Source organism: Aethalodelphis obliquidens, unplaced genomic scaffold (genome assembly GCF_003676395.1).
Source record: "Aethalodelphis obliquidens isolate GAN/ISIS:26980383/991018 unplaced genomic scaffold, ASM367639v1 scaffold11, whole genome shotgun sequence".
NCBI classification, from domain to species: Eukaryota; Metazoa; Chordata; class Mammalia; order Artiodactyla; family Delphinidae; genus Aethalodelphis; species Aethalodelphis obliquidens.
Genome location: NW_020837955.1, coordinates 17,938,815 through 18,010,903, shown reverse-complemented (window position 1 = coordinate 18,010,903; position 72,089 = coordinate 17,938,815). Strand labels below are relative to the sequence as shown.

The 72,089-nt window shown below is 39.2% G+C and overlaps 1 long non-coding RNA gene across 2 annotated transcripts; it reads left to right on the top strand.

Annotated features, from left to right (window-relative positions):
• Nucleotides 1-17,099: 17,099 nt before the first annotated feature.
• On the top strand, nucleotides 17,100-28,758 carry LOC113623318 (uncharacterized). Of its 2 annotated transcripts, none has more exons than XR_003433888.1 (3): nucleotides 17,100-17,151; nucleotides 26,032-26,108; nucleotides 28,618-28,758. It is a non-coding gene; the product is annotated as an uncharacterized LOC113623318 (long non-coding RNA). The 2 variants fall into 2 exon arrangements; XR_003433889.1 differs by lacking the exon at nucleotides 17,100-17,151 and adding an exon at nucleotides 24,428-24,480.
• The last annotated feature ends 43,331 nt before the right edge of the window (nucleotides 28,759-72,089 follow it).

The window sequence follows — 72,089 nt, the reverse complement described above, 5'->3', positions numbered from 1 at the left end:
GGCAAAGAATTTTGTTTTGTTTTATGATCTTGTAACGTTGGTCCCTGTAGTGCAGCCTTTAGAAAATATTCATGTTCTCAGTTGCATTGGTGGATCAGTCAATCAGTTTATATCAGGATCAAGAAGGGAGGTATGCATGGTAACTATAAAAATTATCCTACAACACAACTAGGTGACCAGTTCAAGGCAGGAAAATTGACAGGCGTTGGCACTTTGGTACCATTTTCATTACTTAATGGAACAAAATCCAAATGGATGGTAAAATTTTCTTTCCTCAATCTGACCCATTTATCAATTTCTGTTGCCTTTGCTAACCAGCCACAGCTCAAATAGAAATAAATTCAAATAATTTTTGAATAAATTTTCTCTTTTTACTCATTTGTTTTCTTGATTTTTCCCCCAAGGGCAGTCATATCTGTATGATGTTCCCCAAGATTCACTCTAATTACTGGCTCAAGATCTCTCAGACACAAGATTTCTTTTCCTATCATTCTTTTTCCTATTTTGAACCATGGTAGTATTTGGAAGATTCAAACAAAGAGAAATATATGCAGTTGACAATGTTACAAGAAAGTATAGATGAAGCAAGAGGAGCTTGCAGTTGATAACTGTTGAAGCTGAGCTATGGGGTTTCATTATATATGCTGTTCCCAGCTTTGTAAGAAAATGAAAATGTTCATAATATAAAGTTAAACAACAGAGTGAATAATCCAAACAGAACCAATCATCTATGCAGTCTAGGCTCTACCAGATGCCTTGGATTCACATGAAGAAATGCCAGACATAAAATGGTGCACTATCACTATTTATTATCTTGGGTAGTATGGAAAGGAACCTTCAAAGTCTGATATGGAGAGCCTGAGTAAAGCAAAAGGACTGTGATTTATGGTAGCAAGAGAGAATTACAGTCTTAAATGAAGGGGAATTTTTCCTCACGCAGGATGTTTTAAGCTTGACCTAGTAAACATAAGAATTTCATCTATGGAGTTGCATAGAAAGATTCAACTGTTGGCTCACTTACAGGATCCTATTGAAACTACTGGCACATAGCCTCGTACTGTGCTGGTACTGCAGGATGCTGAAGTTGGAAAAACATCCTATTAAGAAGAGTGAGTTTGAACTGGTCAGATAAAGGTAAGTTTAAATGATACCCCTATGGTCTGATTTCTCTTGGCCTGGAGAAAGCTCTGACCTTAGAAGCATACAGTGAAATGATATGATCAATAACAAGAGCCGACAATAAAGATTGAGAAAAACAAACCATAAAAGTTTGGCTTATAATAAGGCTAGAGAGTCTGTCCAAAGTGGATGGTAGTTTCTTTCAAGAGGCCCTCCGAGTGTAGGTATATTTCAAATGGGAGGCAGTGGGAAACGTTATTTATGTGAACCAAGCTCAGAGTTCCCCCAACTGTTAACCCAGCATGATCTTTTACCTAGGAAGAAAAATCTGCTTTCTGAAAAATGAGGGTTTATCCTAAGAAAAATTGTACTGACCTCTCTCTCTAAGCCCTATGAATTCTCTTCTGCCTTTCTGATGGAAATAGGGAAGAGGTTTTCTTTCTGTTTGGGTTTTTTTTTTTTTTTTTTTTTTTAAGATCAACACTATACATTTATTCTACACATCTCCCCATCATGTGCTTGAATTAGGGATATTGGGAAATTTGTTTTTACCATTGGCTAGTTACTTTGATAATCAAAAGGCGAAAGAGCTCTAAAGATTCCAAGTGTTTATTTAAAAGCTGTTAGGAAATGAAATGAAATTAAAAATGATGAAATGAAGGACACCCACAATAATTCTTGAACTCCTGGAAATCCTAACAGATGCTGCAAATATAGGTCTTTATTCTTAGGAAAATATAGTCAGAGCTAGCTTCCTTATGCTATACATAAACTTTTAACATCAGAGGCAGTACAGATAGTACAGAAGTTTTTGAACTGATCTCCAAACAAACACAAACCCACTATGTTGAAAAGAACAAGTAATTTGAGGTTTAGGGCAAAAGCCAGTACTTCACACATCTAATCCAAATCAAAGAGACTGCAGATAGTTTTTGGTGGGATGAAAGGAGTGAAATAAAAATAAATTCTATGGGTAAATAAATGTAAGAGACAATTTAAATAAGCTAACAAAAGAAATACATTAAAAAATAAAAATACTAGCCAGGTACAAGCTTTTGTTTCTCAATGCCAGACTTCTGCATCTTTGTCAGACTAAACTGTTAGTATCATTACAAACTCCCAGAAGAATTGGAATTCCAGACAGAGAAAGAAGTCCGGCCACAGAATGAAGGAGCATGGTCCAGTATTCTGGCTACTGAGCTACAAATCATGGGCAGAGGAAACAAACCAGAGTCTTGTCTGACACAGGATAGTTTAGTGGCGGCTCAGTGTAGCAAGTGGTGTAGAGTCAAATTCCTGTCTCACTACTGACAAGCTGTGTGTCTTTGGCCAAGTTACATAGTGAACGCTCACTAAATGTTGGTTCACAATATTATTATTCCTGAGTATAGATTGTGTCCCAGGATATGGGGCAGAGCCAAAGCTAATCATAACTTACCCTTTCTCAGGAGTCTATAGCTATATAGCAGTAAGAACTTCAGTAAACCAGGCAACTTTCTACTTTTAAGCTACAAAATGTGAAAAAGGGGAGCAGAGAACAGAGGTAGCTAATTTAACCTGGGAAGACTTCCTGGAGGAGGGACTACCTGAACTAAGTCTTTAAGGATGAGCAGATGGCAAAGTTCTGGTGGAATCTTTGGACTCTTTTAGCCAAAAAACCATTTCACCCAAATATGAGCAAATAAAATCCTTTGCAAATGTCCTGATTTATAATAATAATAATAATAAAATCAGCCAGCAGATTAAGAGAATTTGATCATATCAATTGGATAAAAAAAGAAAAGAATAAATGGAGCCCAGGAAAAAGGGATTTTATTAATAGTCCCAGAGAGAATTAGCATTACCCAATATAGAGCAGCATTAAACCAATTGTCCCAGCTGGGAAAAAGAAAAAAAAAAAAAGTAAATCCTTTCCATGGAAGAGAGAGGATTTGGAACGAAACTCCTTTTCTTCTAGCCTTTTAAAAAATACTCCCATTTTTCTCTATATAATATCACAAGAAGGAGATCTTTCTTTGTGTCATATTATCATCTACGCACACAGAAATGAAGATGCACCACGGAGCGTCCTCCTCATCATTTATACAAACTGGTTTTGTAAGAAAAGCTGTAATGAAGTGTCTCCTCCCAGACCTCACAGCCTTTGTAAATGATAATAATAATTATTGTATTAATATTATTATCTATGGCAAGAGATATAGAGACACTGAAAGGAAAAATGCAGGGCTCCACTATTGAGAAATCAATGACAAAATGGGAATTAAATTTCAGTGATCATGTCTCAAGCCCTTAGAGGGACTTCCTACAGTGCAGCTACCAACCTAATCTACCTCCGAGTTACTCCACGAATACCAAGCCTTTTTTTACGGACTATAAACTTTTTTTTATTGAGAAGGGAAGCGATTAGGTATGTGAATCTTTTATATTGGCATATTATTTTCCTAATTTCAAAGCAATTTCACACACCTTCCTTTTTATTTCCCCAACTTTGCAGATTCCCAACCTCTATGAGGATGAGAATCCCTTTTTAATCTGACAAAGTTTAGTGGATTCTCACCTGTTCTTTTTTTATCTGTCAGTGGGAAGAACTCAACAAAAACTTAATATAAAAACAAATTACCATGAATTCAATAATTTTTAAATGAGTGTGTATTTTATTGTTCATAATATATGTGAAAAATAGTTTCACATATATACAGACAATAATAAACTATAGATGATGCTTGGTGAGAACATGGACTCAACGCCCCCCCCCCCAACCACACACACATGGTAATTGAAGTGCTTGCTAATCAGGGGTTCTGCATGTCATTATCAGATGAAATTTCAAGAACCATAGAAAGGTTACCCTAAAAATGTACCTGGAGAGAACCAAGGAATTATGTATATCAAAAGCTGCCTTAAAACGCAGAGATTTCAGATAAATTCTTGCTCTACTGCAGAAAAGAGAATGACCCTATTTAACTCCTTTGGAAAGAAGGAGAGGCAGTGATCTCTGTTAAAGAATGAGGACAGAGCCAGCGTTAACCTCTGTGTCCCAGTGCATCTTTCTGATTTGGTGATTGAGTGGAGCAGAGAGAGAGAGAAATGGATAGAACTGAGCAAGACCCAGTATCATTGTGAGACATCATTGGGAGTAAAATAAAGGTAAGAGTTAAGGAAAAACATGTTCTAGGCCTGTTCATGCCAGATAAGAAAGTATATTGGAAGTGAAAAGTCAAATTGGTTTATCTCTGGCCACCATTACAACTGTCTCCATCTGCTTGACTGTATCATGCATTCATGCGTTCCCATTCTCTCTCTCGTTTTTTGTTGTTGTTGTTGTTTGTTTTGTTTGTTGGAGCCATTAGGATTAAGAAAAACAAATTCAAAGGAAAGATTTTTCCCAAGTTACTAAAGGAAATTATCCTCAGAAGTATCCCAACAAGAAGAAACTGTGGAGAATGCTTCCCCCCCACCAACTCCCACCCAATTATCTTGTACTGAGATACCTAGTAAAACTGCATGTTGTAGGTGAATGTCATCTTTATTCTCTCCTTTTCAAGCCCAGGAATTTCTGTTGATGGACTCTTTTAGACAGTAACTTCGGGAAAGCCTACAATTGAACAGCCAAGCAGAAATTGTGGTTCTATATTTGTTAAATGCTTTTGAGGTCCTCACATAAAAGGTTGATAATGAAGTATTAAGAGAAACTCTGAAAGGCTGCGGTTGGTCAAATTTCTCTGCATGGCACAAAGGGGAGGATGACCTTATGCAAAACCCTGATAGTTCCATTATAAGAATAACCAAGATTTAATGTGAAGTTTAAAAATCACTTTCAAATGCTACCCAAACCAGACTCTTGGCAAAGTATAAATGTTTCATTCAAATTGGGGCTTATAGGGAAAAAGCAATTAAAATCTAATTGCATTATACAGGAGATTTGTACATTTTCTCCTCAAAGTCAGGCAAGGAGAGAAGGGGTTCTTAAACCCTGTTTTTAAATTAGAACTTTCTTTCACATCTCTTTTTTTCTTGTCTCCTTTTGAATCCAGACACTTGAATTTGGACAGACAAGCAACCCAGCCACCTTTCAGTGTGGCTGTGTCAGTATCGGAATGAAATGAACATGACCCCCTCCAGCAGGGAAGGAACACACAGTAAAGGTATTTTTTATAGAACAATTCTTCACACTGCCCTGGTGACTGGGGAAAGGAGTCTCGTGTTTCTCTTTTGCTGATACTGAATCAGCTGAAGAATACCATGAACGTCAGTAGAAATGCTCTGAAATAGTCTGCTCTCCCTTTTGTCTTTTTGTTCTCATGAAGGAGAGAGAAGACAGATTTTTTTTAAACATGAAATATTTAATTAAAATGCCAATTAAAAATTGACCAGTTATTCGGTGGTTCAGTTTATAATCAGCGATGTTGCAAATTATTGCGTTAACTTGCAAACTGTATTAATTTGGCATACTTCTGTTCGACTGTCTAATAAAGATGGCTATACTCACTAAAGATAAGAATACATTCTTAACTAGCATAGGAAGCTGATTTCAGCAAAGAAATTCCTGTTCTTGTTTTCTCAATAGTTAATGTAGCAATTGGATTTATATCTTGGTTACACAGATGGGCAAAATTAGAACTGATAGAGAAACTGAGTTTATATCTTAATTGGAGAGAAATTCCAAACACCTTAGCAACATGCATCTCCCAGGTCTTACTTCTGTATGTTATTGCATACTTACTTATTAACATTTCCATATATAGACCCTTATACGGTTTCCAAGAGCTAAATGAAAATGATGATAATATCATCTATCATTTGTACAATGGTTTATAGCTTACAAAGCACTTTCACACACATTTTCTCAGCAATTTAGAAATTTGTGTAAATGGAATAAATTAAATACATTTGTAGAGAAGTTTAGATTTCTAAAACAGTTTATTTCAAACACGTTTATTAACCCACTAGCAACTCGGTAGCTCGAGCAAATTTTTAGTCTCTAGGAAGTGTCAATATGGGCAGTTACTTAGAATATTCTGAAAAAAATTAAAGTCAGAAAGTGCAAAATAAGATCCAATTGAATTTTGTCTCCAGCCTTCACCTCAAAGATCAGATTCAGCAGACGGTAGAACTTGCTTTGAACCACCACCTTCTTCTCCACAATGCGGACATCAGGATTTAGTAAAAAGGAGTACTGTCCATTTCCCCCAAAAAGACTTCGAATATTTGTGGTCCAGCAACTTATAAAAGTAAGAATCCCTCCCCTCATCTGATCATCCATTCCTTTATTACCTGGGGTCCTAAAGATTTACTAAAACCGGCCATAAATTTAGGAAGAGCCCTACTCCACGGAACAATTTTTTTCCTAGGAGAGATCCCAAGGCTTCCAACAGTTCTGGAAATGAAAATAAGCTCTCTCCAATAGATTACATACATTTACCTATTCCCAGTTCCAGGTAAGAGTCCAGGTTACTTACCAGGTGTGGCTGAGTTGGAGGACACAGGTGAAAAGAAAGATGCACACAGAAGGCTTCGTAAGCAACATAATCCTCTGGAGTGACAAGGATAGAAAATTCTAAAAACTTGGGAGACAGAGAGGTAAGATGGGAAAGTATTCTCCTCAGTGGTAGTGGGGTGGAATTCTCCTCAAGCCCCAACTTCCTTGGTGTGTAAGCGATCCCAAACAGAGTTAAGGGGAGGTGAAATGGAGCTGCCAAACTTCCAAAGAAGAGATTATCTACTTAATTAAAGTTTTTTTCCCCCCTCTAAGTCCTTCAGCCAATCAGAACTCAAGTGCCAGAGAAAGATTGAGTCGATCAAAAGAACACTCCAGGATCCTCCCAGACAAATGCAGAAGAAGGGGACGAGGAAAAGGGGACAAAGAGAGGAACACGGAGAAAGAGGACAAAGAAAGAAGGTGGGGGGAGGAAGAAAGGGACATAGCAAATCCCCTCCACATAATCGCTGCATGGAGTCTCTCTCCTCCCTCCCGCCTCTGCCCTCACCCCCACCCCCAGCCTCCCTCACCCATGCACACTCACCACAGACACAGACACACCGAGAGGGAAGCCTGGTCCCCAAGGGGATTTAGAAGGGACTGTGCTTTCCCGGTTGTCCTTTGTAGGGCTTTGAGGCTTAATCTGCATTCAGGGTAGCTTTCTTCAGAGAAAAATATACCGTGTACTGGGTGAACCTCAGCCCTCTAATCTGAGAATGCAGGGATATGGCCTAACCATCTCCAGTATTCTTTAAGTTAGAAAGAAGCTTAGGAAACTTTAGGGAGCCTGATGGTTTCTTCCTTTCAACTTTTCCATTGAACGCTTACTTGTTGAACACCTATTACATTCTCAACCCTACACTAGACATTGTGGACATTTTTTAAAACCAAAACAGGATTTCTGCCCTAGAGACATTTACAACCTAGTAAGGTGATAATATAAGAATGTAATTTAGTAAGGTATTAAATTGCTACAAACTGACTGTAAATCATATAGGCTTATTTGGGGAAGGTTTTCTGAAGAAGGTAGAATTTCAGCTTCGAAGAAGGGATGAAATTTCAATAGGCAGCCACCTCCCTATGGTGAAGCCAGGAGGGTGCCCAAGTTTCTTGCTCTCACATCTTGGAGCTGCTGTCCCTTCTGTTCTGCTAAGAAGGAAGGGTCACCTGAGTCACAATGCAGGAAACCAAAGGGCCCCCAACATACTTCCACATGGTCACATCTGCTTTAGCATCTGCATCACCTTTCCTCAGGGCTCCCCAGAGACAATGGTCTGTCTTCATTTCCTTCCTTTTATCTTTATTTCTCTTGCTTCAGAACCCTCTCTGGCCAGATCTACACTGGCAAAGGGAACTGGAAAACAAAGAATTATTAGATTAATTCATTACTGGATTATTCAGGCCAGAAGATTTAGGGCTCTTGACTTGAATATTTTGACCGTTAACCTTATTGTCCATTTTGAATCTTCCAGATCTTTATTTGAGATTCCTAAGTGTGAGATGAGCTCAGTCAGTTTTGACCCCCATACAAACAACTTTAGGTCCTTTACTCACTCTTTGTTTCCCCTCAGCTTTGAGGTGTAATTAACAAATGAAAATTGTATATATTTAAGGTGTCCAATGTGACGGTTTGATATATGTCTCTATTGTGAAATGATTACCACAGTTAAGTTAATTCATACATTCATCACCTCACATGGTAACAGGGTGTGTGTGTGTGTGTGTGTGTGTGTGTGTGTGTGTGTGTGTGTGTATGGTGAGAACACTTAAGATCTACTCTCTTAGCAAATTTCAAGTGTCCAATACAGTATTGTTAATTACAGTCAACATGCTGTACATTAGAATTTGTTCATCTTATAACTGAAACTTTGTACCCTTTGCAGGTCCTTCTCTCTTTTGTCATTCAGAAAGGGAGCTGCAGAGTCTATTTAAGACCCAGAGTCAAGTCCTAGGAAACCAAGGCATGATGACTCATGAATTTCAATCTTGACTTCTTCCCTGAGATGAGGACAGGGTTCTCTCCATTTACTTGACTAGGGAATTCTGAGGGGATGGAAAACTTGTAGGAGGTAGAACAGACTTGGGTGATTTTTCTGTGAAAAGGGAGAGCTAATTTAAAACAAGTTTCTTGATGCACTTTCCCATGCCATCAGAATTTTTTCCCACAAAGGAAAGATTTAATACCCTCATTGTTTTGTATAAGGTTAATGCCTTCTCATTGTGAAAACTTAAACATGACAGAAATATATGAAGTAGAGAGCTCACGTCCCCTTGATGACCCACCTCCTTCTCCCCACTCCAGGAGAACAACTAAGTTTTGGATGGTCTTTTGGGTTTTTAACTATACATATATGAATATAAATATGTATATTAACATTTTTCACAAAAATGAGATTATATAGATTATATTTTGCAAGTTGCTTTTCTCATTTAATAATATGTTGTACTGCTTTCTATGTTAGGGCCTAAAGATCTCTCTCTTCTTTTAAGAGTGTGATAGTATAAATTATCAGGTGTATAAATTGTCAGCACTTTGCTGAATATTTGGGTTGTTTTCAGTCTAGCAAAGGAATTGGAAACTTTTAAATTTATTTCAATTTGGAGTTAAGTATTGCTGTTTTAATCACTTTGATACTGGAGAATAGATTTATCTCAATGTCTGAGGTACAAAGGATTATACATAAAGTTATGATTTCCACAGTACTTTTGTGTTTGTTCTTAAATTATTGATAATCTTTTTCCAATTGAAATATTATTGCCATACAACATTGTGTAAGTTTAAGGTATACAATGTGTTGATTTGATACATTGCAATATGGTTGCCATTGTAGTGTTAGTTAACACTTTTATCATGTCACATAATTATTATTTCTTTTTTATTGTGAGAACAGATCTTGGTCTCTTAGCAACTTTGAAGTTTATATAACCTTCTTAATCTCCTCCCATCTTCTCCAAATCCTAGGTCGGGAGTTTCCTCTTAGTTTCCTCAAATCAAGGGTCCCATGTAAAAATGAACTACATTTACATTATTCCTCTAAAAATGAACTGTATTACATTATTGAATAACTTTCAATTTATAGATATTTGAAAATAAGATGCTCTTATGTTTCCTGGAATTTTATACCAGCATCTAATGTATCAAAGCAAAGCATTTTATAACCAGATTTCTTAATCTTCTTCTATCCTAGTTTATCTTCTGAAGATGTTTGCTTGATAGTATTCTTTTAGACCTAAAAATGTAGAAATTAAGGCACAGGGCAGAAAAGCAATGTACTGAATATTCTAAATGATACCACCTTTAAAAATGATTGCTATTAATGTCCTGACATTCTGCTATATTGTTTAATCCCTGTTTAAGACTTTGACAGTGGCATATTTGCTTTGGGTAAGACCCTGCATTATGGTGAGAGAGGAGGCTGTTACTACATTTATAGTCTTCCGGGAGAAACAGACTAGCAAATGCTCAAAAGTGCTTAAGGGAGAGATAGGCATGGAATGCTGTGGAAGCATAGAGGCCGTCTACCTAAAGGAACAGGGGAGAGAGGCTGAAAGGCTTCCTAGAGCGTACAAAGACTTGGTTGAGTCTTAAAACAGTGAATAAGAGTTAATCAATAGTGACTGAGGGTTCCATGTAGATGGAATAACAGAAGGTATTACAGATCTGTGAAGCAAGAGGGTACTTTTGGAGAACTGTAATTAGTCCATTGTGGCTGGATTGAATGTGACATGAAGATAGAAGGAAGGCCAGAGAAATTCGGTAGGACGCAGATGAAGAAGGACCTTGTGCTAAGAGTTTGGATTTTATCATGAAGGCAATTGGAACCAATCAAAGGGGGTTAAGCGGATGTGTGATATAAAATGTGTATATCAGAGGGATTATTTGGGGGCAGTGATGAAAGATGGCTTTGATGAGACTAGAGGCAGAGACAATTTAGGGCCAGTTACAGAAATCCAGGTGAGAAGAGACAAGGGCTGAAATATTGTAGTGAATAAAAGAGGATGGAATTATATCGCTATTAATATAACAGAGGCTGCTATGATTGCATAATTGTTTGGTACTTCATACTCATTAAGTATTCAAGATTCATTTGTTAATATTTAATCTATTCTTCTCCATAGTATTTTTAAAAAATCTACTATTAAAGTTGATCTGCAGACAATTCATATTTAGGTAAAAGCATCTTTTTAGACTTAACCAGGCATCCAAAAAAAAAAAAAAACCACTCTATAAGCAAAATAAAAATACTAATAGAAATAGAAATATTTTCAACATAGATCTTAAAAAGTAAGTTTCATACATATGTAAAGAGCTATTTAAAATTGGCTAATTCATATGATTAGACTCTTTAAAAACACAGAAGTAAAAATATCCAAAAAGCAGATTAAAATATTGAGCTTTCTTGATTATAAGAGAAAAGACAGATAAAAACGAGACATCACCTTCATTTATCACATTGTCAAAAGGTTAAAAAAAATGAGACCTAGTATTGACAAAGGGATTGTGTTTTATCAAATGGTCATTTATATACTGCTGGTAGGAGTGTGAATTAATCCAATGCTTTGGAAAGCAATTTGATAATATGAATTTAAAACTTTAATCATATTAATACACTTGACCCAATAATTCCCCCTTTAGGAATTTATCATAAGGAAGTAATCAGATGATGTTTATCAGGATATATCTACAAGGATATTTATTGAATTATTATAAATAATAGTTTTAGTAGAAACCTTTTGGACTGTCTACCTAGGTCATAGTGACTGATTTTATGGATTGTCTTACTTCCAACGGAGGGGCCTCCAGCAGTGATTTTGTACCACGTGGCAGCCTTCCTCCACCTCCACCACAGTGATCATAACTAAGCTGGTACTCACCCCAGCTGAGCCAGTCAGGTTTCCTTCCCTGGGAATTTAGACGACAGAGAGAATGACAGAGAGGAAATAGTACCTCTGTCAAATTGCACTTCTCAGTGTCTCCTGAATAGTCCATGTATTCTTTTTTCAAAAGGAGAAGAATGCTGAGAGCAGAAAGGAGAAGCATGGGATAGCAAAATGCTTTCTAAAGTAGATGACTTAGGGAATCTATACAGTAATAGCTTGTAGACGCATCACTCCAATCTCTGCCTCTGTCCTCCTATGGTGCTCTCCCTATGTGTCTGTGTCTCTTTTCCTCTTCTTATAAGGACACCAGCCATTAGATTAAGAGCCCACTCTACCCCAGTATGACCTCATCTTAACTAACTACATCGGCAATGACCTTATTTCCAAATAGGGTCACATTCTGAGGTACTGGGGGTTATGACTTCAAAATATCTTTTAGGGATCACAGTTGAGCCTATTACACATGACTCCAACAAACCTTGAACTCTTACTCAGATGTTATATAATCTCATATTTGACTCTCTGGACCCTTTCACTTAGGTGGTCAAATCCCACACATCAGATGTTGGAAAGTTCTGTGATTCTAGAGCCTGCATTTTTCATAATGAGCCCTTTCTCATTGTGCCATTATTTTTACTTTGAGAACTCTTTTATTTATTTGCCAGAGGGATAGATGCTTGGCTGATGGAGGGAGAGTGGAGTTGATGACTTGTCTGTTGTGTAAATAGACTTTTAATTAATAAGCATCACATCCCACTTATTCCCTCTGTTGTACCTGGCGTTTCCCAGCTAAAAGCTTCTCCGGTATTCTGAGGAACTGATTAGTGCCCTCGGCTGTATCACTCACCATGTTCTCTGGGCAGTAGCTTCCTCTTACTGGCTTCATTCATTACCCTTTCTTTATCCATTCTCTAACTTCCAAATATTGGTTGAAATCTTTCATTTGCTTATGGGCTCCCTCATTATTTTCACCATCTTAAGTTTTATTTATGTGGATGTTATTTCTCTGTCATCATTTTTTTTCTTCTGTCATCATTTTAACGGGAGGTGGTTCCAATAGGGAATGGGGAAAACTGTGTGTTCATAGCCATCTAAAAATGTGTATATACGTACTTAGTTCTTTGATAGATATTACCAAATTAGTTTTCCTTTTATATTTCTCAATTCTTTTTCTTAGTTCTTGCATTAAAACTTGAATATAATGTTGTTAGTGGTCATCCTTATCTTATCCTATTGAGGTGGAAATGCTGCTAATATTTCATCATTAAATATGATTTTTGTTGTAGATTAGTATCCTTTGTGAGACTGAGAAATTTTCTTAATATTTCTGCTGAGTTTTTAAAAATCTGTGGTGGGTTTTGACCTTATTCAGTTATCTTGGTATCTGTTGAGCTGATGGAGCTTCCTCCTTTAATATGTTAATGTAGTGAATTATATTAACATAGTTCCTAATTCAGAATCATTCATGGATTCCTGGGATGAACGTTTCTTGCTCAAGATGTATTGCTGGATTGATTTGCTAACATGTCATTTCAGATATTTCATCTGTGAGCATAAGTAAATTTGGCCTACCCTCCCCCCCTTTTTTTAGATACCAAATGCCATCCTAGTTTGGTGTTGGTAGCAGGATTATGCTAGATTTTTGGAACAAACTGGAGGAGTTTCGTCCTTTTCTAAATGCTGATACAAATTATATAGCATAAAAATGATCATTTCTTTGAGATTTGTTAGGACTCAGACAAAATTATCTGAATCAGATGCTGTTGTTTTGAGGAGTAGAACTTTTCCATTTCTTTTGTAAATATCAGTCTCTTCAGGTTTTCTACATATTCTTGAGTCATTTAAAAGTATTTAAAATATTATAAAATATATCATTCAGAACTAAAACATAACAAATATATGTATCCATCCTACCTCCATCAAATCCAAACCTTTTTTTACTTGCTTAATTTTTTAAAAAGAAATAAAGGATTAGAGATGTATTTGAAATCCCTAACGTTCTTCCTCCCAATTCTATTCCTTTCATTCTCTCCCCACACATATCATTATTCTGAATTTGGTGCTTATAATTCCCATGCATGTTTTATACTTTACATACATATGTATTCTTAAATAACATATAGCATTGTTTTGAATGTTTTCAAAATTTATACAAATACAATTATATGCCATGTATTGTTCTGTATCTTCCTTGTTTTCCTCGTCTTTAGTTTTAACCTAGTTTCTTCATTTAAACCACCGTGTAACATTTCTTTCATGAATGTACCAAATTTTTTTATCCATTCTTTCCTGGTGAATATTTAGGAATTTTTTACACAGATATTCATGTCTCCTGGAACTCCTGGCACAGATATTCATGTCTCCTGGAACTCCTGTATCAGAGTTTCTATAAAATACGTAACTATAAATGTAATTGTTGGTACCCCAAAAAAGTGCTCTTCAACTTTGCCAGATTCTGCCAAAAATTCTTCCACAGTATTTATACAAATTTATATTCCCTTAAGCAATATGAGGTTTCTTGTTTCTTCACATCTTTATCCACATTTGGTATTTTCACATTTTTTTCTTTTTTTTATTGAATAGAAGATTCTTTAGAGTCTATAAAGGTTATTTTCACATTTTTAATTTTTTCAATCTAGTGAATGTGAAATGGTATCACATTTTAATTTGCATTTTATTGATCACCAGTTATTCAGATTGTTATTCTATGAGTTGCTTCTTCCCATCATTTATTTTCTATTTCATTTTGGCTTTTATCTTTACTAATTTCATCTACTTCAATTGGATTTATTTAATAAATTTATTTATTTGTTTTTTAATTAATTAATTAATTATTTTTGGCTGTGTTGGGTCTTTGTTGCTGCGCATGGGCTTTCTTCAGTTGCGGCGAGTGGGGGCTGCTCTTCAGTGTGGTGCGCGGGCTTCTCATTGCAGTGGCTTCTCTTGTTGCGGAGCACGGGCTCTAGGTGCACGGGCTTCAGTAGTTGTGGCACACGGGCTCAGTAGTTGTGGCTCACGGGCTCTAGAGCGCAGGCTCAGTAGTTGTGGTGCACGGGCTTAGCTGCTCCACAGCATGTAGGATCTTCCTGGACCAGGGCTCGAACCCATGTGCCCTGCATTGGCAGGCGGATTCTTAACCACTGTGCCACCCAACGCAGCCAAAAATAAATAAATAAATTTATTTAAAAAAAATTGTTAGTCTTTAATTTTATTGCATTGTGATTAGGATAAATCATTACTTTTTGAAACTCCTTGGGATTTTCTTTCAATATATATGACTATTTCATTTGTGTTTGAAAAGTAGGTATAAGCCTTACATGTACTATTATATCAGCTTTTTAAAATTGCTTTTAGATATTAATTAATTTGAAAATAAATTTTATAAATATACATTAAAAATAAAGAAACAAGATACACTGCACACCTATGTAGCTTAATACAAATAATAGAATAATTCTATTATGTTTGAAATATACTTTATACCTCATCCCAATCTCATCTCCTTTACTCCCCCTTCAGAAATAAATAATATCTTGAATTTTTTTCTTTAGCATGCCTTTGCCATTCACATGTTTTATTCCTAAACAATGTTGGTTTTGTGTTTTTGGACTTACACTAGTGAAATCATACTGTATATATTCTTCTGCAGTTTGCTTTCTTTTCACTTAACATTACATTCCTGAGATTATCCATGCAGCTATGCATAGCTGTAATGGATTTATTTTCACTGTGATAGAGTATTTAATTGTATAAATAGTTTATAATTTATCCATGTTACTGTTGATAGTATTTGGATTGTGTCAGATCTTTTGCTAGTCCATAACAGTGGTGCTGTGAATGTTCTTATACATGTCTTTTGGTACACGTGCACAGCGGTTTCTTTAGAATATATACCTAAAGTGGAATTCCATGATCATAGGGTTAGTGCATCTTTCACTTTCCAAGATGATGTTAAATTGTTTTCCAAAACAATTATAATAATTTACATTCCAACTAACATTTTATACTCTACTGGGCTCTTTATGATGTGTACTTTCAAGTCTTCACCTATTTTTTCTATTGGATTATTTGTCTTTCCTCTTTTAATGAAATATATAAATTCTTTATATATATTGGACTTTAAACTTTTTTCAATTATATGCATAGCAATACCTTCTCCAATTTTGTGGTATGTTTACTTCTCTTTCTTTATAGTAGCTTTTGATTAATAGAAATTCTTAATTATAATTAATAAAACTTAGTATTATTACTGATAGTAATTTATTTATATTACTATTATCATCATCACTAATGGCTTGTGCCTTTTATATCTTATTTAAGAACTTCTTCCCTAACCCTAGGTGGTAAAGATAGTCTTTTATATGTGTTGAATTTAACAAATAAGTAAATATATGTGAAGCTCATAGAACAGTACCTGTCATATTAAAGTGTTCCATAAATTAGCTATATTAATATTATCAATTTTATCTTATTTTGTCAATTCTTAGATGCACATTTTTCACATTTTTGCATCTGTGGTAGGCTGAATAGTGCTCCCCCCACTCCCCAGCAAAGATATACAGGTCCTAACCTGGAACTAAGGTTACTTTGCAAATGTGATTAAATTAAGGATTTTGAGATGGTGAGATTACCCTGGGTTATCTGGGTGGGCCCTAAATTAGCAAGTGTCTTTATAAGAGAGAGGCAGAGGGAGGTTTGACTGCAGTGACAGAAGGGAGAAGGCAATGTGACAATGGAAGTAGAGAGAAATTTGAAAATGCTATGCTGTTGGCTTTGAAGATGAAGGAAAAGGCCACGAGCTAAGGAATACAGCTCTAGAAGATGGAAAAGGCAAGGAAATATGTTCTCCCCTAGAACCTCTGGAGGGAACATGGCCCTGACCACACTTTGGTTTTGGCCCGTTGAAACTGATTTCAGACTTCTAGCCTCCAGAAATATAAGAGGATAAATGCATGTTGTTTTAAGCACCATGTTTGTGGTAATTTGTTACAGCAGCCATAGGAGATATACTGATAACATGGAATACTCTTTAAGAAATGCTTTGATCACCTTTGTTCCTGATGGCAGTGTGCAGACAATAGGGTTGGAGGTCAAGGATGAAGCCAAAAACTCTTTGTAAGATTCAGGCTCTGAGTATGAAAACATTTTAGGAATATTTTAATCAGCTTATTTCTCTCAAATTTTCTTCCTTATGCATGAACATGAAATCTGTGTTTAAGTAAGTTTATAATAGTATAAGATTAAAAATGCTAATTAGTAAGAAAACATTGTCCTATAGTTTAATTAGCATGTTTTTCCTGTCTTAAGGTAGTGGTGCATCATAGAATTGTTGGCATCTGAGATTCTCTGAAATTTAGTGTTGTTGTTGTTGTTATTATTAATAACTTGTACCTTTTATGTCTTGTTTAAGGAATTCTTTCCTACCCATAGGTTATAAAGATAATCTCTGGGACTTCCCTGGTGGCACAGTGGTTAAGAATCCGCCTGCCAATGCAGGGGACACGGGTTCAGTCCCTGATCCGGGAAGATCCCACATGCCGCGGAGCAACTAAGCCTGTGAGCCACAACTACTGAGCCCACGTGCCGCATCTACTGAAGCCCACATGCTCTAGAGCCCATGCTCCGCAACAAGAGAAGCCACCACAGTGAGAAGCCCACGCACCACAACAAAGGTTAGCCCCTGTTCGCCACAACTAGAGAAAGCCTGCGCACCGCAACGAAGACCCAACACAGCCAAAAAACAATAAAATAAAAACTTTTAATCATTAAAAAAAGATAATCTCTGATATTGTGTTCTAAAAATATTATAGTTTGCCCTTTATATTTAGATTCTGAATTCACTAAGAATTGATTTTTGTAAGGTAGGGGTCCAATTTAGTTACTTTTCATATGGATAACAAAGTACCATTTATCAGAAAAAGCTATCCTTTCTTCACTGCTCCTTTTTACCAGCTCTTTTGTAGGTCAAGTTTTCATTTATTCATGGGTCTGTTTCTGGGCTATTTTATTTTATTGGCTACATTTTTTATCTCTACGTTAGTAAGATACATTTTAATTATTAGGGATTTATAGTAATTATTTATATTTTGTATGGCAAGTCCTCCCATCTAGTTCTTCAGAATCACCTTGTCAATTTTCCCCTCTTCCCAAAACACTTTTAGGATTTTGATTGGAATTTATCAGATCTACAGATTCATTTGGGGAGAACTGGCATCTTCACAGCACTGAGTCCATGACTGTGATATAGCCCTCCATTTATTCAGTTATTCTATAATGTTACTCAGTGAAGTTTAATAATATTCTCCTCCAAGGTCTTAGATGTATTTTGCTAAATTTATTCCGAAATACTTCATATTTTTCATGCTACTGTGAGATCATTTTTTAAATTGCATTTTTTAACATTGTTGCTGACGTGTAAAAATTCAACTGATTTTTCTACATTGGCTTTGTATCCAGAAACATAATATTATTCACCTTAATTCTAATATTTTGTGGTATATTCTTTTGCCTTTTCTATGTTAACACATCATATGATCTGAAAATAGTGACTGTTTCTTCCTTCTGTTTCTTGTTTTTCTGTGTCAGCTAAGACCTCTAGTTCCATATCGAATAGAAGTGATGATAGTGGCAACCTTAGTCTTGTTCATAAAATTGCAGGGAATACTTTGAATGCTTTACCATAAAATAAGATTTTTTAAAATTAATTATTTATTTTTGGCTGCGTTGGGTCTTCATTGCTTCTTAAGTTTTGCGGGGCCTTTTTAACATCTTTATTGGAGTATAATTGCTTTACAATGGTGTGTTAGTTTCTGCTTTATAACAAAGTGAATCAGCTATACATATACATATATCCCCATATCTCTTCCCTCTTGTGTCTCCCTCCCTCCCACCCTCCCTATCCCACCCCTCTAGGTGGTCACAAAGCACCGAGCTGATCTCCCTGTGCTATGGGGCTGCTTCCCACTAGCTATCTGTTTTACATTTGGTAGTATTTATAAGTCCATGCCACACTCTCACTTCGTCCCAGGTTACCCTTCCCCCTCCCCATGTCCTCAAGTCCATTCTCTACGTCTGCGTCTTTATTCCTGTCCTGCCCCTAGGTTCTTCATAACCTTTTTTTTTTTTTTTAGATTCCATATATATGTGTTAGCACATGGTATTTGTTTTTCTCTTTCTGACTTACTTCACTCTGTATGACAGACTCTAGGTCCATCCACCTCACTACAAATAACTCACTTTCGTTTCTTTTTATGGCTGAGTAATATTCCACTGTATATATGTGCCACATCTTCTCCATCCATTCATCTCTTGATGGACACTTAGGTTGCTCCCATGTCCTGGCTATTGTAAATAGAGCCGCAATGACATTGTGGTACATGACTCTTTTTGAATTATGGTTTTTCAGGGTATATGCCCGGTAGTGAGATTGCTGGGTCGTATGGTAGTTCTATTTTTAGTTTTTTAAGGAACCTCCGTACTGTTCTCCATAGGCACTGTATCAATTTACATTCCCACCAACAGTGCAAGAGGGTTCCCTTTTCTCCACACCCTCTCCAGCATTTATTGTTTGTAGATTTTTTGATGATGGCCATTCTGACTGGTGTGAGGTGATACCTCATTGTAGTTTTGATTTGCATTTCTCTAATGATTAGTGATGTTGAGCATTCTTTTATGTGTTTGTTGGCAATCTGTATATCTTCTTTGGAGAAATGTCCACTTAGATCGTCTGCCCACTTTTGGATTGGGTTGTTTGTTTGTTTGTTTGTTTTTTTGATATTGAACTGGATGAGCTGCTTGTAAATTTTGGAAATTAATCCTTTGTCAGTTGCTTCATTTGCAAATATTTTCTCCCATTCTGAGGGTTGTCTTTTCGTCTTGTTTATGGTTTCCTTTGCTGTGCAAAAGCTTTTAAGTTTCATTAGGTCCCATTTGTTTATTTTTGTTTTTATTTCCATTTCTCTAGGAGGTGGGTCAAAAAGGATCTTGCTGTGATTTATGTCATAGAGTGTTCTGCCTATGTTTTCCTCTAAGAGTTTTATAGTGTCTGGCCTTACATTTAGGTCTTTAATCCATTTTCAGTTTATTTTTGTGTATGGTGTTAGGGAGTGTTCTAATTTCATTCTTTTACATGTAGCTGTCCAGTTTTCCCAGCACCATTTATTGAAGAGGCTGTCATTTCTCCATTGTATATTCTTGCCTCCTTTATCAAAAATAAAGTGACCATATATGCATGGGTTTATCTCTGGGCCTTCTATCCTGTTCCATTGATCTATATTTCTGTTTTTGTGCCAGTACCATACTGCCTTGATTACTGTAGCTTTGTAGTATAGTGTGAAGTCCAGGAGTCTGATTCCTCCAGCTCTGTATTTCTTTCTCAAGATGGCTTTGGCTATTTGGGGTCTTTTGTGTTTCCATACAAATTGTGAAATATTTTGTTCTAGTTCTGTGAAAAATGTCATTGGTATTTTGATAGGGATTGCATTGAATCTGTAGTTTGCTTTGGGTAGTATAGTCATTTTCACAATGTTGATTCTTCCAATCCAAGACATGGTATATCTCTCTGTATCATCTTTAATTTCTTTCATCAGTGTCTTACAGTTTTCTGCATACAGGTCTTTTGTCTCCTTAGGTAGGTTTATTCCTAGGTATTTTATTCTTTTTGTTACAATGGTAAATGGGAGTGTTTCCTTAATTTCTCTTTCAGATTTTTCATCATTAGTGTATAGGAATGCAAGAACTTTCTGTGCATTAATTTTGCATCCTGCTACTTTACCAAATTCATTGATTAGCTCTAGTAGTTTTCTGGTAGCATCTTTAGGGTTCTCTATGTATAGTATCATGTCATCTGTAAACAGTGACAGCTTTACTTCTTCTTTTCCAAATTGGATTCCTTTTATTTCTTTTTCTTCTCTGATTGCTGTGGCTAAAACTTCCAAAACTATGTTGAATAATAGTGGTGAGAGTGGAAAACCTTGTGTTGTTCCTGATCTTAGAGGAAATGGTTTCAGTTTTTCACCATTGAGAATGATGTTGGCTGTGGGTTTGTCTTATAGGATGGAATGTCCTATAAATGTCAATTAAGTCCATCTTGTTTAATGTATCATTTAAAGCTTGTGTTTCCTTATTTATTTTCATTTTGGATGATCTGTCCATTGGTGAAAGTGGGGTGTTAAAGTCCCCTACTATGACTGTGTTACTGTCGATTTCTCCTTTTATGGCTGTTTGCATTTGCCTTATGTATTGAGGTGCTCCTATGTTGGGTGCATAAATATTTACAATTGTTATGTCTTCTTCTTGGATTGATCCCTTGATCATTATGTAGTGAGTGTCCTTCTTTGTCTCTTGTAATAGTCTTTATTTTTAAGTCTCTTTTGTCTGATATGAGAATTGCTACTCCAGCTTTCTTTTGATTTCCATTTGCGTGGAATATCTTTTTCCATCCCCTCACTTTCAGTCTGTATGTGTCCCTAGGTCTGAAGTGGGTCTCTTGTAGACAGCATATATACAGGTCTTGTTTTTGTATCCATTCAACCAGTCTGTCTTTTGGTTGGAGCATTTAATCCATTTACATTTAAGGTAGTTATTGATATGTATGTTCCTGTTACCATTTTCTTGATTGTTTTGGGTTTGTTATTGTAGGTCTTTTCCTTCTCTTGTGTTTCCTGTGTAGTGAAGTTCCTTTAGCATTTGTTGTAAAGCTGGTTTGGTGGTGCTGAATTCTCTTAGCTTTTGCTTGTCTGCAAAGGTTTTAACTTCTCTGTCGAGTCTGAATGAGATCCTTTCTGGGTAGAGTAATCTTGGTTGTAGGTTTTTCCCTTTCATCACTTTAAATATGTCCTGGCACTCCCTTCTGGCTTGCAGAGCTTCTGCTGAAAGATCAGCTGTTACTTATCGGGATTCCCTTTTATGTTATTTGTTGTTTTTCCCTTGCTGCTTTTAATATTTTTTCTTTGTATTTAATTTTTGATAGTTTGATTAATATGTGTCTTGCCGTGTTTCTCCTTGAATTTATCCTGTATGGGACTCTCTGCGCTACCTGGACTTGACTGACTACTTCTTTTCCCATATTAGGGAAGTTTTCAACTATAATCTCTTCAAATATTTTCTCAGTCCATTTTTTTTTTTTTGCGGTACGCGGGCCTCTCCCATTGTGGAGCACAGGCTCTGGACGCACAGGCTCAGCGGCCATGGCTCACGGGCCCAGCTGCTCCGCGGCATGTGGTATCCTCCCGGACCGGGGCACAAACCCACGTGCCCTGCATCAGCAGGTGGACTCTCAACTACTGCGCCACCAGGGAAGCCCCCCTTTCTTTTTCTCTTCTTCTTCTTGGACCCCTATAATTTGAATGTTGGTGCATTTAATGTTGTCCCATAGGTCTGTAAGACTGTCCTCAATTCTTTTCATTCTTTTTTCTTTATTCTGCTCTGCAGTAGTTATTTCCACTATTTTATCTTCCTGGTCACTTATCTGTTCTTCTGCCTCAGTTATTCTGCTATTGATTCCTTCTAGAGAATTTTAAATTTCATTTATTGTGTTGTACATCATTGTTTGTTTGCTTTTTAGTTCTTCTAGGTCCTTGTTAAATGTTTCTTGTATTTTCTCCATTCTATTTCCAAGATTTTGGATCATCCTTACTATCATTATTCTAAATTCGTTTTCAGGTAGACTGCCTATTTCCTCTTCATTTGTTTGGTCTGGTGGGTTTTTACCTTGCTCCTTCATCTGCTGTGTGTTTCTCTGTCTTCTCATTTTGCTTCACTTACTGTGTTTGGGGTCTCCTTTTTGCAGGCTGCAAAAAGGAGTTGTAGTTCCCATTGTTTATGGTGTCTGCCCCCAGTGGCTAAGGTTGTTTCAGTGGGTGTGTAGGCTTCCTGCTGGAGGGGACTGGTACCTGTGTTCTGGTGGATGAGGCTGGATCTTGTCTTTCTGGTGGGCAGGACCACGTCTAGTGGTGTGTTTTGGGGTGTCTGTGACCTTATTATGATTTTAGGCAGCCTCTCTGCTAATGGGTGGGGTTGTGTTCTTGTCTTGCTAGTTGTTTGGCATGGGGTGTCCAGCACTGTAGCTTGCTGGTCTTTGAGTGGAGCTGGGTCCTAGCGTTGAGATGAAGATCTTTGGGAGAGCTTTTGCCGTTTGATATTATGTGGAGCCAGGAGGTCTCTGGTGGACCAATGTCCTGAACTCGGCTCTCCCACCTCAGAGGCACAGGCCTGACATCTTGGCTGGAGCACCAAGACCCTGTCAGCCACATGGCTCAGAAGAAAAGGGAGAAAGAAAGAAAAGAAAGAAAGAAAGGAAGAAAGGAAGGAAGGAAGGAAGGAAGGAGGAAGGAAGGAAGGGAGGAGAGAGAGAGAGAGAAGAAGAAGAAAGAAAGAAAGAAAGAAAAAAGTTACTAAAATAAAAAATAATTATTAAAAATAAAAAATTTTAAAGTAATAAAAAAAGACAAAAGAAGAAAGAAAGAAGAGAGCAACAAAACCAAAAAACAAATCCACCACTGATAACAAGTCCTAAAAACTATACTTAAAAAAAAACCCAATAGACAGACCCCTAGGACAAATGGTAAAAGCAAAGCTATACAGACAAAATCACACAAAGAAGCATAAACATACACACTCACAAAAAGAGAAAAAGGAAAAAATATATATATATATAAAGAAAGGAGGAAGAGAGCAACTAAATCAATAAACCAATCTACCAATGATAATAAACTCTAAATACTAAACGAAGATAAACCTAAAGCCAGGAACAAATTAGATGCAGGAAGCAAACCCCAAGTCTACAGTTGCTCCCAGAGTCCACCATCTCAATTTTGGGATGATTCGCTGTCTATTCAGGTATTCCAGAGATGCAGGGTACATCAAGTTGATTGTGGAGCTTTAATCCGCTGCCCCTGAGGCTGCTGGGAGAAATTTCCCTTTCTCGTCTTTGTTCGCACAGCTCCTGGGGTTCACAAGAAAGCTTTGGATTTGGCCCTGCCTTTGCGTGTAGGTCACCTGAGGGCGTCTGTTCTTCGCTCAGACAGGACAGGGTTAAAGGAGCCGCTGATTCGGGGGCTCTGGCTCACTCAGGCCGGGGGGGAGGGAGGGGCACGGAGTGCGCGGCGGGTCTGCAGCGGCAGACGCCGGCGTGACGTTGCACCAGCCTAAGGCGCCGTGTGTTCTTCCGCGGAAGTTGTCCCTGGATCATGGGACGCTGGCAGTGGCGGGCTGCACAGGCTCCCAGGAGGGGAGGTGAGAGCAGTGACCTGTGCTTGCACACAGGCTTCTTGGTGGCTCCAGCAGCAGCCTTAGCGTCTCATGCCCGTCTCTGGTGTCTGCGCTGATAGCCATGGCTCGCGCCTATATCTGGAGCTCGTTTAAGCGGTGCTCTGAATTCCGTCTCCTCACGCACCCGGAAACAGTGGTCTCTTGCCTCTTCGGCAGCTCCAGACTTTTTCCCGGACTCCCTCTCGGCTAGCTGTGGCGCACTAGCCCCCTTCACGCTGTGTTCACGCAGCAAACCCCAGTCCTCTCCCTGGGGTCTGACCTCCGAAGCCCGAGCCTCAGCTCCCAGCCCCTGCCCGTCCCGGCGGCTGAGCAGACAAGCCTCTCAGGCTGGTGAGTGCTCGGCACCGATCCTCTGTGAGGGAATCTCTCCACTTGCCCTCTGCACCCCTGTTGTTTCGCTCTCCTCCGTGGCTCTGAAGCTTCCCTCCCCGCTCCCCGCCCAGCCACCGTCTCCGCCAGTGAAGGGGCTTCCTAGTGTGTGGAAACTTCTCCTCCTTCACAGCTCCCTCCCAGAGGTGCAGGTCCCGTCCCTAATCTTTTGTCTCTGTTTTTCCTTTTTTCTTTTGCCCTACCCAGGTACATGGGGAGTTTCTTGCCTTTTGGGAGGTCTGAGGTCTTCTGCCAGCGTTCAGTAGGTGTTCTGTAGGAGCTGTTCCACATGTAGATGTATTTCTGATGCATTTGTGGGGAGGAAGGTGATCTCCACGTCTTACTCCTCTGCCATCTTGAAGGTCTGTAACTTCTTAAGTTGTATGACATTTTGTTCTCTTAAGTTGTATGACATTTTGTTCTCATTCTTGGATCACTTGCTCTGGGGGAAGCCAACTGCCCTGCTGGGGGCACACAGCAGCCCTATTGTGATCATCTTCTTTTCAAAATCATTTGATGTTCTAAATTACCTTTCAGGTACTGCTTTAGCTGTGTCACATGTGTGGTGTATTTATGTCACTCAGTTCTACATATTTTTGAATTCTAGAGAATATATACTTTGTAATGTTGGGTATCTTCTAGGTATGTCCATTAGATTAAATTGTGAATTACGTTCTTCAGAATTGTTAAAACTTCTTGATGAATTGATCTTCTTTATCTTAAGTAATGCTTTTTTGCTTTAAAGTTTGTCAGATATTAATATAGTTGTTGTTACTGTTGGCCTGGTATTTTTTTCCATCTTTTTACTTCAAAACTTTCTGTGTCCTTATGATTTATGTCTCTCTTGTAAAAACTCATATAGATAAATTTACTTTTAATCAATCTATCTTTGCTTTAACTGGGATTGTTTAATCCATTTACTATGATTACCGACATATTTGAATTTCCTTCTATGTGATTTTTATCTGTTCCACCTTCCCCACATGTATCTTTTTCTATCTTTTCTTGCCTCTTTTAAAGGGATTGAATATTTTTTCATTCCTTATTTCCCTGTAGTAACTTAGAAATCATACACTTTCTCTGTTCTTTTAGTGTTTACCCTTGAAATTTTATTATCCATATTCAACTTTTCAAAGTCCCAAGGTAATCAGTGTAAACCACACCTGCCAATAAAAGACTGTAGAAGGGCTTCCCTGGTGGCGCAGTGGTTGAGAGTCCACCTGCCGATGCAGGGTACACGGGTTTGTGCCCCGGTCTGGGAAAATCCCACATGCCGCGGAGCAGCTGGGCCCGTGAGCCATGCCGCTGAGCCTGTGTGTCCGGAGCCTGTGCTCCGCAACGGGAGAGGCCAAAAAAAAAAAGACTGTAGAAAGCTTTGACTCCAATTATCTTCCTTCCAATTTATATGCTATTATTTTCATGCACTTTAATTCCGTCTTGTTTTATTTAAACCCCATAAGACATTGTCATTATTATTTAATCTAGTTATTGTTTTTTTAGAGTCACCCACGTATTTACCACTTTCTTTGCTAATTAGTTTATCTGTGGTCTCAAAAAACATCATTTTCCTTCTACCTGCATTACAACCTTTAGAATTCCTGTAGTGTGTTGGCAAACTCAGTTTTTGTTTGAAATATTTTTGTTTCATTCTTGTTTTTGAAAGATAGCTTTACTAAATATATATTCTAGCTTTATAATTATTTTATTTGAGCATATAAATATGTTATTGTTTTCTGGCTTCCATTGTTCCTTCTGAAATGTCAGCTGTAAATCTAATAATCTTTCTTTTGAAAGTAGTGACTTTCTGTCTGCTTTTAAGACAGTCTTTTTGTCTTGGGTGTTCTGCAGCTACGCTGTGCTGTTTCTAAAGGTGGGTTTCTTTTCTCTTTTTTTTTTGGCCACACTACTTGCAGAATCTTAGGTCCATGACCAGAGATCAGCAGTGAAGGTGCAGTGTCCTAACCACTGGACCACCAGGGAATTCCTAAAGGTGGGTTTCTTTTTTAAAAAATTTATTTTATTGACATAAACAGCAAAGTGATTTAGTTATACATATTTATGCATTCTTTTTCATATGCTTTTATATTATGGTTTATCACAGGATATTGAATATAGTTCCCTGTGCTATAGAATAGGACCTTGTTGTTTATCCATTCTCTATATGATAGTTTGCATCTGCTAATCCCAGACTCTCAATCCATCACTCCCCTCCCCCTCCCTTGGCAACCACATGTCTGTTCTCTATGTCTGTGAGTCTGTTTCTGTTTTGCAGATAAGTTCATTTGTGTCATATTTTAGATTCCACAAATAAGTGATATTTATCTTTCTCTTTCTGACTTACTTCACTCAGTATGATAATCTCTAGGTCCATTTATGTTGTTGCAAATGGCATTATTTCATTCTTTTTTATGGCTGAGTAGTACTCTATTGTGTGTGTGTGTGTGTGTGTGTATATATACACACACATATATATATATACACTACATCTTCTTTATCCATTTATCTGTCGATGGACATTTAGCTTGCTTCCATGTCTTGGCTACTGTAAATAACTATGCCACATTCTTGAATATCATCTAGTTTAAAGGTTCCTCGGTTCTGTTTACTTTTTCCCCATCTCAACTTTGAAGAGCTTTACCCCCAAAGCTCACTTTTAGTCTTAGTAACTTCTCACTAAACTGTGCTTTCACTGTTATCCATTCAACCTTCTTCTGGGTTGTTGGAATCCTAGACCTTGTGCCTGTAACATGCTTTGTGTGGAGTTTAAGCTAAACCACAGATGAGCCAGTCAAGTTTAGGAGCTTTTCTAGGATGTGTGTCCTTTAGCTATTTCACTTCTCATTTGAACTTACAGATTCTTGAAAACTCCAAGGATTTTCACAAAAGTCTCTTATAAAAACACATGTAGAACCTATCAAAAAAGAGATTAAGAAAGAGGTGGGGGTGACATGAGGACTGCTCTTTTTAAGGCAGGTACTTATAAGTTGAGTTTTTCTTATGTAGGCATTATTTCAAGCAGTAGTGTTTGTGTCCAATATTGGGCTCACAGATGAAGCCTGAGACAGAGAATTTGACAAGGACAAAAGAGAACAACAATGTTAGAAAATGTGAAGAGTAAAACTGGTATTAAGAGGGCCTAATAACAAATTTATTCCTGACTATAAAAAGACAATTTAATGATTCTATTGAGGACCAAATGGGAAAAGACAGCAATTGCTTTAGAAAGGATTTAGTCTGGATATTAGGAAGACTGTTCTGACAACTAAAAGATATTGATGCTGGAATTCATTTTCAGAAAAATGGTGAGATCTTCTCTGGAGATATTTAAAGAGAGTACAATCTGCTCTCTTTTCAAACTGCTTGAAGGTGGTTCATTCATTCATTCAACACATATATAATGAGTGGCTGTGTTGTTCTAGATGCTCTTCTATGCACAAGGGATACAGCTCTCAAAAAGTAGGAATGAACTCTTTGTCATAGGACTTACATTACAGAGGTGGTGATGGTGGGGGAGATGGATAATGAATAAATGACAAAGCAATTTCAGATGATACGTGCTATAAAGCAAGATAATTAATAAGAAATGACTAGAGACCTACTTTAGATCAGGTGGTGATGGAAGGCATTTCTGCAGAGGGGATGTATGAAATGAGACATGAAAGACAGGAAAGAGGCATCTCGCATGGATCCACGGAGGAGCAGTCCAGTGAATGGAACAGTAGATGCAAAGGTCCAGAGGTAGGAACAAGTTGGGCAGGTTTATGGAACGAAAAGAAGACCTGTAAGGCTGAAGCATAGTAAGCAAAGATGGGGAGAATAGTTGGAGATAAGGTCAAAGAGGTAGAATAAACTAAATCAGGAAGAGCCTTCAAGATATTTGGATTTGATTCTAAGAGAAATGGGAAGCCGTAGGAAGGTTTTAAGAGGGGAGTATTGTGATATGGTTTATATTATTGAAAAATGTATTCTGGCTGTTGTGTGAAGAATGCATTAGAAGAATGATAGAATAGAAGCAGGGAAAACCATTTAGGAGACTGCTGTGGAGGTCCAGGTGGAAGACGATGGTGGCTTGGCCAATGATGTTAGCAGCAGATGTAAAGAAAAGTAGATCCAAAGATTTTTTCCAATACATTGGTTCTATGATTTTCAGAGGAAATTAATTTTTTATTTCAAAAAACAAATAATGTAGGCATGCAAGAAACACAAAAGTTTAACTTTTAGTGCCTATGATTTCACAGTGGCTTGTACACTTAACATTGTTTGCAGATGGGAAAGACATTCTTTAAAACGAGAGCACTGATGAAATCAGTGTCATACTGGTGTTATGGAATGGCCTCGATGGAGATGCATTCTCTGCTTTGTACATTGACAAAGACCCTTTTCTTCTTCTCAGTCCTCTGCAGTCATAGCTTATTAGTGATAATGCTGGAAAGATAATTTATGGCACATCATGCAGAACCTTGTATAATAGGCTAAGGACACCATATTTTATTTTGTAGGGGGAGTCATGGAAGATTTTTCTGAACAGAGGAATACGTATGATTAAAAACTTTTATTAAAAATGTTAATTTGGTAGGCTTCTCTGGTAGCGCAGTGGTTGAGAGTCTGCCTGCTGATGCAGGGGACACAGGTTCGTGCCCCAGTTCGGGAAGATCCCACATGCCGTGGAGTGGCTAGGCCCATGAGCCATGGCCGCTGAGCCTGCGCGTCCGGAGCCTGTGCTCTGTAACGGGAGAGGCCACAACAGGGAGAGGCCCGCATACCGCAAAAAAAAAAAAAAAGTTAATTTGGTAAATAATGGATCAAAGCGGAGAGATCCTGGAGATAAGAGAATCACTTATAAAACTCTTGCAATTACCCAGGAAAGAAGTAATAAGGCTTGGGCTTCCCTGGTGGCGCGGTGGTTAAGAATCTGCCTGCCAATGAAGGGGACACGGTTCGAGCCCTGGTCGGGGAAGATCCCACATGCTGCGGAGCAACTAAGCCCGAGCGCCACAGCTACTGAGCCTGCGCTCTAGAGCCTGTGAGCCACAACTACTGAGCTCACGAGCCACAGCTACTGAGCCCGTGTGCCGCAACTACTGAAGCCCACGTGCCTAGAGCCCATGCTCCGCAACAAGAGAAGCCACCGCAACGAGAAGCCCGCACACTGCAATGAAGAGTAGCCCCTGCTCACCGCAACTAGAGAAAGCCCGCGCGCAGCAACCAAAACCCGACGCAGCCATAAATAAATAAGTTAAAAAAAAAAAGAATAAAGCTTTACTTTAGACTAAGATAGAGATAGAGGTGGGAAAGGAAGGAACTGATGAGAAACATTTTGGAGGCTGACTTACAGCCTTCAACACAAGTTACAAATGGAACTGATTGGAATTAGTAAGTGGAAGAAAAGTAGGCAAAGGTTGTTTTTGAGATTTTGAATCGGATGACTAGGATGCTGTTAAGAGAAAGTGGAGTACAGAAAAGGAGATGGTTTGGGGCAAGAAGAAATAATAATTCACAATGATGAGAATTTACTTAACATTTCTGAACTGTACGCTTAAAATGGTTAAGATGATAAATTTTATGTTATGTATCTTTTTACCACAATTTTTATGAAAAAAGAGGAAACAAAATAAAGGAAGGAGTAATAAAGGCAAGCTATTCTGTGTCAGCAACAGCAATCTGCCAAAGGACAGTCTGGAGAGACAGAGAAGAATGCCTTAGTTTGGTGAATTATAGGGCAAGTCCAGGTGACCGATGGGGATTATTCAGCTTAAGTCCTGCAAGAGTGAAACATGGTATCTAATGACCATATCAGCCTGTCCAAAAGCCAGCCCTCCAAGAAACCCTCTGGGGTTTTATTTTGCTCTGGACTTCTGAAGAAATATGTTTCATATTTTTAAAAAAATAAGCACCAAGCAATACACAAAGCTGTCCTTACTCAAGTGATCATACCTCTGCCAATGTGCTAGAGGAAGAGTGATGAAATGACACCTCACCTATGGCTTTAAATGGCTTCTTGCCTAGCCACTGCCTGTATTGTTTAGCTACCCAGGTTTTTTGAGCACCAGCCTGGATGGCTCCCTGTGAGGGTATTTTTTTGGTGTGTTTCCCACTAGTCATGGTTATCCCTTCCTTACCTGTCATTCCTAGTCTCTCTCTCTCTTCTTTTTTTTTGTAATTCAGCCATATTGAGGTATAATTGACAAATAAAATTGTAAGATATTTAAAATGTACATCTTGATGATTTGACATACATATGAAAAGCTTCCTCGAATTCGTTAATTAACACATCCATCACCTCACATAGTCATCTTTTTTGTGTGTGGGAGTACACTTAAGTTCTACTCTTAGCAAATTTCAATTATACAAGGCAGTGTTATCAACTTCTACCCCTCCCCAGCTTCCTATCACATTTTATAAGCAACCGCTGATCTTTCTATCACTATAGATTAGTTTTCATTTTCTAGAATTTTATATAGATGGAATCATATACAGGATGTACTCTTTCTCTCTGTGTTATTTTATTCAGTATAATGTTTTTGAGGTTCTTCCAAGTTGTTCATTAATCAACAGTTCATTTCTCTTTTTTTTGCTGAGTAGTATTCCATTGTATGAATATACCACATTTTGTTTACCCATTTACCTGTAGATGGTCATAAGGATTGTTTCCAGTTCTTAGTTTTTACAAAGAAAGCTGCTGTTAACATTTAATACAAGTCTTTGTGTGCACATGTACTTTCATTTATTTGGGGTAAATACTTAGAAATGGAATGACTGGTTCACATGGTAGGTGCAGCTTAACATTTTAAGAAACTGACAAACTTTTCCAAAGTGGTAATATCATCTTACATTTCTACCAGCAGTGACCATTTTACATTTCTTCCAGCTACCTGGGGACACTGACAACACCAAATGCTGGTGAAGGTGTAGAGCAGCAGGAACTCTCATTCATTACTAGTAGGGATGCAAAATGGTACAGTTACATTGAAAGACAAATTGGCAGTTTCTTACAAAACTAAACATACTCTTACCATATGATCCAGCAACCCAAAGGAACTGAAAACTATGTCCACACAAAAACCTGCATACAAATATTTATAGCAGCTTTATTCATAACTGCCAAAACTTGGAAGCAACCAAGATGTCCTTCAATAGGTGAATGGATAAATAACTGTGTTACATCCAGACAATGGAATATTATTCAGCTTTAAAAAGAAATGCACAATCAAGCCATAAAAAGGCATGGAGGAACCTTAAATGCATATTACTAAGTAAAAGAAGCCAATCTGAAAAGGTTACATGCTGTATGCTTCCAACTATATGACATTCTGGAAAAGGCGAAACTATGGAGACTAAAATCAGTGGTTGCCAGGGATTGGAAGGGAGAGATGAATAGGTGGAACACAGAGGCTTTTTAGGGCTGTGAAATTACTCTGTATGATACTATAATGATGAATACATATCATTATACATTTATCCAAACCCATAGAAACCCTGGAGTGAACCCTAATGTAAACTGTTGAGTTTGGGTGATTATGATGTGTCAATGTAGATTCATTTATGTAGATTCATCTCCGATCTGATGGGAGATGTTGATAATAGGAGAGCCTATGCACATGTGGGGACAGGGGCATATGGGAAATCTCTGTACCTTTCTTGTAATTTTGTTGTGAACATAAACCTGCTCTTAAAAAAAATATTTTAAAAAATCACTTAAAAAAAGTTAGAAGACAGCCTATTCTTAGAAGTAGAAGTAGGTATTAGAAGTAGATATGGGCAGAGGTGGATTTCCCATAAGACTAAATTAGAGCCCCTTGAACTGCCATATGTTTTTGTAAAATTTATAAAAATAAGACATTTTTGTATTCTTCTTCTTAGATGGCTCCCCAAATTGTATAAGCTATAGGACACAGAAAATCTAGATCAGTCCAAGATATAGGGGATGGGATCCTTTATCCTGAGTGTTCTTTTTTGAAACTAGCTAAAGCATACCTTTCCTGGGAAAGGGGAACTTAGGTTCTAATCAGTGAAAAACTTCAAGATCATTGAATGAACTTGTAATCCTTCTTAGTTTAAGATAAACTAAAAAAGTTTAAAATTTTTAAACATTTATATTCCCAATATAGTTGGGATCTCTCCCAACTATGACAATATAAAGCTATCATCTGTATGTTGGATGTTCTTAGTTTGTCTTTAATATTTGTCACTTTCTGGGAATTCCCTGGTGGTCTAGTGGTTAGGACTCTGCATTCTCACTGCCAAGTGCCCTGGTTCGATCCCTGGTTGGGGAACTAAAGTCCCACAAGCTGCGCAGGGCGGCCAAAAAAATATATATGTTTGTCACTTTCTCTTTGATATTTTATATTTCTTTTTGGTTTTTAAAATTTCCCTCTTTTTCACCTTCTATTTCTCTTAAGGTGTTATCTGTTATGTTTGTTCACTCTGGTGTTCCTGGTTGTTCAGTCTTTGTTTCTGAATTTTTTTCTTTTATTTCTAATTCTTTCATAAGTTCTGTCACTTTATTTCTGAGTATTTCTATTTCTGATTTCTACTATTCTTTTATGTCTTGTATCATTTAAGAATGTTTTTTGGTTTGTTTTGAAGCAGAATATAATAGCTTTAATGTGTTCTGGTGTGCTTTCATTTTCATTGTCTGTAAAAATGTTATCTGCTTCTCATTCTCCTTATAATAACTTTTATTGGATTTAATCTTTAAAAAAAATTTTTTATAATAATAACTCACCCTTATTGAGTGCTTTCTATTCAATATATGCCAGACATTGTCCTAAATGCTTTATCTTTTTTAAACATTTATTTATTTATTTATTTATTTATTTTTGGCTGCGTTGGGTCTTTGTTGCAGTGCCTGGGCTTTTTCTAGTTGCAGCGAGTGGGAGCTACTCTTCGTTGCGGTGCGTGGGCTTCTCATTGTGGTGGCTTCTCTCGTTGTGGATCACGGGCTCTAGGCGTGGGGGCTTCAGTAGTTGTGGCACTCAGGCTCAGTAGCTGTGGCACGTGGGCTCTAGAGCACAGGCTCAGTAGTTGTGGTGCATAGGCTTAGTTGCTCCACAGCATGTGGGATCTTCCCGCACCAGGGCTTGAACTGGTGTCCCCTGCATTGGCAGGTGGATTCTTAACCACTGTGCCACCAGGGAAGCCCTACTGGATTTAATCTTGATACTTTTCTGTTACTTATTTTTATGGGATGTTGGTTTTCCTGAAGTTTTACAAGATAAGTGTGTAGTGTTTCAAAATATGGTGTCTTACTTTCTGCAACTTCCTGACATTGTTCCCTTCCCCCACTTGATCTGACCTTCTCTTTCCCTGGCTCTGTAGATCACCATTACCAGGTGGATAGTTCTCTCAGGAAGGAGACAAACTGCTTCTGGTTGCTTTGAAAATAAACATTTAAGTGGTGTTAAGGTCCATCAAAAAATAACTGATGGCAGGTATTTGTCTGCAGTTTGAGAGGTCTTGGCACTCAGGACCACTGGGTGAAGACCTCCTCCATGAACTCTAGGCCACTTTGCTCTAAGAAAATTCTCTTCGAGGGAATAGTCTAGGCTAGAGTCACCCTCTGAGCTGGGCTCTCTCAATACTGTTTTTCCTTTTCTCCAACTGGGTATGAGATTTAGTCTCAGGCAAAGAAGAAGGAGACTGTTGAGTTCCACTCATGAGACTGTATCATGGCACAGTAAAAAGGATGTTCACAAAGTGAGGCTCTGGGCCCAGCTCCACCACTACTCCAGCGATAATGAGCAAGTCATTTCACCTTTCTGTGCTCAGAGAATTCTCAGACAAATTTCATTTGCCTAGCAAATTGGTTCCAAATGCTTTGGAACTTAATTATAAAAAAGAAAAGAAGATAGGTAGGGCATGCACTTTCCAGTTCCATTTTGTAAGCATCACACCATGTTTATCCCACACCCCGTCCCTTCTTATATGTGCATGATTGCTTGGCTTCTGAAAGCTTTTGAGCTTGATACCCTGGGACTGGGTAATTGTTCCCCCAGTTTTATTGAGGTATAATTGACATATAACATTGTATACGTTTAAGGTGTACAACATGATGATTTGATACACGTATATATTGCAAAAGGATTACCACAGTAAGTTTAGTTAATATTCATCACCTGGGACTAAGTTATTTCTGAGGCCATGTTTTTCAAAGTGTGATCTAAGGGTTAAAGTGAAGATGCCTGGGCTCCACACCAGGTTTACTTAATCAGAATCTCGAGAAGTAGCCTAGGAAACTGTGCTTTTAATATGTGCTCCGGAGGATTCACTCGCTTACCAAACTTGAAAACTCCTGTTAAGGTAAGTTCCAACTGTATCATTCTAACACTAATGATGGGGGGATTAAGGACTGCTAAATATATTTATTTTATCTACCTGCTATGATTCAGAGGCAGGAAGGACACTTTCCGTATTTACTTTTTTAACTGGTTATTGGAGGCAAGGATGAGCAGTTTTCCTCAAAACAGGGCATTAGGACATGAAAAAATCATGTAGAGAGTCCTTAGATTACGCAGGTGCTCTAGAGATCAAGGTAGTGGGCTACTACTACTACTATTAATAAATACCATTTATTAATCATGATGTGCCAGGCAGGGTGTAAGGACACTAAATCACCTCATTTGAGTCTTCTATAGTCTTCAGAGGCAGGTATGACTATCTCCTGTTATAAATAAAGGTTCAGAAAGGTTAGGTAATTTTTTTAATGTCCCATAATTGATGAGTTGTTGCTTAGATTAGAACTCAGTTCTGAATGATACCAAAGTTAGACAGATCACCCCTGTTCCCTAACTGGGATGATCAATAAGTACATGGAAGGGAGACAATGCAGTCTCGTACTACGGAATTACAAATCTGTTGGGTCATCAAGTCTTTGCCCATACTGGGCTGGAGGAAACACCGAATAGAGGTCTGTTTAGTAAGCTCCTCAAGGAGATAGATGGGCTTAGTCAGTCAGTTGTGCTCTTATTTCCTAGAGAACTCACTGCCACAGAATAGATTCTCAATACATTCATTGTTTTTCTGTTTGTTTGTTTGTTTTTGGCTGCATTGGGTCTTCATTGCTCCATGCCAGCTTTCTCTAGCTGCATCCAGGGGGGCTACTCTTCATTGTGGTGTGCCGGCTTCTCATTGTGTTGGCTTCTTTTGTTGTGGAGCATGGGCTCTAAGCACGCGGGCTTCAGTAGTTGTGGCTTGTGGGCTCAGTAGTTGTGGCGCACAGGCTTAGTTGCTCCGCGGCATGTAGGATCTTCCTGGACCAGGGCTTGAACCCATGTCCCCTGCATTGGCAGGCAGATTCTTAGCCACTGCGCCACCAGGGAAGTCCCCACGTTCATTGTTATTGAACTGAGAAATGAAAGCTGTGCTTGCTGCAAGGACTGATTCCTCTTAAAATATTGTTTTCCTTTCCAAATCTTGCATAAATGATCTTTGGGAGAGCTTTTAAAAAAGGCAGGTGGGGACTTCCCTGGTGGTGAGGTGGTTAAGAATCCACCTGCCAATGCAGGGGACACAGGTTCGAGCCCTGGTCCGGGAAGATCCCACATGCTGCGGAGCAACTAAATCCGTGCACCACAACTACCGAGCCTGTGCTCTAGAGCCATGAAGCCAGCGTGGCCTAGAGCCCTGCTGCGCAACAAGGTAAGCCACTGCATTGAGAAGCCTGCGCACAAGACCCAGTGCAACCAAAAATTAAATTAATAAATAAATAGATAAATAAATTAAAAGACAGGTGACTGGGCCCCTCCCCAAAGTTATGAATCAGAGTTTCTTGGGCTAGAATCTGGGATCTACACCTTTAAAAAAGCTTCCCTGGTGATTTTGTTGGTCAGGCAGGTTTGGGAACTATTGGATTAAATTTTCCAAAATGAATTACTTGGGCTAGGGGATACGTTTCCTAATTGAAATGGGTCTGATTTGAGTTGCCAGGCAAGCCCTCTATAGCAGAAAGAGCCAGCTTTCTTCCTTAGCCTCTAACTCCTCGTAATTCCCTTGTACTTCCCACCCTATACCTTCTCCCCGCTGTCACCCTGTCTTTCCCACCCAAAGCTGGCTGAAAAACGAGTTTAGAACAGCAGCGCCGCATTGTGGAGAGAAACAGTATAGTGCTACAAAAAGCACAGGACGCAGTCCTCATAGATTACTGGGGCTGCAGTTGCCATTTTGTCCTGCAGAGGGCACAACTTCCTTACGTTTTCTTAGATGAGGAAGTTTCTTTTCCTTACCCACGTGGGTGATCTCAGTAAACATCCACTGTAACAAGGCACGGGGTGGAACATCGCGCTAGATCAGAAACCAAAAACCTCCCCGCTGTGAAACTAGAATAAACTGGGATGACTAAGTACGTAGGCATGCACAAAGCCTTCTGCTAAGTTAAATGCCAGTCTCTGTGACAGTCTTGGTCAGGGTGAGACTATGGGTGGTCCCCATTCCCCAGTAAATATGTGACTTTATTTTAAAAATGTCTATCTCGGGTAGTACCTGGTGTAAGATATGTCTTGGAAAGATTTATATTTTATATGGTACACATAAGTCAGGCATTAATTAATAGATCAGCCTCTTATATAGTGATATTTCTCCCCAAGGACACATTGGTTTATTTTGGTGGAGCAGGTTGGGGTACCATAGTGTTGTTCGAATTATGCATCTTTTGATCGAATCCTACCTGGTGAAGTCTCTCTCTGTCTCTGTCTCTCTGTCTCTCTCTCACACATGCACTCCCATTTTTCTGGTATTTGTCCCTGCACACATTTTTCAATGGCCTAATCATCTTTAGTGATCCAGCTAACTTAATACAGCTGGAAAGAAGATGTATGAAAGTTTCCATAAATCCATAGTCTACCTGATTACATTCTCTTCTTGTTTTCTAATAGCTGCATGTAGGCTCCAAAGTTGGGAGGTAGAACTGGGAAGGACCCACGTCCCTGCAAATTTATGTAAGATTTCCTGGCAGGTGATGGCATGGCTTTGTTTCTCTGCTTTGAGACATTGAACTGCTTGGTTTTCTGAACTTTACAGTTACACTGTTAGCCGGATCACAAGGTTTAGTGTCCTGGTTTCCTCGTGGTTTTACTTGCTCTGATATGTTTGCTGTCTCCCTAACTAGACTGTAAGCCCTTTGGCTGCAGGCTCCAAGCCTAGATCTCTTTTATCCCTCAGACACTCACACTGTTGGATGTGCACTACCTGCTCAATACAAATGTTTGGGCTGACTGAATAATGAGGAAAGGTGTTTTAAAAGAGTGAAGTGTAAAGGAGAGCCAGGAAAGAGAAAGAGAGAAATAATAATGTTTCTAAAAGACTGTTTTAACTGACCAGTGGAAGGAAGTACAGTTAAGAAGAGGAAAAGCACGGCAGAGAAGGTCTAATCAAAGGCAACTTGAAGGGAGGAAATTAGAGTGTAGTTTTTTCAAAAAGTGGAAATGCTATTGTGGACGGTAATAACTTCTGAGGAGATATTCATGGTCCATACAGGAAGAAATAAGATTTCTTCACTGACTGAAAACCAAAATGAATGGTACAAAAGGTATCCTGTGAAAGAAAGTTATATTTTTGGAATGAGTCCCAATTGGTGAATGAGTCTACAGATTTAAAACAATAGGCCAAGCTTCAAATTCTTCCTGAATGTTACAATCAAATATTGAAGAACAAAACCATTTTTTATTATTTATTTATTTATTTTTTGGATGTGGACCATTTTTAAAGTCTTTATTGAATTTGTTACAATATTGCTTCAGTTTCATGTTTTGGTTTTTTGGCCGTGAGGCATGTGGGATCTTAGCTCCCCGACCAAACCCTCATCCCCTGCACTGGAAGGCAAAGTCTTAACCACTGGACCACCAGGGAAGTCCCCAAAACCATTTTAAAATCTGGCTTTATTCTTCTGTAGAATTGAGCCAGTTTAAGTGTCCACTAAGATTTCAGAGAGTTCTGGTTTCACGTTAGCTCCTTAGATACAGTGAATTGAGGAGGACAGCCTAGCCTTTCTGACGCTCAGTCTCATCAGTGAGGTGCGTGTTCCAGAGACCCTTATTTAGCATATTTTAATGCTTAGAGAGATTTAGAATTTAGAAAGGATTAAGATTTACTGAAATAAAAACATACTTGGGGGCTTCCCTGGTGGCACAGTGGTTGAGAGTCTGCCTGCCGATGCAGGGGACACGGGTTCGTGCCCCGGTCCGGGAGGATCCCACATGCTGCGGAGCGGCTGGGCCAGTGAGCCATGGCTGCTGAGCCTGCGCGTCCGGAGCCTGTGCTCCGCAACGGGAGAGGCCATAGCAGTAAGAGGCCCGTGTACCGCAGAAAAACCCCAAAAAACAAAGCAAAGCATACTTGGAAAATAGATTTTTTTTCTTATTTTTACTTGCTTTATAGTTGCACATATACCTGACAGAATACATCTGGAGTGTTGTAAAGCAAATTCGGAATTTTATCACTTCACTCATATCTATTTCTCTCTCTCTCTCTCTCTCTTTTGTGCACGTGAGCGCTCTTTTTTTTTTTTTTTTTTTACAATGGAGGAGAGCAGGAGTACATATTCTTTCCTCCTACCCAGGCCATTGACAAGAGACTCCCTTATTCCTGCCTCTTTAATAAACATGTTCTCAAACCCCAGCCTCTGCCTCTTTAAGTGTCTTCTAGGCTTGCTTCTAGTCTCCTTAAAATGCCCTGCTCTCAAATATATGGACACCAAGGGGGGAAAGTGGCGGGGGGTGGGGAATGAATTGGGAGATTGGGATTGACATGTATACACTAATATGTATAAAACAGATAACTAATAAGAACCTGCTGTATAAAATAAATAAATTTAATTTAATTTAAAAAAATTGCCCTGCTCTCCTGAGCACCTACCACTTTAAATGTCTTCTGTCTGCTGAGCTGTCTGCTCTATCTTGGGCACCTGTCCTTTAAGTGTCTAACCTATCCTGGGCCTTGGCCCCTTAATTTAAAAAAACAAACCAAAAAAAAACCCCAGAATTTTATCACTTCACTCTTGTCTATTTCTTATTTAAATAATTGTTTTTTCTGTCTCTGAAGTGATTGTTTCAGTGGTAGCATCTCATATTACTTGAAGGAGAAATAATCCATTGATTTTAGTGATATAAATGTGAAATGGTTGGGATCTGGATCAGTGATTTGGTCATGGTTGTAAAGAAGAATAAATAAGTCTGCAAACTGTAAACTGTTGGAATAGCGCATACTGGTTAATTGGGTTTCTGATTAACTATGGGTTAATGAGAAGACACTTGTTTGAAATCTCTCTAAATTGACTTGGTGCCTTTTCCTGCTTTAATAAGTAGTCTAATGAACATAATTAAATCTTCTCTTTCTGATTCAGCCTCCTGCAATGCCTCAGGATCATTACTCTGAACATAATATATAATTCTATACCATACTGTAGTGACAGAAGGTTTAGGAGTTTAAAATGGCCCTGGACATTTCTGCGCCTTTGAAAAATAAGTCTCTGTGATCTGTGCATTTCACTGTATGTAAATTTACCTTAATTAAGTAAATGCCTGTTACATATTGTAGAATAATAGACTATTCGCTCCAGAAGAGACTTTTGAGATTATGAAATTCAATGCCATTATTTAATAGATGAGAAAACTAAGACCCAGAAAATAACGAGGATTAGTATAGCGAGACAACGAACGATGTCTCCTGATTGCAAATCCAGAGGCCCTTTGACTCTACCATGCTGCGACTTTCAAATGGCTTGGGATTTTTGTCATTTGTCTCCCTTCCCCCATAAAAAGTGGAGTCCATTCTCAAAACTGGCTATTTGGGGGTTTTGGTCAAATGAATATAAGCTCCACTAAAATGTAAGCTCCCTAGGGGAGCCTGTTTTGTTCACTGACGTCTCTTCAACACCTAGAACAGTGCCTGCCCCTTGGAAGGCCCTATATAAATGTTTTTTGAATGAAAGAATGAAATGAAAGTGGAATATGTGTTCTATACAAGATAACTTGATCTCAAGCTCATAGGCTACCTCTAGCTCTGTGTTAATCTACTCAACATTTATTAAGACTGACAGTATACAGATTACAGGTTACAATCATTGGAGTTCATATGAACTTTGGGTTCATAATTAGAAAAGGAAAGTAAATGGATAAATATGAAATAACTGTGGTGAAACATCATGAACTTTTGTCTCACTTTGACTGGGTATCTCAGTTTCAAACCCCACATGTTTGAAGTGAGGAGCCCAGATGTTAAACTGTAAAAACCCTCTTCAGATGGTCAAATGGATCAACAAAAGAGAAGATGTCACAACTCAGCTTTGCCAAGCTGTTTGTTAAATATGAATTCTAATTCTGTTTAATATTTAAACATCTCTTCAAACAAGGCAAACAGAGCCATCAAAACTAGGGAGAACACAAAATTCTTGGACACTGTACCCTGTGCTTATTATCAGATATGCCCTTTGACTCTCAAAATTTGTGGGTATGTTTAAATCATCCGATAAGTGCTTCAGTATTAAGAAATACCTCAGAAACAAACTCAAGAATGAATGAATTGCAAAACCCCTCTATTTAAGGACTAGTTTAAAATTTAACAGTGTAAACATTTAAGGTTACATGCATTCACAGGTAGATTTAGACTTGGAGTCATGGTTTCAATAATACAAAATCAGAAGAGGGTACTTATCTACAAAACGAGATCCAGATGTTATCACTTTATATTCCTGAAAATGCTTTTAGGTCTCCAGAATTCTTTGAATTTTTTTTTCTTGAATCACCGCTAAACCATAAGTTCCTCAAAGTGGACAATCATGTCTAATTCCCATTTGTATCTGCAGTGCTTGGCACAGTGGTGGAAAATAAAAGGAAATTAAGTATTTGTTGAATGAATGAATTTTAGGGACAGAGTTAAGGGGCCTCTTGTAAATTATAAGGATATATGGAAACGTTAATAGGAAAATGTTTATGGTATCCAGGAGCATTTAACCAGAGTAAAGAGATGGGTAAAGATTAAGGGAAACGCAGACTTGTCTTTTCAGACTGATCTCGAGTATTTGTGAGCTTGCCTCTAAGCCCCTTAATCCTCATTATCACGAATATCCATTTCGAGAGCTTTGTGAGAAACACATACACACAAAAACATCTTTGCTGTTACGCAAGTACATTGAAAGGACAGCTTTCCTATAACTTCCTTATTTCTAATTTTACCTAATTTCTGAACTACCGTGCCTATTAATAAAGAATCTTACACGTGCCATAGAGGTACTGCTTTCTGGGTAGAAATTTGACTTTCTATACTCTCTGCACTCGGATTTCTTTTCAAATCAACTTTAACCTCTCTGGAACAAGAAGTTATATGGTAGAAGAGATTACAAGGTGGTGAAAATGATTGGGCATAGGGAATGCAGGGAAGAGGAGACTCTTTCTGACCCTTAAACTAGGAATGTGCAGCCTTTTGGAAGCAAAAAAACTGAGAACTGGCTACCCAGGCAAAGTCGATGGAATGTGCTTCCTCCTCAGAGAAGTGCTGTTAGGACCCAAGCATCCCGTGGGGGTCAGCCTGCGACCTCAGGGGTCAGGGCTGTTGAGAGGGTCTGGTTTTCTGTACTTAAGGCTTGGAAAGTCATTGTTCATGCCAACTTTTCCTAATCTTATAATTCTAGAAATGTCAAGATCAGGGACGGAATCTGTACTTTATCTTTCCATTTTGCTAGTCAGAGATTGGGCTGAATGTGTAAACCTCCAGTAGTAAATGGCACCTTCGGTTAATGCTTAATTTATTAACCTTAGAAAAGGAAGTGTCCCCTTGTATTTTTATCATTGACTTTAAGGGTTTAAACATTTCACACAAATGTTTTTATTAGTTCTTCCCAACATCCTTATAACTAGATAAGGAGCACAAATAATGCTACACAACAAATCAAATTCCTGAACCACAGAAAGAGGTTAGCTGACTCTTAATCCCAACTTCTCAGCAAAGGGAGGTTTTGCTGTTGTTTTTAAATGGTCTTTGCTCTCTTCACTGGTGAGCTTCTTTGCAGAGGAGAAGCTGAGAAGCTTAGAGAAATGTCCTGAAATATCTCAACAGAGCTTTATCTTCTTGCTATTTGAGTGAGGACCTTAACAAAATCTCTCTATGAGAGGTGGAGTTCCATCAGTTAAACTCTGACAGTAAATCCTTTGACCTTTTTGAAGGTGAGGATTAGGGCTGACCTAAGGCAAAATGATGAAATAATCAAAGTTATCTACCTTTCTCTCCTCCCACTTATAGGCAGTACCCTAAAGTTTCCTTCTCAGCTCCACCCTCCCTGTTATCTCTTCATCAGGACCTGATGACAGTCAGACTCTATTGCTCCTCCCTTTTTTTTCGAAATTCAAGTTCTTCATTTTTATCCTCTCTGAAATCTAAACTGATTTTAAAGATGACAATGAATTAATCTGATAAATGAATGAATGAGCTGCTTCCATTTGCTAAATCCATTTTCTCTTTCCACTTTCACCTTAATTCACTCTGGCTCTTTTGCCCACCACTGAATTGAAGCTGGTTATCAGTTACCTTCATTGTTTGAGTTCCTAGATGCATTGGACATGTTGACCCCTCCTTCTTTCTTAAAATTCTTCTCTTAAACTTCAGACTGCAATTTCTGCTGGTTTTCCTCCTACGTAGAACAGTCTGGCCATTCCTCAGTCTTCTTTGTCGACTGCTACTCCTCTGCACGATCCTTAAATATTACTTCTTCAGAGTGCTCTCCTAGGGTCTCTTTTCTTATTCTAAGCTTCTAGTTTGGCTGTCTCAAATACTCCATGACTTTGACCATCTTTTCTATGCTCATGAATCCCACGTCTGTCCAGCCCCTGTCTCTCTCCTGAGCTTTAGATGTGTATTTCCAATTGCTTCCAGAACACTTCCCCTGGGATGTTGCACAGGGACCTGCAACTCAACATGGTCAAAATTCAGTCTCCACATTTCTTCTTCCTCCTCCGTGTCCCTAGCTCAGTGAATGATGCCACCATAAACCCATTTGCTTATAACCCAAAATATAATTTAAAAAAATTTTTTTTGCGGTACGCGGGCCTCTCACTGTTGTGGCCTCTCCCGTCGAGGAGCACAGGCTCCGGACGCACAGGTTCAGCGGCTATGGCCATGGCTCACGGGCCCAGCTGCTCCGCAGCATGTGGGATCTTCCCGGTCCGGGGCATGAACCTGTGTCCCCTGCTTCGGCAGGTGGACTCTCAACCACTGCGCCACCAGGGAAGCCCACCCAAAATATAATTTAACAAACATATAGTTTTTAAACACTGTTATGTGTCACATACTATGCTAGAACATGTACACAGGGATAAGGTGTTGGATAAGATTGGTCCCTGTCCTTGAGTTGCTTATAATCCAGTAGGGAAGGCAAACATTAAATAAATAATTGCACAGATACCTAATTCATCATAATTGTTACAAGCACTACCAAGGAAAAGATAAGGAATCATCTTTGACTCTTTCTCCTTCCTACACCTATCAATCTTTCTATCCTATCAGTTCTAACTCCTAAGTATCTCTTCAGTTTGTCCCCTTTTCTCTAGTGTGCTGCCATCAATAGCTCTCCCTTGAACTGAAATAGCTTTCTAACAGATTTCCTGTGTCTACCCTTGTGCCTGTGGTCTATTCACCACTCTATATCCATAGTGATCTCGTACAAATGCACATCGGCATGTCACTTCCCTGTTTAAAACCCTTCAGTGGAATACGATTGTTTATATAAAAAAGATAATAAAGTTGATAAGTTAATAGAGGTGAAAACATAATCTGGGGTTATTGAGCAAAATGCTGCAAGTGGTTCAGAGAGGGAGGGAGATTTGACTTCCCATTATAAACTCGTCTGTACCATTTCATCTGCTTTATGTACATGTGTTACTTTAATAAAAATAAATAAGTGGTGACCATGTTGTAATGTATAGAAATATCAAATCACTGTGTTGTGCACCAGGAACTAATATAGTGTTATAGGTCAGTTATACTTCAAAAACAAACAAACTCATAGGAAAAGAGATCAGATTTGTAGTTACCAGAGGTGGGGTGGGGAGGAGAGAGGGAACTGGATGAAGGTGGTCAAAAGGTACAAACTTCCAGTAATGAGGTAAATAAGTACTAGGGATATAGTATACAACATGATTGATATAATTAACATTGCTGTTTGTTACATATGAAAGTCTTTAAGAGTAAATCCTAAGAATTCTCATCACAAGGAAAAAATTTTTTCTTTTTCTTTAATTTTTATCTATATGAGATGATGGATGTTCACCAGACTTATTGTGGTAATCATTTCGTGATGTATGTAAGTCAGATCATTATGCTGTGCACCTTAAACGTACACAGTGCTATGTGTCAATTACATCTCAATATAACTGGAAGGAAAAAAATAAAGGCAATAGTTCTCTGTAAAAAAAAAGAAAAAATATTGAAAGTTAGTATACTTGGACCAAGGCGAGAGGAGCTTGTATCCTAAGCCCCAGGTTTTAGGGGCCCCTTTGATCTTCTTTCAATAGGTGGAGGCATGCATGAGACCAAAGGGCTGTGTCCACCCTGAATCTGTGTTCACCTCCTTCTAGACTAGGCTCTGGGGACTTGGAACCCCAGTAGTTCTTGCCCATGTGGCCTCAAGTCCACTTCCGGAGCCCATGTGGGCCTCTTCCCTGGGTCTACTCTCCAAGGGTGGACTGCACCACCTGTGCACACGTCGCCAGACCCCAGGGGTGGCTGTTTGAAGGGTGTGTGACTGGAACTGAAATGTGGGAGTTAGAGAGTTATCCTGGAAGAGGGCGAGGACCCTCCCAGAGCGGGGGAAGTGTGGGGAAGTGTGTAGAGGCTGGGGGCTGGGAGCCAGCTCTTCTTGGTGTGGAACTCTGTGGCATTTGGGAATTCTAAATCCAAATCTAGCCTTCTAGAACATGAAGGCATATGTGTCAAGGCAAAAGGAAAGGCGACCTCTTTATCCTCTTTTACTTAACAGTTTGTTGGCTTCATTTATAAATTCTAAATATTTGAGCGCGGTATGTGGGCCTTTGTTCTCTTGCCATAGCTCTGCAAATGTTAGGGGCAAACCTGTTGAAAATCCTCCTGATAACCTTTGTTTCTCCCTTACTACTACAAAGAAAAGAAAAGAAAAGAAAGAAATTAGGAAAGTGTTGGGCTTCCCTGTGGCGCAGTGGTTAAGAATCTGCCTGCCAATGCAGGGGACACAGGTTTAAGCCCTGGTCCGGGAAGATCCCACATGCCGCGGAGCAACTGGGCCTGTGCACCACAACTACTGAGCCTGCTCTCTGGAGCCCGTGAGCCACAACTATTGAGCCAACATGCCACAACTACTGAGGCCCGCGCGCCTAGAGCCCGTGCTCCACAACAAGAGAAGCCACTGCAATGAGAAGCCCGTGCACCGCAACGAAGAGTAGCCCCTGCTCTCCGCAACTAGAGAGAGCCCGTGAGCAGCAACGAAGACCCAACACAGCCAAAAATAAATAAATATATCTATTAAAAAAAAAGAAATTAGGAAAGTGTGGTTCTAAAGCCCTCCGGACATGCCTGTGCCTTTCCACATAATATTTAAAACTGCTTGTAAATGTTTCATAAGCCACGTTGCCACAGATGTAACTCAGCTATGGGAAACCCAGCATGTGCCAGGCAGCCACTTTAGAGATCCCGAAGGTCAGTGACAGGAGATGACACGACCCTGTCAGGCCAGCCCCAGCTCCCTCCAGCATCTCAGGATGAGCGTGTTCCTGTCATAACTCCGTTCAGATTGAACCCAGCCGCGCTTTATGTATGTGACCTTCCATATGGTTTTACCTTGTTCTTGTTACCCAAGCAAAGACATCGTGTTCACTTTACTGAACATTCATATTTTCAAACTGGCCCAAGTTTGTAGTTTTGTAAAATATTTGAATTTGAAACTACTCTGATTCTCTCTCTCCTTTCCTTCCTTCCTTCTTGAAGACACGGCACATAGACATTTGTTCCCCAAAAAAGAAAGTTATTGTGAATTTCTTTTGTCCCGAAAGTAAATAAGCTTTTCATTGGGAAGAAAGCAGACCAGCTTATGGACCCAGAGTCCAGGACTTCTCATCCCATTTCTAAGAGGGTCCCATCATGTGCTCTTCAGCAAATACTGTAGCTTCTTCATGCCTCTTTTTCTTCATCTCTAGCTACACAGAGCTGAGGCTTCTGTCCTACTGCCCAAAGGAAGTGGCTATCTGCATACACTGAATAAGGACAGAAAAGTACAAAATGTCATGTGAATATGTTTTATTCATGAGAAACAGTATGAAAGCAGGGTACAGTGATGAAAGAACTATTGGTCACAGAGGGTATTTTTTTTCCAGCCACACCCACGTACTGACAACAATCTCAGCCAGTTGTGTTTTCTCTGATTACAAAGAGGTAACAGAAGAAAATTCTGGCTGCACCAGAGTCCCACTTCACATAAAAGGGACATTTTTGGAGGCAAGACTCATGGATAGCAAGACTAAGGAGTAGTCACAAGGACAAAGGTTCCTTCCAGTTCTAAAATTCTAGAATTTTAAATTTTTTGAGAGTTTGAGAGTAGGAATGTTCAGCTGAATAGAACTGCTCCACTTTTCAGTGTTAGTGTCAAAAATCTGGCATCGCCTGGTCTGTCTGAGGTTGAATTTATCTTAATCTGGGATTACGTCAGTTGACCTCACAGGATTAGAAATACAGGATTTCAAAAATTTTATTAGCTTTGCTGGCTGAATCCAAAAGATAGGAACGTATACCTTTTACTGGCATCCAAAAAAGCTTGACCAACACCTTTTCCTTTTATTGAATCACTCACTAAATTACGAGACTGATGCGAAAGGATCAGATTTCCAAATCCAAGGATAATTGAAGGTAAGCCCTTCAGTGGTAGACCAAGAACAGGGCTGTGAAGGGTCTGGAGTCTATTTCTTCCCAGACAGAGGGTGGAGTGGGATGAATATATTAGACAGGGACAGAGAAGTGCATGTCTCACAAAATGGAAAGGAAGAACTACTGACAGAAGAAGCAGGGGCAGCTCCTGTTCATTCCTGTCCTAAGCCATCATTCTGTCCTTGGCCGGCATCACTGAATGTTAGAGCCTACAACTGGCTGGAGATAACTCACCATCCTTATAAAGCCGCTTATTGAATAAAATGTTGTGAAGAGGTCCACTTTCTTCATACAAGGCTAGTAACTGATGGAAGTTTCATACTCACTTTGAAGTTTGGAAACATACAGTAAGTCCCCCACATATGAACAGGTTCCTTCCGAGAGCGCATTCATTAAGTCCCATTTGTTCATACGTCCAGCAAATTTAGCCTAGCTACCCAACTAACACAATCGGTTATATAGTACTGTACTGTAATAGGTTTATAATACTTTTCACACAAATAATACATAAAAAACAAACACAAAAACATTTTAAATCTTACAGTACAGTACCTTGAAAAGTACGGTAGTACAGTACAACAGCTGGCATACAGGGGCACCACGTTCACATCTTTGAAAGTTTGCAACTTGAAGGTTTGTATGTAGGAAACTTACTGTATTGTAGATCTTGTGTACTGGTCCTCCATCACCAGAGTGAGATGAGTGAATTCCTGTGTGTTTCCTCCTGATTCCTGTGGTAACTAAATCACTGCCAAAATAGCTTTTTCTGTGAAATGTTTAAAGAAGATAAAAATATTACAGTTGTTATTGCAAATGTCTTCATGAAAATAATCTTTTTTTCTTAGAATCTCCCACGTTGGTCCTAAGGCTAGGTGCAAATGGAATTTCCTTCATGAAGGAAAGCTAAGGATTCTCACTATGATATGCGAGTACTTACTTACCTCTTGTCTTCCTTAATGAAAGATCATCATTTTCCATTGCAGTTCTTTGTAACCTGTTGTTGGTAGATTTTGACTCCAAACCCAGCTTCTATTGATATGTCCAAGTGACCAGTGTAGCTGAGATGGCAGCAAAGAATCTATGGGATATCTTTGGTATCTGCTCTATCTCTTTGCCAACCTAAAATCTGGGAAGGTTGCAGGTTAGTTTTTAACACAAAGGATTTACAGGCCAATATGGAAATATTCTCACCTAAGTTTATGAAACTTTCTGATTTCTTCTATATAGATTGTGTCATTAAATAGGTATGTACAAAAAGCTATGAAAATTTTTTCATATAGGTCTGTTAGTTAATAGCTAGTATGTGTTTCTCACAAAATCCTGGAACAGAATCAAACTCCCATTTTCAATATGGGGTGGGAGCTCAGATTGGAAAAGAAAGAGGAAGACATTATACAGAGAGTATAAAAGCCACTAGCTTCCAAGTCCTGAATTGCTTCGACCTCATTTCCCCATTGCTATACCAAAGAAATATGCAAATATTTTTCATTCTGCTGATGGGCACAGTGATAATGAACTAATGTTGGCAAGATCTTTTGAAATGAGAATATAAAGTTTATTAAAGAAGCAAGAAACAAGACTAGAGAAAGCCCTTTTGATTGGCCAGATTTTATAATGTTACATAACATGTTTTTTGCACCAAAGGAATAGGGCAGCTGACTTTAAAAAGGATTTTTTAAACTCTTCCTTTTACTTTGATAATAGCAAAAACCAGTTTGATTTAGCAATTACTTAAACTGTTTGAAAATTCAGGCATCTGAGAGCCAAATGATGTAGTCCCTACTGCTTTGTTTTAATCTTTCATTCAGCAACATTTACTGAATTTACAGTGTATGTCAGCACTCTTCCAGACTGGGTGGGAGATAGAAAGATGTCTAAGAGGGGAACACCTTCCACAAGTGAATTTATAATTTAGTAGAGGAGGTAAGGTATACATACACAAATATCCAGCATAAGACAATGCAATGCAGGCTGTAAGAAAAGTGCAAAGTACTTTCCTGGGGTGATTGGGACATTTTGTGGTGAGTTGGCCTTGGAGCTGGTCATGAATAGGACAAGATCTTCCAGAGTGAAAACACGGTCAGAGTACCTCCTCTATGAAGGTTTTGCTGACCCTCTCCCCACTCCCCTTCCCTTCCCTGCCCCAAATGGAGGTAGATTTGTGTGCTACTTCTGCCTTATTGCATACTGTAATTTATATAGACTTTCATTGTAACAATTATATTCTAATTGCTGTTTGCAAGTGTTGTCCCTCCAGGAAATTATAAAGTCCTTTAGGACAGGAACCATGTCTCTTCATGTTTGTTTTCCTAACATATAGCAGGGTGTAGTGTATCTACTGAGAGTGTATCTACTCAATAAATATTGAGGGAGAAAGGAAATACATTACACAATACATTCAGGGATCAGCGTGTGCTGGAATTTGGCTGGAATCAAAGATTCATGAAGGAGAACAGTGAGAATTAAAGCTCTAAGAGTAGGTTGGAAAGTAGGTCTGAAACTATCAAGTGTTGGTGGTAAATGGAACAGTGGAAACTCTTCTATGCCGCTGTTGAGACTGTAAATTGGTACAACCATTTGGGGGAAGAGTTTATTAACATCTAATAAAGTCAAAGATGCTCATATCTTGTGACCCAGAAATTCCAATTCTAGAGTAAGTCTTGCTCATGTTTACAAGGAGACAGATGTAGAATATCCATAGCAAAAAGTTGGAAACAAACTCAGTGTCCATCAGCAGGAGAATGGATGAATAACTACAGATTTATCGATAATGAGTAATGAATAGCTATAATAATTATATCTACGTTATATATATTCATATTAGTCATAGCTGATGTATAATAATAAATAACTACAGATATATCAACATGGGTGAATATCATGCTGGTGTTTCACCTGTTGATACTCATAACAGCCTGAGGAGACAACCTCTTGGAGTTACAGTTAAGAATGTTTTATGAAACACTGGAGCTCTACCACCCGCACTTCTGGGTGTCTAGCTTGCATACATACTGACTTCTGCAGATTTTGGCTTCTCAGCCTCCATCATCATGTGAAGCAATTCCTTATAGTAAACCTAGCCATCTGTTGATCAGTCAATAGGTCAGTAGATGGGTAGATAAAGATCCTGTTGGTTCTTTCTCTGGAGAACACATACTAGTATACCTACTAAATAAAATGGGTTTTTATTTTCTTCTTAATTTGTTCACATTTCAAAAACTCTTCAATTCAGGTTCCTTATTTGAAATTAGGGCTAGAAACTTATGTCTCATCAGGCTGTTGTGAGTATCAACAGGTGAAGCACCAGCATAGTGCTGGGCACATAAGTACTCACTTAAAGTTAGTACTTTTGATTGTGACCCTTGCTAAAAGAATATTGCTTGGTCAATTGATCATGAAGCCAGCCTGCAAAAATGTGGGTTGGGCCTTGAGTGGGTGGGTGAGTGGGAATGGTAGGGTCAAACCAGCTTACCTCAATATACTCCAGAGTAAATCTGAAGTCCAACGTAAGTTCAATATTTTCTCCCTGCCAAGAAAATGTGGGCTGTGTCATTCTTTTATCATCAAAGATATCATGATCATCACATGATTTTTACTGTACTTTTATTTTACTAACCTTAGAAGCTTATGGGTACTAACTTCCAGGAAGAAAATGAGGTCCAGCAATTTACCATTATTCCCACATACAAATGGAGAAATTGAAATTTGGGAATTGTGTCTTACCCAAAAGAGTATGACAAGTCAGCCCCTAAGTTCAAATATCTCTCCAGACATATAGGCAGCTAGTGAGGTCAGGTTCTCTGTAGAGTTAAATGCCAGGTGAAGTGAGGGTGCAAAATAAAGAGAAGACATTGGTCTCCCTTCAAGCTAAGGATAAATAGAAGCTAAAACTTGTGGAAAACATGTAGAAACCCATCCTATGAGGAATATATATATTTATGATTCCAATTCCTTCAAGTCTTTGCTCAAATTTTACTTTCTCAATAACACCTACCTTGGTCATTCTATTAAATACTGCAGTCTACCCCCCTGCCCATTACTTCTGATTCTCCATTTCCTGCTGCACTTTCTTTTAAATTGAAGTATAGTTGATTTACAATATTGTGTTAGTTCAGGTGTACAGCAAAGTGATTCAGGTATATATATATATATTTGAAAAAGAGGATATATTATATATATCCTCTTTTTCAAATTTTTTTCCATTATAGGTTATTACAAGGTGTTGAATATAGTTCCCTGTGCTATACAGTAGGTCCTGGTTGTTTATCTATTTTATATATAGTAGTGTGTATCTGTTAATCCCATTCTCCTAATTTATCCCTCTTCCCGTTTCCCCTTTGGTAACCATAAGTTTGTTTTCTATGTCTGTGAGTCTGCTTTTGCTTTGTAAATAAGTTCATTTGTATCATTTTTTTAGATTCCTATATATGTTATATCATATATTTGTCTTTCTCTGCCTGACTTACTTCACTTAAGTATGATAATCTCTAGGGCCATCCATGTTGCTGCAAATGGCATTATTTCATTCTTTTTTATGGCTGAGTAATAGTCCATTGTATGTATATACCACATCTTCTTTATCCATTCATCTGTCAATGGACACTTAGGTTGCTTCCATGTCTTGGCTACTGCAAATAGTGCTCTTATGAACATTGGGGAGCATGTATCTTTTTGAATTAGAGTTTTTGTCTTTTCCGGATATATACCCAGGGATTGCTGGATCATATAGTAACTCTATTTTTAGTTTCTTAAGGACCCTCCATACTGTTTTCATAGTGGCTGTACCAGTTTACATTCCCACCAACAGTGTAGGAGGGTTCCCTTTTCTGCATACCCTCCCCTCCTGCCATACTTTCTACCTTACCTATATAATACCTATTATATAATCTATGTATTTAGGTTTATTTTTTATTATCTCTCCCTACGGACACACACAAACACACACACGCACACACACAAATGTAAATTCCGTAAGTGCAAGGATATTCTGTTTTGTTCACTGATGTATCCCAAGTGCTTAAAGGGTACCTAACACATATGAGGCACTCCATGAATGTGTGTGGGATAAACAGGTTCTGAGAGACTACAGGAAAGTTTCAAGATAAGGAAGACATTTTGAACACATGCATTTGCTCTCTCCCTAAACCCTAGTAAACGAATGGTAAAGAGATTTTTTTAAAGAGGCATAATCCCACAAGGACAAAAAGAATGGGGGACGAGACAACAATAAGACTTTGGAAGCTGGAAAACAGATGAATGAATGATGATTGTCTTAGTAGAACCTGGAAAGCTAAAGCTTAAGCCGGCAGTGGGGATAGCCAAGAAGCAATGTGATTTACAGTGAAGAGAAGCCACAAAGGTTCCAGATTTGCTGGTACCAGCTTCCTCTGCAAGTGTGTGTGTGTGTGTGTGTGTGTGTGTGTGTGGTGGAGGGGTGAAATTATGGCTGAGAACAGGATAGTTGTTCCGTTGTGAGGAGATCCCCCCAACTCGAGACATAACACTGGAGGTTCATTCATTGGACAGGGTAAAATCAGGGGTCTCTTGACTGGGAAACACCAGATTCAGTTAAAGGCAGAATTATTATGTCAGTCTGGGTCCATCCAGGAGACAGAAACTACACAGTATTATACCAAAAAATGGGAGCTCAGTAGAATATTTACATACTGAAGGTCAGACTCCTCAGTCCCTTTCCTCTTTCATCTTCTAAACGCTGGCAGCCAGACTGAACTATTCAGGCAGGAGATTGAAGGAAGCTTCTTTGCAGACTCTGACAGCCTAAAAGGAAAAACCTATGATATTGCGAATGACTCAAAGAAATAATCCATTTGGGAACACAGAGATCTGCTTGCATCATTGAATGTGCTCAACGCATGCTTAGAGACTCTGATTGGCTTTTTGGTGCCCTACTACCATACATGAACAGATAGCTAAGGATCATCAGTTATCTGTGGAAACATATCTGCCCTAACAAATAACAGGAAAAAGAAAAAACTTGGAGGACAAGAGACTGTTCAAGGAGAAGGAAAATATTTCCTCAAACTATCAATATTCTCAAAGGAATAAGAGAAAATATTGCATCCATGGAACAAGACAAGAGGCAATAAAAAGGAAAATTCCAAAAGAACTTTTGGAAATTAAAGTATGATAGCAGATCTTAAAAATAATCGGGGCTTCCCTGGTGGCGCAGTGGTTGAGAGTCCGCCTGCCATTGCAGAGGACACGGGTTCGTGCCCCGGTCCGGGAAGATCCCACATGCCGCGGAGCGGCTGGTCCTGTGAGCCATGGCCGCTGAGCCTGTGCGTCCGGAACCTGTGCTCTGCAACGGGAGAGGCCACAACAGTGAGAGGCCCGTGTACCGTAAAAAAAAAAAACAACAAAAAAAAACAATAGGAGGTTGTAGGGTGCAGTTGAAGAAAACTCCTAGAAAATCAAGCGAAAGAAAAAGACATGTAAAATAAAAGAGAAATTTTTTTAAAATAGAGGATCAATTCTGGAGATTCTATAGTGAGAGAAAGAATAAAGAAAATGGATGGGGAGGAATAATTAATCCAAAAAAGTTTGTCAGAATGGAATGACATTTCTAGATTGAAAGAGTCCACCAAATGTCCTTAATGCTGGATGAAAACAGATCCATACCAATTTCATATCATGAAATTTTGAAAAACTGAGGACAAAGAGACTATCTTTTTTTTTTGAATTTTTGAATTTTATTTTTTTATACAGCAAGTTCTTATTAGTTATCTGTTTCATACATATTAGTGTATATATGTCAATCCCAATCTCCCAATTCATCACACCACCACCACCACCCCCTGCCACTTCCCCCCTTGGTGAGGACAAAGAGACTATCTTAAGAACACTCTTTTTCATGAGACTGACAGAGAATGGAGTTCTTCAGAATAAGGAGAAGCTAAGGAAGAGGAACACAGAGGATCCAGGAGCAGGGAGTCAAACCTAGGAGAGAAGAAAAGGGAATTTCTAGAACAATGCTGAAGAGAATTCCCAGGACAAGAGCTCTGCAGCAACTTAGAGAGCAGCCAGTCCAGGTTGGAGCAAGTGAGAGCAAGTGGAGCAAGTGGCTCCAGGGGAGATTTCTTCAAGAAGAAGAAATTGATAGAATACCTAATATGACCAAATGCATTGAGAAGAGATATAGACGATTGGTGGGGAGGTTAGGTTGAATTAATGATTGAATACATAGAAAACTAAGTGAAAAAAAGATAATCATTAGGTCCAGAGAAAACAAAAAGTTGTGTAAGAAAGAAATCATGGATATATGACATGGCTAATGTGTGAGCAATATTTACGTAGTCATAGCAATATAAACTCTGAATATTGAAATAACCAAAAATTACAACACAGCTGTTTGGGGAGGACAGGGAAAGTGAAACCTACTCACACCTATGTGAATAAGTCAGAACGTGGTGGTGGTGGTGATGATCAAGAAAGTGAGATTCTCATCTTCCATGGAGGGAAGTCAATAAATAACGAATACGAAATCTAAAAATCAACAGGTAGCCACATAAGCATGTCATTTAGAGATACAGAGGTAAATGCCAAAAGAGTCGCTATAAAGAGTTGAAAATGGTTACCTCTGAGGAGCAGAAAATGGTGAGAGGTGGATGGCCTACTGTTATTTTCAAAACAGGCCTTATAAAACTATTTGACTCTTTAAACTATGTACATGTATAACTTAGGTATAAAATAAAAACAAAATTCAAAGAAACTGCAAGAGACTTTTCAAGTGAAAAGAGCCCATTGGGACATTCCCCACCCCTCCAATCTATTACCACAGCACTGTCTTATCTCATATCTCGCCAGCCTCTCCCCAACACCACCACGGCCTCAACAAACCAGGTACTAAGAAGAAAGGCAGACACTGGTTGAGTCTGGGATCTGCCCTGCCAGGATCTTGTCAGGAGCCCTGGGTCATCTTTAGTCCATTATCAGATAACTTCTCCCTAGACAGTTTAAAGGCTTTCTACTGAAGTGAAGTTACAAATATCAAAACTCAGATGGCCTCTCCTAATGTTTTCCTCTTCCTTACGTTTCACTGACTATCTTGATTCCAAAACCCTCGATTCTAAATGCACCTTCTACTCCTTCTTTCTTTAGATTCTCCTTCTTTAGAGACAGGGATGGCCTCAGGGTCCATCTGCTTTTGGTAGATACTCACACTTGCCCAGTCATTAACACTTGTGTAACAGACTATTTCTGCTACCCTTTCACCTCATTGTGTTGCCTTCACCAGTGATAAAGGGCAGAGATATACTATTAGCTATGGTTACTTTTTGTAGAGAACATTACCCTTTACTTACCAAATTCTAGAATATTTTTTCTTTCTTTTTCACTGGCTATTCTACTGGCTCTGATTCTAAGGCTGGTCTGTGACATAAATAACAGAACTGTTTGGAGGACACAGTTAAGTGACCCTGGTAGATCAGGTGAGCTAATCTGTTCATTGCGTGGTACTCCAGGGACACGAATGTCTCATTTTAGATTAGTTCAAAACAAAACAAAACAAAACAAAACATTTCATGCTGTCCTTGGCTCTGACCTAGACAACCCTCTTATCCATGTTAGAGAAGGCATACTTATCCTGTTTTCAATTAAACAAAGCTAGAAGAGATGAAGAATGAATTGGGGATTCAGAAAACTCTCAATAGGTTACAAAGTTAAGATTAATAAATAAATGAAATTTACCATGCTTATGTTCAAAATATTAACTTCACAAACAGCATGTGCAAGATTTAGCTTAACAGTTCATGTGAAAAATGCTACGAGTCTTGACTAATAACAAGTTTAGCGAGTTGACAGCAGAAAGCGGCTGGGGGTGACTGCCAAAACAGTAACTGTTTCTCTTTCTACCTCCCTGAGAGCATAGGCAGGATTGTTTATGTTATATTAATCAATTCACCAATAAATATTTATTGAGGATCTACTAGGTGTCTAGTATGAGGAAAGTGCTGTGATAGAGAACGAGAGGAAGAAAGTAACAATCTTTTAGCAGGTTGACAGACAACATATACTTAGGAAATTATAGCAGTAATGATAACTTACATTTGAATAATGCTTTAATTTATCATGTTCAATCATTTTTTGACTTATGGCTGCCCTGTGAGGTGGTAAGTCAAATACAGTCACCATTTTAAAGATAAGAAATTGAGGCTCAATGAAGTAAATCGCTGATGCTCAAACATTTTGCTCTCAGGACCCCTTTACACTTTTAAAATTATCAAGGTATTGGGTTGGCCAAAAAGTCGTTCGAGTTTTGGTGTGAGATGTTAATGAAAAACCCGAACGACCTTTTTGTCCAACCCAATACTTCAGAGCATATTCAGAGATTAAACCAAAATGGATCAAAGACCTAAATGTAAGAGAACTGTAAAACTCTTAAAAGAAAACAGTGTAAATCTTTGTGACCTTGGATCAGGCAGTGATTTCTTAGATATGACATCAAAAGCAGAAGCAACAAAAGAAAAAAATTAATTGGATTTCATTAAAATTTTAAAGATACTCTCAAGAAAGTGAAAAGACAACCCACAGAATGAGAGAAATACAGTTGACCTCTGAACAACATAGGTTTGAATTGCAAGGGTCCACTTTTACACGGATTTTTTTTTTCTCAATAAATATGTAGTCGGCCAACCACAGTCAGTTGGTTGAATCCACAGATGCAGAACCTGCAGATATGAAACCTGCAGTTACTGAGGGATTACTATATTTGCAAATTATGTATCTGATGAGGGACTACTATCCAGAATATATAAAAACTGTTATAATTCAACAATTAAAAGTAATAATAATCCAGTTTTTAAATGGGCAAAGGATTTAAATAGACATTTCTCTGAAGGAGATGTGCAAATGGCCAATAAGCACATGAAAAGATACTCAGCATCATTAGATTAGGAAAATGCTAATCAAAATCATACTGAGATACTTCATGCTCACTAGAATTGCTCTAATGAAAGAGGCAGATAACAAAGTGCTGGATGCAGAGAAATCGGAACCCTCGTACACTGCTGCTGGGAATGTAGAACGGTGCTGCTGCTTTGCAAAACTGTTTGGCAGTTTCTTGAAGATTAAACGTAGATTTACCATGTGACCCAACAATTCTCCTAGATATACATCCAAGAGAATTGGAAACATATGTGCACATAGAAACTTATACATGAATATTCATAGCAGTGTTATTCATGATAACTGAAAAACTAGAAACAACCCAAATATCCATCAACTGATGAATGGATAAACAAAAATGTGATATATCTATCTAATAGAATATTATTCAGCAATAAAAAATTGAAGTACTGATATATGCTACAACATGAATGAACCTTGAAAACATGTCAAATGAAAGAAGCCTGTCACAAACGACTGCATATTGTATGATTCTGTTTATATGAAATTCCAAAATAGGAAAATCTCTAGAGATAGAAAGTAAAACAGAGAGTGGTTGCCTAGGACTAGTGTTGGGTGGGTGGAGGGGTGCTGGTCACGGGGGGATATGAGGAATGACTACTAGTGAGTAGTCACTTTTTTTTTGAGGTATAGTTGATTTTCAATATTATATTAGCACAACGTAGTGCTTCAAAACTTTTGTAGATTTCACTCCATTTGTTGTTATTATGAAATATTGTCTATATTCCCTGTGTTGTACAGTATATTCTTGTAGCTTATTCATTTTATACATAGTAGTTTGTACCTCTTAGCAGGTAGGGGGTTCTTTTTGGGGCAATGCAAATTTTCGAAAATTGATTGTGATGATGGTTGCACAACTATGTGAATATACTAAAAACCATTGAACTATGTACTTTAAATGGGTGAATATTATGATATGTGAATTATACCTCAATAAAGCTTTTATTAAAAAAATTGAGGACCCAGAAGAGTATTTGGATTTTACATAGTAAATCCACATAACCTATTAATAACCTATAATATAGTAACCTATTACATGTTAACATAAACAAATAACATAACAAATTTTTATGAAAAAATAACAATTTTCCAGACTTCCCTGGTGATGCAGTGGTTAAGAATCTGCCTGCCAATGCAGGGGACACAGGTTCAAGCCCGGGTCTGGGAAGATCCCACATGCCACGGAGCAACTAAGCCCGTGCATCACAACTACTGAGCCTGCGCTCTAGAGCCCATGTGCCACAGCTGCTGAAGCCCGCACACCTTGAGTCCGTGCTCCGCAACAAGAGAAGCCACCGCAATGAGAAGCCAGCGCACCACAATGAAGAGTAGCCCCCTCTCGCCGCAAGTAGAGATAGACCATGGGCAGCAACGAAGACCCAACGCAGCCAAAAAAAAAAAAAGAAAATTTTCCAAAACAAAGAAAATACCTAGTGAGAGTAGAGTTATTGTTTTACATTTTTATCAATCTCTTTAATGTCTGACTTAATAGACGATAGCTGGATTCTCATATTGGTTGTTTGGCTGAGGTATATGAAGAAAGTTCTAATCTCATACAGATATAGTTGGAAAAAAGTAAAGTATTTTAATAGGCTTTTTAAAATTTAATTTAATTTTTTTTATACAGCAGGTTCTTATGAGTTATCTGTTTTATACATTTTAGTGTATATATGTCAGTTCCAATCTCTCAATTCATCATACCACCACCACCACTCCCCCCTCTTTTCCCCCTAGGTGTCCATACGTTTGTTCCCTACAACTGTGTCTCTATTTCTGCCTTGCAAACCAATTCATCTGTACCATTTTTCTAGATTCCACATATATGTGTTTATATACGACATTTGCTTTTCTCTTTCTGACTTACTTCACTCTGTATGACAGTCTCTAGGTCCATCCACATCTCTGCAAATGACCGATCCTTTTTATGGCTGAGTAATATTCCATGTATATATGTATATATGTATCACCTCTTTATCCATTCGTCTGTCAATGGCATTTAGGTTGCTTCCATTACCTGGCTATTGTAAATAGTGCTGCAATGAACACTGGGGTGCATGTGTCTTTTTCTCATTTTTTGTTTTAGGATTTTTCATATGTTGACATTCATTTTTTTTTAACATTTTTATTGGAGTATAATTGCTTTACAATATTGTGTTAGTTTCTGCTGTATAACAAAGTGAATCAGCTTAGGCTTCCATGGTGGCACAGTGGTTATGAATCCGCTTGCCAATGCAGGGGACACAGGTTTGAGCCCTGGTCCGGGAAGATCCCACATGCCACAGAGCAACTAAGCCCATGTGCCACAACTACTGAGCCTGCGCTCTAGAGCTCGCAAGCTACAACTACTGAGCCCACGTGCCACAACTACTGAGCCTGCGCACCTAGAGCCCATGCTCTGCAACAAGAGAAGCCACTGCAATGAGGAGCCCGCGCACCACAAGGAAGAGTAGCCCCCACTCGCCACAACTAGAGAAAGCCTGAACGCAGCAAGAAGACCAAACACAACCAAAAAGAAATAAATAAAATAAATTTATTTTAAAAATATTTTTAAAAACAAGTGAATCAGCTATATGTATACATACTTCCCCATACCCCCTCCCTCTTGTGCCTCCCTCCCACCCTCCCTATCCCACCCCTCTAGGTGGTCACAAAGCACTGAACTGATCTCCCTGTGCTATGCAGCTGCTTCCCACTAGCTATCTATTTTACATTTGTTAGTGTATATATGTCAGTGCTACTCTCTCACATCATCCCAGCTTACCCTTCCCCCTCTCCGTGTCCTCAGGTCCATTCTCTACGTCTGCATCTTTATTCCTGTCCTGCCCCTAATTCATGAGAACCATTTTTTTTTTAAGATTCCATATATATGTGTTAGCATACAGTTTTGTTTTTCTCTTTCTGACTTACTTCACTCTGTATGACAGACTCTAGGTCCATCCACCTCACTACAGATAACTCAATTTCATTTCATTATATGGCTGAGTAATATTCCATTGTATATATGTACCACATCTTCTTTATCCATTCATCTGTTGATAGACACTTTGTAAATAGTGCTGCAGTGAACATTGTGGTACATGACTCTTTTTGAATTATGGTTTTCTTGGGGTATATGCCCAGTAGTGGGATTGCTGGTTCATATGGTAATTCTATTTTTAGCTTTTTAAGGAACCTTCATACTGTTCTCCATACTGGCTATATCAATTTACATTCCCACCAACAGTGCACGAGGGTTCCCTTTTCACCACACCCTCTCCAGCATTTGTTGTTTGTAGATTTTCTGATGATGCCCATTCTAACCAGTGTGAGGTGATACCTCATTGTAGTTTTTTTTTTGGGGGGGTTTTTTGTTTTTTTTTTTGTGGTACGCAGGCCTCTCACTGTTGTGGCCTCTCCCGTTGCGGAGCACAGGCTCCGGATGCGCAGGCCCAGCAGCCATGGCTCACGGGCCCAGCCACTCCGCGGCATGTGGGATCTTCCCGGACCGGGGCGCGAACCCGTGTCCTCTGCAATGGCAGGCGGACTCTCAACCACTGCGCCACCAGGGAAGCCCCTCATTGTAGTTTTGATTTGCATTTCTCTAATAATGAGTGATGTTGAGCAGCTTTTCATGTGCTTCTTGGCCATCTGTATGTCTTCTTTGGAGAAATGTCTATTTAGGTCTTCTGCCCATTTTTTATTTCGTTTTTTTTTTAATATTGAGCTGCATGAGCTGTTTTTATATTTTGGAGATTAATCCTTTGTCCGTTGATCTGTTTGCAAGTATTTTCTCCCATTCTGAGGGTTGTCTTTTCGTCTTGTATATAGTTTCCTTTGCTGTGCAAAAGTTTTTAAGTTTCATTAGGTCCCATTTGTTTATTTTTGTTTTTATTTCCATTACTCTAGGAGGTGGGTCAAAAAAGATCTTGCTATGATTTATGTCAAAGAGTGTTCTTCCTATGTTTTCCTTTAAGAGTTTTATAGTGTCTGGCCTTACATTTAGGTCTTTAATACATTTTGAGTTTATTTTTGTGTATGGTGTTAGGGAGTGTTCTAAGTTCATTCTTTTACATGTACCTGTCCAGTTTTCCCAGCACCACTTATTGAAGAGACTGTCTCTTCTCCAGTGTATATCCTTGCCTCCTTTGTCATAGATTAGTTGACCATAGGTGCGTGGGTTTATCTCTGGGCTTTCTATCCTCTTCCATTGATCTGTATTTCTGTCTTTGTGCCAGTACCATATTGTCTTGGTTACTGTAGCTTTGTATTATAGTCTGAAGTCAGGGAGTCTGATTCCTCCAGTTCCATTTTTTCCCCTTAAGATTGCTTTGGCTATTCGGGGTCCTTTGTATTTCCATACAAATTTTAAGGTTATTTGTTCTAGTTCTATAAAAAATGCCATTGGTAATTTGATAGGGATTGCATTGAATCCGTAGATTGCTTTGGGTGGTATAGTCCTTTTCATAATGTTGATTCTTCCAATCCAAGACATGGTATATCTCTCCATCTGTTGGTATCATCTTTAATTTCTTTCATCAGTGTCTTATAGTTTTCTATATACAGGTCTTTTGTCTCCTTAGGTAGGTTTATTCCTAGGTATTGTATTCTTTTGGTTGCAATGGTAAATGGGAGTGTTTCCTTAATTTCTCTTTCAGATTTTTCATCATTAGTGTATAGGAATGCAAGAGCTTTCTGTGCATTAATTTTGTATCCTGCAACTTTACCAAATTCATTGATTAGCTCTAGTAGTTTTCTGGTGGCATCTTTAGGATTCTCTATGTATAGTATCATGTCATCTGCAAACAGTGACAGTTTTACTTCTTCTTTTCCAATTTGTATTCCTTTTATTTCTTTTTCTTCTCTGATTGCCAAGGCTAGGACTTCCAAAACTATGCTGAATAATAGCGGTGAGAGTGGACATCCTTGTCTTGTTCCTGATCTTAGAGGAAATGCTTTCAAGTTTTCACCATTGAGAATGATGTTTGCTGTGGGTTTGTCATATATGGCCTTTATTATGTTGAGGTAGGTTGCCTCTCTGCCCACTTTCTGGAGAGTTTTTATCATAAATGGGTGTTGAATTTTGTCAAAAGCTTTTTCTGCATCTATTGCGATGATCATATGGTTTTTATTCTTCGATTTGTTAATATGGTGTATCACATTGATTGACTTGCATATATTGAAGAATCCTTGCATCCCTTGGATGAATCCCACTTGATCATGGTGTATGCTCCTTTTAATGTGTTGTTGGATTCTGTTTGCTAGTATTTTGATGAGGATTTTTGCATCTATATTCATCAGTGATATTGGTCTGTAATTTTCTTTTTTTGGAGTATCTTTGTCAGGTTTTGGTATCAGGGTGATGGTGGCCTCATAGAATGAATTTGGGAGTGTTCCTTCCTCCACAATTTTTTGGAAGAGTTTGAGAAGGATGGGTGTTAGCTCTTCTCTAAATATTTGATAGAATTCACCTGTGAAGCCATCTGGTCCTGGACTTTTGTTTGTTGGAAGATTTTTAATCACAGTTTCAATTTCATTACTTGTGATTGGTCTGTTCATATTTTCTATTTCTTCCTGGTCCAATCTTGGAAGGTTATAGCTAAGAATTTGTCCCTTTCTTCCAGGTTGTCCATTTTATTGGCATAGAGTTGCTTATAGTAGTCTCTTGTAATGCTTTGTATTTCTGCAGTGTCCATTGTAACTTCTCCTTTTTCATTTCTAATTTTATTGATTTGAGTTCTCTCCCTCTTTTTCTTGATGAGTCTGGCTAAAGTTTTATCAATTTTGTTTTTCTTCTTAGAGAATCAGCTTTTAGTTTTATTGATCTTTGCTATTGTTTCCTTTGTTTCTATTTCATTTATTTCTGCTCTCGTCTTTATGATTTCTTTCCTTCTACTAACTTTGAGTTTTGTTTGTTTTTCTTTCTCTAGTTCCTTTAGGTATAAATTTAGATTGTTTATTTGAGATGTTTCTTGTTTCTTGAGGTAGGATGCTATTGTTATAAACTTCCCTCTTAGAACTGCCTTTGCTGCATCCCATAGGTTTTGGATCATCATGGTTTCATTGTCATTTGTCTCTAGGTATTTTTTGATTTCCTCTTTTTTTTTTTTTTTTTTTGCGGTATGTGGGCCTCTCACTGTTGTGGCCTCTCCCGTTGCGGAGCCCAGGCTCCGGACACGCAGGCTTAGCGGCCATGGCTCACAGGCCCAGCTGCTCCGCGGCATGTGGGATTTTCCCGGACCGGGGCACAAACCCGTGTCCCCTGCATCAGGAGGCGTACTCTCAACCACTGCACCACCAGGGAAGCCCTGATTTCCTCTTTGATTTCTCCAGTGATCTCTTGGTTATTTAGTAATGTATTGTTTAGCCTCCATGTGTTTGTGTTTTTTACATTTTTTTCCCTGTAATTTATTGCTAATCTCATAGTGTTGTTGTCAGAAAATATGCTTGATATGATTTCAATTTTTCTTAAATTTTCCGAGGCTTGATTTGTGACCCAAGATGTTTTCTATCCTGGAGAATATTCCACGTGCACTTGAAAAGAAAGTGTAATCTGCTGTTTTTGGATGGAATGTCCTATAAATATCAATTAAATCTATCTGGTCTATTGTGTCATTTAAAGCTTGTGTTTTCCTTATTAATTTTCTGTCTGGATGATCTGTCCGTTGGTGTAAGTGAGGTGTAAGTCCCCCACTATTACTGTGTTACTGTTGATTTCCTCCTTTTTGTTGTTTGTTATTTTTTGTTTTTTTGAAGATGCAAACATTGTTTTTAATGTAATAATAGTAATAATTAAATTACGTACCTGTGACTTCTTGTAAGAAATGCAAACACGGTTGATTACTTCCAGAAATGCTTATTGAAACAGCCAGTGGGGTCTGTCCTTCATAGTTCCTTGTGTTTGTGTCTGCTCCATAATTATATAACATCCATGCACAAAGCACATCATCCCTAAGGGCAGACAAACGTAAAGGAGTCTGTCCATCTTCTAAGCAACCCAAGTTTGTGTCTGCTCCTCTCTGAAGGAACATATGGCAATAAGAGTGATTGCTTTTTATCACAGCATATCGCAACAGGAAACCCTTCTGAATGTTGATGTTGGCATTGTGGTCCAGGAGTATTTTCACACAGCTTGACATCTCTTGGGTAATGGTGAGCTGAAGTGGCCTTGTACCTTTATCATTGAGCTGGTCGACCTCAGCCTTGAACTCTAGTAGGAGTGTCCAGATTCCGGTGTCAGTGAGCTCTTTCGTAACCTTTAGTGCATTTTCAGAGGCAGCAACAAAATACAGCAGCAGAAATGTCATCACATGAATTAGATGCTTAAACTTCAATCTAACAGATTCTCTTTATGTAGGATACTGGTCAGAGGCTCTCTGCTGCTTCTCTGGTGGGTGGGTAGCCCCGTTTCTGCTCTCTCGCTTCCCCTAGCCACCTCAAACCTGTCTTCTCAGCTGCTGCGTCTCTTACTTCTTTCAGCCTCCTCCTCCACACTCACCAACTTCTCGATTGAAGAAACAGCCCAGGCAGGGCCGGACACAGGTGTCCTTGATCCTTCATGATGCCTCACGGCCCCAGCCCTGCGAGCATCCAGACTGCTGAGCAGACTGGAGGTGGCAGTCCTGGCTTACGGGCAGCCTCAGGGCAGGGGTGCAGGGAGGAAGTCTGGGCTCGGGTTGGGGGGCAGTCCCGTCTGAGGGCTTGGGAGCAGGGGGCTGCTGCGTTCCGGGCTGGAGTCTCCCAGATACAGGGGGACATGGGAGGTCTTGGGGCAGCAAGGTCCTGGGTCATTCACGGTCTGATGTGCCAGCCGCGGGGAATCCAGGCAGGGGGCTTTTGGGATGCACTTTGCACTGGACCACCCCTGCACCCTCCCTCCAGCACTTTGGGGTCACTGGGATGGGACCAAGCCTTCAGCAGCCAATCAGCAGCTGCACTGGAGCCTGAGGGTGGAGCCGTAAACCAGGTCAGGGGTGGGTGGGGGTGGGGGGTGGAGACGACTTGGTTGGTTGGTTGGTTACCTCCTTCCCTCCTCCTTACCCCAGCAGCCCCCACCCCTTGCCTGCGGTCCAATTTCCTCTTTTATAGCTGTTAGCATTTGCCTTATGTATTGAGGTGCTCCTGTGTTGGATGCATATATATTTATAATTGTTAAAACTTCTTCTTGGATTGATCCCTTAATCATTATTTAGTGTCCTTCCTTATCTCTTGTAACATTCTTTATTTTTAAAGTCTACTTTATCTGATATGTGTATTGCTACTCCAGCTTTCTTTTGATTTCCATTTGCATGGAATATCTTTTTCCATCTCCTCACTTTCAGTCTGTATGTGTCCTAGGTCTGAAGTGGGTCTCTTGTAGACAGCATATACATGGGTCTTGTTTTTGTATCCATTCAGCAAGCCTGTGTCTTTTGGCTAGAGCATTTAATCCATTCACATTTAAGGTAATTATCAATATGTATGTTCCTATTACCATTTTCTTAATTGTTATGGGTTTGTTTTTGTAGATCCTTTTCTTCTCTTGTGTTTCCCACTTAGAGAAGTTCCTTTAGCATTTGTGGTAGAGCTGGTTTGGTGGTGCTGAATTCTTTTAGCTTTTGTTTGTCTGTAAAGCTTTTGATTTCTCCGTTGAATCTGAATGAGATCCTTGCCGAGTAATCTTGGTTGTAGGTTCTTCCCTTTCATCACTTTAAATATATCATGCCACTCCCTTCTGTCTTGTAGAGTTTCTGCTGAGAAATCAGCTGTTAACCTTATGGGAGCTCCCTTGTATGTTATTTGTCATTTTTCCCTTGTTGCTTTTAATAATTTTTCTTTGTCTTTAATTTTTGCAATTTGATTACTATGTGTTTTGGCCTGTTTCTCCTTGGGTTTATCCTGGCTGGGACTCTTTTTGCTTCCTGTACTTGGGTGACTGTTTCCTTTCCCATGTTAGGGAGGTTTTCAACTATAATCTCTTCAAATATTTTCTCGGGTCCTTTCTCTCTCTCTTCTCCTTCTGGGACCCCTATAATACGAATGTTGTTGTGTTTAATGTTGTCCCAGAGGTCTCTTAGGCTATCTTCATTTCTTTTCATTCTTTTTTCTTCATTCTGTTCTGTGGCAGTGAGTTCCACCATTCTGTCTTCCAGGTTACTTATCCATTCTTCTGCCTCAGTTATTCTGCTATTGATTCCTTCTAGTGTATTTTTCATTTCAGTTATTCTGTTGTTCATCTCTGTTTGTTTGTTCTTTAATTCTTCTAGGTCTTTGTTAAACACTTCTTGCATCTTCTCAATCTTTGCCTCCATTCTTTTTCCAAGGTCCTGGATAATCTTCACTATCATTATTCTGAACTCTCTTTCTAGAAGGTTGCCTATCTCCACTTCATGTAGTTGTTTTCCTGGGGTTTTATCTTGTTCCTTTGTCTGGAACATGTTTCTCTGCCATCTCATTTTGTCTAACTTTCTGTTTTTAAGACATTCATCATTTTGTGATATGCAACAGAAGTGCTTTACGCATACTTCCTATTTTTGACACAGCATTTTTAAAAGATGTGTTCTTAATGGTCAAGCTTTTAATATAATTAATAATTTTTATTTCCTAATCAAGAACACTTTTAAGTGAAACTGAACTCCCTCCAAGTGTACGGCAGTGAGAAATACAAATACAAATGACCACTAGTACAGTTTGGTACTACTGCCTTGTTTTCTGTCAAGGTGCAAAGAGTTTACCCACCATTACTTCGGTACAAATGTCAACATGATGGTGAAAAAAGGCAAACAAAGGCTTAATATTATTATGAAACTCATTTTGGTCTCAAAGTTACCTTGAAAGCTTGGGGGATCTTCAGGGGTTTATGGATCACATGTTGAAAACCTCTCATTTAATGCCTCTCCCAAAGTCATGCATCTAGTAAGGAGTGGACCACTTCTTGAAACTAGGGCCTGTTGACTCCCCATCTAATAGTTCCTCCATTATATCACAGAATGCCAGAATGAGTGATATAGATATAAAGTATAATGTGCACTCATATTAAAACCAAATAATTAAATACATGCACCGAATGTTTGTAGCAGCACTATTTACAATAGCCAAGATATGGAAGCAATCAAAATGCCCATCAACGGATAATGGACAAAGAAGATATAGCATATATATACAAAGGAATATTACTCAGACATAAAAAAGAATGAAATTCTGCCATTTGCAGTAACATGGATGGACCTAGAGAATATTATGCTTAGTGAAATAAGTCAGAGAAATACAAACACTGTATGATATCACTTATGTGTAATCTAAAAAATAATACTAATGAATTATTAGAAACAGACTCACAGGTATAGAAAACAGACTAGTGGTTAGCAAAGGGGAAAGGGAAGAGGAGAGTGGAAAATTAGGTATGGGGTTAAGAGACACCAACTACTGTGTATAAAATAGATAAACAACAAGGATATATTGTGTAGCACAGGGAATTACAGCCATTATCTTATAATAATTTTTTAAATAAATTGATTTATTTTATTTTTATTTATTTTTGGCTGTGTTGGGACTTCGCTGCTCCACACAGGCTTTTTCTAGTTGCAGCGAGCAGGGGCTACTCTTCATTGTGGTGCGCAGGCTTCTCATTGAGGTGTCTTCTTTTGTTGTGGAGCATGGGCTGTAGGCACGCAGGCTTCAGTAGTTGTGGCACATGGGCTTAGTTGCTCTGTGGCATGAGGGATCTTCCCGGACCAGGGCTTGAACCTGTGTCCCCTGCATTGGCAGGTGGACTCTCAACCACTGAGCCACCAGGAAGCCCTATAATTACTTTCAATGGAGTATAATCTGTAAAAATACTGACTCACTATGCTGTACCTCTGAAACTAATGTAATATTGTAAATCAACCATACTTCAATAGAACATCATCACCATCATCATAAATTTCTACCAGAGCCCTAGTTAGAAATGCAATTAGTGGTTAACAACCAGATATGATCATTTTAAGCTCATCTAGTCCAGGTCATAAAAATAGCTTAAATAGATGTGCTCAAAACCATGAAGAGATGGGATATAGCTAGACAGTCATCAAAGAGACAAGGTGGACATCCATTCCACAGACTGAAAATTACAAAATTTAACCTCTGTCACCATTGGAAAGGGCTTTCATGTACTCAAAATCGTAGAGTTTTAAAACTAGGTGGAACCTAAGAGGTAATCTCATCCATTACCATGCCCCATACAGGACCCTCCTCACAGCATCTCCAGAGGTTGGATGAATGGTGAGGAGTGGCTTACCCCTCTCAAGACCTTGTAACAGCTGTCCTTGTGTCTCATTTTTCTTATGGGGTCCCCATACATATGCAATTAAATTTGATTTCTCCTGTTAATATGTCTCATGTCAATTTAATTCTTAGACAAACAGAAGAACCTAGAAAGGGAAGAGGAAAAAGTTTTTCCTTCCTCAGCATTACTCTTTCTTTCTCCACTGATGGAGTCCTTCTTGTGTCCCAGGCACTATGACATATAATTCCCAGAATAACCCTATGAAGTAGATACCATCAACAGCCACCCCTCCTTTTTTAAGGCATTATGGGTTGAGGATTTTTGGTAATCGTATACAGCTGTGTAACTACCACCCCAATAGTGATATAGAACAGTTCCCTCACACTACATTTTCCCTCGTGCCCTTTTGCAGTCACATATGTAATTTTTAAAAATAATTTTGTACATACTATTGTTTAATCTGAATGTTTCTCTTAACAAGATGTATTAAACATCTTTTGATGGTAATTAATATAGTTTTACAAGATAATCTTAATGTCTGCACAGCAGTCCATTAAATGAATGTTTCATAATTTATTTAACCAATGTCCTTTTTTCAGATATCTATTTTTTACAACATCCTGCTCCCTCTTCCTGGAAATTAACTTGTTACTTGTCTTATATTAGTCTAGTTTGCTTGTTTTTTTCATATCTCATACTTAGTCTAGGTTTTGCTAGATTTGCTAACTCTGTGTCCTCTTTAAGGAGGACACAGTTAAGTGTTGGTACATCCCAAGATTCTGTTGCTGAATCTTCTTACTCTGTAATCCTTTCCCAGGTGATCAATTTTCTCCCTAATTTTGAAACCGTGCACCTCATATTGGGACTTGAACCCATGTTCCGGGACTCAAACCCAGCCAAAGCCCACAATCTTCCGACTGAGATCACACACCTGGTTTCAGGACTAAAGGAAGCTCAGGTTCTTGATATCTCATCACAGAAAGAATTCAGTGAGAGACAAAGTGATAGGTAAGAAGTGGATTTATTTAGAGAGAAGCACACTCCACAGAGTGTGGGCCATCTCAGAAGGTGAGAAAGGCACCAGGGTACTGGGGTTGTCAGTTTTTATAGGGGTGGGTAATTTCATAGCCTAATGAGTGAGAGGAGTGTTCCAACTATTTGGGGGGGAAGGGACGGGGATTTCCAGAAATTGCGCCACTGCCCACTTTTTGATCCTTATGGATCTTTGGAACTGTCAGGGCGCCTGTGGGTGTGTCATTTAGCTTGCTGATGTGTTACAGTGAGTGTATACTGAGGCTCAAGGTTTAGTGGAAGTCGACTTGTCCAACATCTTGGACCAATTTGGTTTTAATCAATTTATGTCATGTCCTCGGGGGTATGTTATTCTTTCAAAGGTTGTGCCCTGCTCCCTTCCCTCCTGTTTCAGTTTCACTATAAACCTTTTGGATCTCATCTTTATCTCTCTTCTAAACACCAAGATTCTTTTTTTTTTTTTTTTTTTTGCGGTATGCGGGCCTCTCACCGTTGTGGCCTGTCCCGTTGCGGAGCTCCGGACGCGCAGTCTCAGCGGCCATGGCTCACGGGCCCAGCCGCTCCGTGGCATGTGGGATCTTCCCGCACCGGGGCACGAACCCGTGTCCCCTGCATCGGCAGGCGGACTCTTAACCACTGCGCCACCAGGGAAGCCCTGCTTCTATTTTTAAAAAACTATTTCAGTTAGTGCAGGTGCTTCCCTTCTAGTCACACAGGAGTGAAACCTCAAAGTCATTTCTGACTCCTCTCCCCGCTCATCTCACATATCCAATCAATTAAGTGCTAGTGATTTGACTCCAAAATACCTCTCAACCCGTGCCCTTCCTTTCCATTTGACGGTTACTATCCTAGTTTTCTGGTCTCATGACCTCCTAACTGATCTTCCAGCCATAACCTCGTCCTTCTTTGATCTGCTCCTTATGTCAACGTTCTGAAACATCAGAGTTAACTTTTCTGAAAGACGGAGATTATTTTCCTCTCCCGCTTCAAAATAACTGACGGCTCCCTAGCGATCACAAAAGCAAGTCTGAACTCTCCAGGCAGGCTTTCAAGGCTTCTCTCCACGTTGTGCTCGCACTCACCCACTCCTCCTGCAGGCTCCTGTTACCTCAGCCCTGACCGCTCTGAACACATTCCTGCTTCTGCTCTACCCTGTGACTATCCAGTCTTTAGTCTGTTTTGCTGATTCTTTGCTCGCTGCCTCTTACATGACAGGTGTTTGCTCTATTGCAGATGAGAATAAAAATTAGCTCTGCCTACTGGCCTGTCGTGGTCAGCAAGGTCTCGCACTGCCTCAAAGTCAATCATGGATTAAGAGCCCATATTGATAATCCTGAGTTAGGGAGGGGCTGGCAGTGAGGGAGGAGAAAGTCTCTCTACATTTTTTCGCAGCAGAGAAGCACTGGATTCTGTGTTGGGAAGGAAAGCACAGTGTTCTCCATTCCTATGTAAAACTCTCCTAGAATTCTATAGTGCAGATGTCTTCCCAGGTGAATGGTATTTCAGTATTTTCCCCATTTCAGTGAATGGCAAACTGAGGGCTAGCAGAGGCTGAGCTCTGAGTCAGGCTCCCCTCCCCAAAAAGGGCGGCAGTCGTCCTGTGATTCAAAGAGAGAGAGGCTATAAGGATAGCACGTCCTGATTGGCGCAGACTGAGTCAGACAAGCTTGGGGGCTGCTGATTGGCTCCGGGTTGATCAGGCGCTGTTGGGCTGTTGTAAATGTAAATAGCTCTGTGACCTGCAGTAACCCCGATGAGAGCGGGTGGAGAGGGAGGCTCTTCCTCTCCATTCACGTCTGCGCCCTGACAGGCCCAGACAGGCAGGCCCTTTAGCAGGGGGGCTGGGCAGGACAAGGCTAGGGCTTGTATCTTCGGAGATCTTAAGCTTGAGCTGAGAGTTAAAACACTCGCCTGCAGGTCTGAGCCAGGGCTGGCAGCTTCCACACAGAGCTGCTTCCTTTCCGCTCTCAGCTTTGACTGTTTAAGACAGGTTAATGGAATGTTCTGTGTGGGGACGGAGGTGTTGGAGGGCGCTAGGAGGGTTGTTTTATGGGGTAACATAAATGGCTGTGGTGGTGTGCCACAGGGAGATGGAAGCCTGCCCTCCTCTGTTTCCTGGTCACAGAATCCTGTTTGTTGAAAAGGCAAGAGCAGAGGCAGAGCATAAGGCCAGAGGGGATCCTGCTGCCCAGGTTTGTGCGTTGATCGTCTTTCTACTAGAGGTGTAGCTTCCCCTCCCCTCTACTCCAGAGGAAAGGGAAGTCTGTTGGGACAGGCTTTCTTGGAAGTAGGGAGCAGGAAAGGAACAAATGTGTACATGTTAAGAATAAAGGGTGAGGACTGCCTTGGTGGCATCGTGGTTAAGAATCCTCCTGCCAATGCAGGGGACACGGGTTCGAGACCTGGTCTGGGAAGATCCTATACGCCGCAGAGCAACTAAGCCTGTGCACCACAGCTACTGAGCCTGCGCTCTAGAACCCGCGAGCCACAACTACTGAGCCGCGTGCCACAACTACTGAAGCCCGAGTGCCTAGAGCCCATGCCACTGCAATGAGAAGCCCACCCACCGCAACGAAGAGTAGCCCCCGCTCACCGCAATTAAAGAAAGCCCGCGCGCAGCAACGAAGACGCAACGCGGCCAAAATAATATAATAAATAAATTTATTTTAAAAAATTTTTTAGAAAAAGAATAAAGGGTGACCCTCACACATTGCTGGTGGGGAATGCTGCAGCCACTGTGGAAAACAGTTTGGTGGTTCCACAAAGAGTTAAATGCGGAATGGCCGTATAACCTAGCAATTCCACTCTTAGGTATAAACCCAAATGAATTGAAAACAGGTACTCAACTACTTAATACACAAGTGTTCATAGCAACACTATTCCAATAGTCAAAAGGTGGAAGCAACTCAAATATTCATCAAC